The sequence below is a fragment of the Lagopus leucura genome, unplaced genomic scaffold (genome assembly GCF_019238085.1).
Source record: "Lagopus leucura isolate 7727_CA_CO unplaced genomic scaffold, USGS_WTPT01 Super-Scaffold_100001, whole genome shotgun sequence".
NCBI classification, from domain to species: Eukaryota; Metazoa; Chordata; class Aves; order Galliformes; family Phasianidae; genus Lagopus; species Lagopus leucura.
In genome coordinates, this window is record NW_024962262.1 from 76,470,046 (window position 1) to 76,542,134 (window position 72,089).

The 72,089-nt window shown below is 39.6% G+C and overlaps 1 protein-coding gene across 1 annotated transcript; it reads left to right on the plus strand.

Moving 5' to 3' along the window:
- Positions 1–11,784: 11,784 nt before the first annotated feature.
- Positions 11,785–58,305, plus strand: ADAMTS5 (ADAM metallopeptidase with thrombospondin type 1 motif 5). Its single transcript, XM_042866424.1, has 8 exons — positions 11,785–12,831; positions 23,652–23,784; positions 39,211–39,378; positions 44,479–44,762; positions 46,215–46,398; positions 46,830–47,005; positions 47,851–48,026; positions 51,255–58,305. Exons 1-8 carry the CDS (start codon positions 11,881–11,883, stop codon positions 51,823–51,825), a joined length of 2,643 nt encoding a protein of 880 aa, XP_042722358.1. The 5' UTR covers positions 11,785–11,880; the 3' UTR covers positions 51,826–58,305.
- The last annotated feature ends 13,784 nt before the right edge of the window (positions 58,306–72,089 follow it).

Genomic DNA, 72,089 nt, shown 5'->3' on the forward strand with positions numbered 1-72,089 from the left:
CCATCAGAGCTCCAACCTCATGTGGCTTTCATGGCCTAGCAGTGTCTACTTACTTTGTTTTGGAATTTTGCCTCTGCCGCATGCATGTCACTGCTTCAGGAGAAATATGTGAAGGAGTCACTTCGGGTTTACAGGGACAGAACAGCAAGAGCAACTGAGCTGAGTTGTTCTGGGTGCTTGTTAAAGCAGGTTTAGCCAAATGAGAAGGGACAGAGGTCTACAAGGGCCTATACAACAGAGAGCAGACAGTATGATATGTCACTGCCTCTCATTTTTATGCAGCCATTAGTTTCCTCATATACAAACTGGGAACAAGGCTCTGCTGCATCGTAATTCCCTGGCCAGTTATAATGTGAACTCCTCTGTACTGATGTTAATGAACATACAGGTCTGAAAATATGGATTTAGAAACAGCCTTGACTATCTGAGGGAAAGCAGAAATGGAGAATGCAGTATTGACAATGATGTGTATTAAGGCCTTTTATTGAGAATAAGGAAGTTTTCCTTCTACCACCAAATGTTTTCCCCTTAATTCTTGAAATGTAGCAGGAAGTGAGAAGGCTATACTGCTCTTCATTAGAAATTAGTCTAAGTTCAGTAGATGAGTGGAGTGATGAATTGAAGATCACACAACAGTGTAGACAGATCTTCTAAGAGAAGAAAAACCTGCAATGAAAAATTACGAAGAGTTATTCAGAAGATGCAGAAAGGAAAGGATGGGTTATTCTGGTGTCTCTGAGAGGTATGGGAAGGAGAGAGGCTCTGTTTGAACCCTATCAGTAGAAGCATGTAAGTATGAGCAGACAAAACAGAGATGGGATGAGGTCACGTCTCCGTCAGTGCTACTCAGGAAGCTTGACTTTGCTCAGTGGGACCCCAGCAGCAATATTCAAAACAGCAGCCATGGGCCTGAATCACTAATGCTCCAGCAGACAGACAAATAGAAGAAGAAAGTCACTGTGACAGAAACCTATTAATCAGCCTTATAACAGTGTTGTTACTCACTGTGGTTCATGTGGATATGCCTACGCATAGAAAATATGCAGCAAATGTTGACTGTTGAAAACTGATAGACCTCAACATGTGATTGTAAAGAAGAGTTCATTATCAAGCAAGTCTTTGCTGCTGCATACCAAAGACAATTGTTCTTGGCACAATGAAATTTAGTATATTTATCATCAGTGATCTAGAAATAGACATCAAGTCATAAAATAAGACCAGGAGGCAGTATAAGCTTTAAAAAGGGCTAGTAACTGACGTGAATTTAAGATCTTGAAGAATGAGTACTGAACAGAGCAATACATCTGGACACAAAGAAGGTGAGCCCTGACCTTAGAACAGGAACATGCTCTCCAGAGAAGCAGAGATTCTGAAGAAGCTCTTAAGAGAGGAAGAGGCTGAGGCAGTTAAGAGCCAATGTGAGTTCCCAGTGTGATGCTCTGCCTAACAGAATTGCACCAAGCTAAGTCGTTTGAGTATTCACACTGGTGTGAAACACATTGCCATACCCGAATACAATAGCCCCAGCTTAGAGAGGATTTTGATGAAATGAAGGAGGCTAAGAGGAGGACCTTGAGAATGACTACAGCCTTGAAAAATCAATGTTTATGTAGGCGCAAGGTTTTTATTGCCTTTTAGCCTCCCCCCCAAAAAAGGTTAGTCATGTGTCTGTTATCTGTAGGAGAAAAGGTAGCTGATTCTTCAGACTAACAGGCAAAAGATTAACAAAGTGTAATGACTGGGCACAGCAGCTAAATGAATTCAGACTAAAAGCTGTGACTTTTAAACAGTTAAGGTTACTTATTAACCTTATTACTAAAGGCTGTCATCTTTTCCCTAGAAATATTAAGATCATGGTTAGAAACCTTCTTAGAAAAAATCTGTTCCAGCTAGGGACAAAAGCAAAGAAGTCCATTGGCATCATTACACAGTAGATCAAGTTGACTATTCTGGGTGTGAGTATGTGGCCACTCTCAAGCCCAAACACACACTAATTCCAAACAATGTCTGCACACTCCTGCATATACACCTAGACTCTCAGTTTTAAGACCTTTCCAGCCACAGCAGGGAAAGATGTACATGCACAAAGCATTCTTTAATGTCCATCTGCCCTCTCACTGCCTGGAACATAGCAGACTGACCACATTAGAAGGTGGCAAAGCCGATGACAAGATAATGTACAGATGCGAAAGACAAACATGGTGCTTACAGTCAGCCTTCTTTGTGCAACAGCAACTAAAATGTATGGTGACTGCACTGGCCAGTTCTCCTGGATGAAAAAGGTGGGGTTTTGTTGGGAAGGGTAAAGGATAGGAGAAGAAGGTTTGTTTTGTTACTTACTTTGTTTAGTTATGTTTTAAAACACGTCACCATATGGTTTCTGTGTTTTGAAGTAGCGAGCTCCTGATCTGTAAGAGAATGGTTTTCCTACACAGGGGATGGGTGAGTTTTATGAACCATAGAAAGTCATGCTGTTCATTGGCAAGGGCTTTGATTATACACATTTTTCAGTACATATTGGAGAATATAAAACCTAGCAAATGTCAAGGAGGAACGGAGGCTGCCTGGTGTGGTTATGATCTGGACCATGACATGCACGTTTCAAAATGTTCTCTTGAGAGAAAAAAAATCTGAAAATAACAGACAGGGGAGCAGAGTTACAGAAGGGTTCTGAGAAAGGGTTGGTAATTTGGGAAACAGTCTTGAAGCTTCCTGTAACTCAGATTAAATAGTAGAGCAGATATTTGGGTCATCCTTACTCTAACATCCTGGTTTTTGTATTGTGTTTAAAGGTAAGCTGCCTCCATGGGTGCATGTCTTTTGCACACTGCTTTGTAAATCTATTCTGGGTCAGTTGAGGTAGGAATGACATTTTGTAGAATAATGCATAGTGAAGGTATGGTTGTTGTCTAGCAGAGCTGCTCTGATTTTTCTATTGCCAGAGTTCATTATACATGGATTTTGATGGGACCTGCTGCTCAGTCCAAATTAAGATTAAGGTTCTTTGCTTTGCCTGTATGAGATATCTTCTGGGCACACCATTTTTTTTACTTATCTGAAAATTTCTTTGCTGCATAGCAACTGAAGGTTGTCAAGACTCACATTTGCTGGTATTCTGGGTGTCCAGCAGAGTGGGAAATAATTTCCTGCTGTACATTACAGTATCGTGTATAACAGCTCCAGTGAGATTTGCCCACTCCTTTTACACCCCACCCCCAATCCCCCTGGAGCAATGGTGAAAATGGAGTCATGATACTTAGGGATTTCCACCATTTCACTTCCTGAAATGGAAACCATAATGAAATACCATGCACGCTATAGTACTGTATGGGCAGGAAAGCTAGACAAAGTCTTCCATTGTATCAATCCAGTTGCTACTGGAGGGGATCTGCCCACTTTGGTGTGACAGGATGTACTGCATATTTTGTAGTTTTGCCCAGTGCTCCAACCCCTGTGGGCTAACCCTTTTCAACACAAGCAATAAAAGAAGAAAAGATTGAGGCCCTTCTCTTATACCGCTTTTATTTTAGGGGGATATTAAATACAAAGAGTTTCACTCTCGGTGGAAATTGTCCAACTGACTCCAGGATACTGTGTAATCATTAGGAACTGGAAAAACTCAAACTGCCTGTCTGTAGTGGCTTGGATAAGACCTGCTGGGTGCATTCCAGAAATGAATATTGCAGCTGTGATGAGACTTATGTTAGGTCTCTTCTTTCAGGGTGAATTGTGCCCTTACACCCAAGGCCAGTATAAGGCTTATGCACCTCTTGAGAGCCATCTAAGCCCCCAGAATAAACCGAACAAAGCATTTAAATGTTACGTGGACCTCCTGGCCCTTTTGGCGGAAGTATGTGAGTTACAGGATATGTGCAAATCATTAAAATGTACGCTTTTCACCATTAAAGACTGTAAAGTATATTCAAAAAAACTACCTCCCTCTCTTACAAATGTGTTCCCTTATAATTTTTTTTTGTAAAGCATCCAAGCCTGCAGAAGTGTCTAAAATATTTGATCAGAGAAGGGATATTGTGTAGCATTTGGCTGACTTGCAGCTTGTTTGCATCCTTCTGGTGTTCCTCAACAGTAGCAGTGTGACTATTTGCTTTTGCAAGGAGTGCAGTTGGAGGAGGAGCAGCGCAGAGCAGGAGGATAGGTGGACTCTAGGCTGGATCTAGCATAGTCCTGCACCTTGCACACCCAGCAAAGCATACCATCTGGTTTAGTTTTATCCCAGAGAAATCCCATTTGTGTTCTCTACTTAGTAAACATCGGAGCACAGTGAGCGAAAATGAGTGGGAGAGTAACTCCAAAGCATATTCATGGCCCTACCGCAGATGCACCACGCGCACCTTCTTGTGCCTTCTCAGACAAAGGGCAAAACAAAGCTCACAAAATGCTCTTACATGTGGGTTGCTGTCAAAAAACATGTCTGTGGGAGAAGAAGCAGGCTCTCCAACCTTTCCTATTGTGGCAGATGTTGTATTTTGAGTGAGGACAAGTAACAGGAGGTGCCACCTGACAGTGCTCCCAACAATTCCTGCTTCAGAAAACCTGCTAAAATTCTCTTTCCCCGTGTTCAGGGCAACCAGGATTTAGATGGAAAAATCTGTGCACACGGCAACCAGAACTTGATATCTTAAGTGGTGCCGTGTGTGTATTAATGCCAGGTGAGATCTGGCAATTGAATGTTTGTTTTAAATTTCTCTTTAATCTCCCTTTCAGTTTAACTTTGAAGTCTAGGTAAGTACATTTTCTGGTTTATGCCTCAGATGACATGGAAAAAGATATTCCACCTACAGTACTGGAATATCATTTATAGGTGTGTGAATTCATAAGGCTGCCTCTAACAGTTTGCCCACATGGAACTATCCCAATCTGCATTAACTGAGAACTTGATTAATTTATATATATATTTAAAATATATATTTAAAAAAAAAAAAAAAAAAAAAAAAAAAACCACCTTATTTCAGATTTCAGACATTTATTTTATTATAATTGCCTCAGTATTACAGACCCAGCTATTTCAGGACACATGCAAGAGTATATACGCAGCCTACGCACAAAAACAGAATGAACAAGATTTGGGTAGAGGGGAGGGGATGGTTGTTGGCCTGCTAAATTGATACTGAATTGAGTTTTGTTTAGACACAGCTCATTAAAGCAGAGAGGGGAGGAGAAGCTGAACATATAAATCTGTGGAAAAATATTTAAAGGAATAATGATAGAAAGGGGGTAAGGTTTAGAGTAGTATGAGTATACTCAGATTTATTTAAGTTCTGTTTTTCTACTACAGATGTTCTGTTAACTAGAGCAGAGATGTTCAGAGACCACATATTGGCTGTAAAATTCTAGGTCTGACATTAATTAAATGTCTGCTGCTCTTCATATGAACTAGACTCCAGACTTTTTCAGGCCTTCTAGTCTTCTGAAGAAACAGCTGTAGAATACATCATGTGCGTATCTTGCACTCTCGTGGGTTTTTTTTATAGCAAGTGTCACTTTTTTATAAGGAAAGTTTAACATCTTACCATTCTTCTGATTATTTTGCTGCTGTTCAGGAAAAGAAGGAAAAAAAAAAAAAAAAAGAATAGTCTGATACTATACTAACATCTGATACTTTCTGCAGAATGCTACCTCCACCCAACATGTGTTTTTAAGCAACATTCATGGTAGGTTCAATGGTCACAATCATTCATTTATGTTATGGTTTATGTGAGTTCACTCACTGCATCAGTTATAGGAAGGTGAGGGACCCCATACCACCTAGGAAATATAATTTGTCATTTGTGTCTTCTTTTCCTCCTGACTGGACTTTGTCACAGCTCCTTTTGATCAGCAAACATGCTCCTCCTCTGGATCCTGCTGTGAAAACAAGAGATACACTTCTGTTATGTAACACATTTTTATATATAATTAATCTTACAGAAATCTCACTAGCTCCTTCTTTTCCTCCCTCATAAGTGGATAACCTAACAATTTGATTTCCAGCCAGAGGCCCCAGACAGTTCCCTTTTTTGTGTCGATACTGTACCCATGAATTCAAATATTCTTGTGTTGTTACACTGAAACAATACCACCATTTAAAGTATGCCCAACCCAGTTTTAACAACCCTTATGGCTGCCTCCTTAGTCTTTACAGAAGAATGAAGCTGATGTCAAATGAAAAGTTTTTAGCCGACTGGAGCTGTTATGTACTTGATACATTACTTACACATGCCACTTATAAAAACATAAACCCCAAGCCAAAGGCGTCTCCTTCACTCCCACATGGCTGTAGTTGAAGATGTCATTGACCATAAAGAAGCAAGTAAAATATTTTACCTTAAAGCTACACAGTTTCACACTAAAGAAGAAAAAGAAAGAAAAAAGAAAAAAAAAAAAAAAAAAAAAAAAAGACATTTATTGCTAAATACAACTACTTTAAGTTAATTATTTTATTGTAATTGAAGACATTTTTTTACTGTAAAACTGAATAGTTAAAGCAACCACAGTTGTGGTCATAAGCAGTATAGCTTGTCAGGACATGAAGGTATGATCTGGATAATGCCACTCAGGAGCTCACACACATGAGAACACCAGTCTGTGTCTTTTCATAGAGTCGTAGAACTATAGAATCACAGAATGGCTTAGGTTGAAAGGGAGCTCAAAGCCCACCCACCTCAACCCCTGTCCTGGGCAGGGACGCCCCCCACCAGCTCAGGCTGCACAGGGCTCCATCCAACCTGGCCTTGAGTGCCTCCAGGGATGGGGCACCACAGCTTCTCTGGGCACCTGTGCCAGCACCTCACTGCCCTCTGAGGAAAGAATTTCCCCCTAATACCTAACCTAAATTTCTCTTATTTTAGTTTAAAGCCATTCCCCATTGTGCTATCACTATCTATCCATGCATAAAGTTAGTCCCTCCACTGCTTGTAAGATCCCCTCAAGTACCAGAAGGCCACAATGATGTCTCCGCAGAGCCTTCTCTTTTCCAGGCTAAACAAGCCCAGCTCCCTCAGCCTTTCTTCACAGCAGAGGTGCTCCAGCCCTCCAATCATCTTCATGCACTCCTCTGGATCCATTCCAACAGCTCCACATCTTTCCTGTGCTGGGGGCCCCAGAGCTAAACGCAGAAGTCCAGGTGGGGTCTCGCAAGAGTAGAGCAGAGGGTGAACAATTTCCTCCCTTGCTCTACTGGCCACTGATCTTGTGATGCAGCTCAGGATGTAGTTGGCCTTCCAGGCTGCAAGGGCACACTGCTGGCTTGTGTCAAACTTTTCATTCACTAGAAGCCCCAAGTCCTTCTCCGTAGGGTTGCTCTCAGAAAGCAGCTGCACTCCTCCCAGTCTGTTATCACTATGCATTTTCATTATGAAAATACTTTTTAATTGTTCGGGTTTTTCTGAGGTATGCATTATTTGATGCTTAAATAATTTAAGGTCTACAAAAATTTGGAACTGAGCTCCCTAGAAAAGATAATCTCTTTAGAGGAATTGATGGCCCTGAAAATGAGAGAATGTGCAGTTAAGAGAAAGCTTCTTGCTACTGCCTTTGCCACTGTCACATCCAGTATGAGAAAGATGAAGAAGTCAGCTCAGTGTGCAGAACCACTCAGTTCCCGACTCGTTTGGTAAGGCTGGTGGGAAGGATACACCAGTAATGGTGATGTTGGCTCACTTATCAACCACAAACCTACATCAGTGTCAAAAAGCAAGAGATAGACTCAGTCAAAACAAATACCAGGAGGTCTCCATCCTAAATGGGTTTCCAAGAGCATTTAAGCCACAGAAATACACACAGTCCAAAGTAAGGAACAGTGTTGACTATGCTGTTTTTCTAGAGTGGGAGTCAAAGGCTGTACAGCTTAGTTCAAACACCGGCATATCTAGACTTTTCCAGAAAACTAACCAAAAATATTCATTTGAAAACATTGTTTGCAAAATGATTTATAATGAGTATTTAATTTAATAATGAGCAGTTGAGAAATAAATGTATTCAGTGTTTTCAATGCATAACTATAGGAAATCTCTAAAACTAATAGACTTGAACAAAATAATAATAATGTCTGGATTGCTAAAAATCCTGACAAGACCAAGAAAATGTGGTGGATTTGAAAGGTGGTGAAATACCACTGATGGATTTGTGGGAGATAAAGATTTGAACAGCTTTCTCTTGCAAGTGAGTTTGATCCTGCTGAATGGGACTGAAAATGTCCCATAAAACAAAGACTCTCTATTCTCAGGAGACACCAAGCTGCCCCATGGTAGGAAGCATGTTGCAACAGGTAGATTCAAGGACAGGAATTTCCCAAAATCTGTGTCCAGTTCCCACCCTTTGGCTGTGTTCTTTATGCTAATTTAGAACATACTTGGTGGATTTCTTGGGTTTGATTCAATCTTCCTACAATTTGATAGAAAAAAAATGAGTATGTCCCATAGCAATTCATCTCACTGTGCAATTAGATAGAAACATCAGGCATTCCTAACACTCAAACAACAAATCCTGAAGAGAAATTAATTCTCCAGGAGTAAGAATTAAGCTTAATTAAGAGTTAAGACTCATGGACAAAACCAAGGGCTGAAGTACAGCCTTAATGTAAGCAGCTTGCAGCTCCGGAGACTCAAGGGGACTGCATCTTTTTACATCAGGATTGAATTTGGTCCAAAGTGCACAAAACTCGTGTTGTGTCTTAAAGATAATTGAGGATTTGTGGCTCTCTATCTCTCAGTTGGGAAAGGTCAGATTTCTGATTTCCAGGTCGGAACTGTTTGACAAGGATTTAGTGCCATCCACAACTCGGGACATGCTAACAGGCTTTCTTGTTTAAAGGGAATGCTGTAACTGTAAAAAGGGTCTTAAAGGGCAAACTTGGGAGGAAAAAGAAGACAACTTGTTTAAGTGATTTATCCTTCAAGATTCTCGAGCTAGAAGAGGTTTCCTCTTGTTAGACGAGGCATGATTGACCTAACTTTCCACTCTTGCACTAATGAGTTACTACAGTTTTGAAATCTATACAGGAAAGACTTCAAAATCCACAGGGTAATCTGAACAGGTTAATTTGCATCTTCTTGGAAAGCCTACATCCTTGCCTAGTGAAACGCAGCATTGCAGACGTTTAGCCAGCTTTTTTGTCTCATTTGGGAAATCAAGGACAAGACAACAGGCAAGCACTGAGGTGCACCACTCAGTTACCCCTGACCATTCTAAGCATTTCTCTTTTTCCTAGGCTATCTAGCTGGACATTTGGAATTATGCTGTAGCAGAGGAGAACATTACACCAGCCTCTTGTGTGCTATATGCCTATTCATGGACAAACTAACGCTTTTTTAATGAGAGTTTCTGATGTTGCTATCCAAACTACATTCCTTATCCTAGATCTCATCCTTAGCACAACTCCCAAAGGCATTTGGAAGTTTGGATGCAGACATATATGTGAATCCAGGGCTTGATCAGGTCTCATTGAAGTCAATAAAAATATTGTTGTTGCTGAAGAGATATCCATGAGGCTCGAAGGAAAAGTAAAAGCCATCCAAGAAAGAGCAAGAGATGAATTACAGGTTCTTCTTTTCATCAAAACATGCCTTACACTTCTCTCTCCCCCTTTTAAAAAAATAAAATCAACTGTTTTAACTTCATAGCTACTTTAAAATAACTGAGAAAATATTTAAATTTGAAAAAATGTTGAAGAGTTCTGGATTGATGCCCAAAAAACGTCAAGTGACCTCCCAGATATAGGACTGAATTTTGGAATTGGCCAACTTCGGTGAAGAATTTTTGGTGACGGCAAACTGCTGAAGTGCAGAAAAACAAGCAAGGGGAATCTGAGCAATGAACTTTTGTTTGCGTGTCTCCTTGTTTCCGGAAAAAAAAAAAAAATTGGGAAAAGAAAAAAAAAAAAAAAAAAGAGAACGGAGGACCCGCCTACCTGAGGTACGTTAAATATTTCATAAGCATAACCTCAGGGCGATCTAATTACAGATCGGGCATATGTTAATGCATAATTTACCCGGGAATATTAATTTGCGAAGCGCTCGTGGTGTGAGTTAACCCGTTCTTTACAGAAGCGCGTTGGACTCTGAGAGCAGCCTCCAACGCTCTCCCTCTGAGCTGCTCTTTGCGCAGCTCAGCACCGCTGTCCCACTGCGCGGTGCCGGTGTGCGCATCGCTCGGTGCGTGCCGCGGAGGGCTGCGGTGCTGATAGCGGCTGGGAGGAAGCGGGGAAGCCGCATCCCTCCGTGCGTACCGCAGTCAGAGAGCACCTGCTCCGGGCACTCGTCTCCGCGGGACTCAAAGGCACAAGGAAGAGAAAACAGCGAGGATTTCTGTGCTGTCCCCTCTGCCTGCGGGCAGCGTCAGCGCGGAAAGAGCCGATGACAAAGTGCACCCGGACATCTGCCCTTTGCGGTGTCCCCGTCGGGTGCGGGGATGGGGAAGGAAGGAGAGGGGACCGAGCGCGTGGGTGCGCGTGTCGGTCAGCGGGTGGTGAGCCTAGCATCTGAAGTCGCTCGTAAGGTCACTGAGAGCGTTAACTCTTCCCCGCCCTCCCTTCTCCTCCTCGGGCGCTCGGGCTAATGGCAGCCCGCCGCAGCGAGATGACAGCTTGCCGACCCTTAATGACAGGCTGGGAGCTGCGGACCGCGGGGACAAAGGGAGGAAGCTCGGTGCCGCCGCCGCTACCCCTGGGCGGGGGCAGAGCCTGCGGGCAGCAAGGGGCAGCGAGGGGCCAGAACTCTCCCGGAGCGCTGCGGGACGCTCCCTCTTTTCCGAGCCCCGCAGCTCCCAGCTCGGGCTGTAGCGGAGGGGGAACTTGGCAGAACGCGAGGTGATCGCTCGCGAAGTATCGCACACCGTGCGGCTCTGCGGCTTTAAGTGATCCAAAGGAAACGCGGCGTTTTTCAGACACAAATATTTTCTGCCGGTCTCTCCCCTCCCCGGCTTCCTCCCTCCTGCCTCCCTCTCCCTCGCTCCCTCTCTCTCCTTTCTCCTCCTCCCGCCCCTCAAGTTTCTCTGTCTGATTAAATGAGAAGGAAGTGTGGGAGTGGTGGTTTTGAAGCTCTCCCTTTAAGAGGCAGCCTGCAGTGACGAATTGTTGAAATTGCCATTGCAGGATGGCATTCCGCTATAAATTCATTGTTCCACCTCCTCTCATCTTCACATTTCTCTCCCTTCTCCTCTTGTTCACATCGGCAGACTGGGGATAACAACAACAACAACAGAAAGGAGAAGGGGAAGAGGGGGCTCGCACCAAAATCCAGGACGTTTTCCGCTTCTTTGGCTTTTTTTTTTTTTTTTTTTTTTTTTTTTTTTTTCTTTCTCTTTTTAACCATCATCACACCGGAGACGATCGAAGCGGTGTTTGGTGCCTGAATTTCTCCTCTCCCCTTCTCCTCCTTCTTCCAAACCGAAGGGGGCAGAGGAAGGAAGGAGCCGCCGGAGCCGGGGAGCGCGGAGCCGCAGCAGAGCTGCCCTCGTCCCGCTGCTGCCGCTGATGGGGATGAGCCGCTGACTCCAGCAGAGAAGTGCAAGAGGAGCGGGAAGCGCTCAAACTTCTCTGCACGCCGGCTCCGAGCCTCTCTCCTCCTTCCCCTCTCTCCCCCCTCCGCCTCCCCAGCAGCGGGGATTTGCGATTTTCGCCTCTCTCTCTCTCCTTCCATGTGCTCCTGACTCTTCCCTGCAGAGAAACACAAAGTTCACACGCGAGCGGCTTTTGTTGACATCCTTCCCTCTCCCGCTCACACTTGACTCGCACTCAGGAGGCAGAACTTTCTTCTCCTTCGTTTTTCCCCCCCCCCTCCTTCTCCCCTCTCTCCTTCCCCTCTGCACTCCGCCGCCCGGCTCCTTCCCCTCGCTCCCCGTCCTCCGTGACCATCACCGCCGCTTATCCCTGCTGCCGGGGACATGCTCCCCGCGCCGCTCTCCCTGCTGCTGGCCGCCCTCCTGCCCCTCGCCCCGGCCCATCCGCCGCCACCTGCCGCCGCCGGAGCACCGCCGCCGCCCCTCGGGGCCGCCCCAACGCCGCCGCCGCCCCGGCCCGGCCCTCCCCCGGGGCCGCCCCGCGGGGCCAGCGGCGTCGTTCGGCGCCTCGACCCGACCTACGCGGGGGGCGGCAGGGCGGGCTTCGTGCTCTACGCCGGCGGCCGCCGCTTCCTCCTCGACCTGGAGCGCGACGAGGCGCCGGGGGCGCCGCGGAACGGCGGGCCGTCGCGCTGCTACTACCGTGGCACGGTGGACGGCAGCCCGCGCTCCTTGGCCGTCTTCAACCTCTGCGGCGGCCTCGACGGCTTCTTCGCCGTCGGGCGCGCCCGCTACACCGTGAAGCCGGCACGGCGCGGCGGGGAGGAGGAAGACGAGGAAGAGGAGGGCGGCCAGCGGATCTACGGCGAAGGCCCAGCCCGCGCCCCACACTTCTTCCGCAGGGAGCGCTTCAGCTTCGAGACGCTGCCGGCCCGCCCCAGCTGCGAGACCCGCGGTCCGGCCGGCGCGGCGGCGGCGCCTGAGAGCGGGCGGCGGAGGCGGCGGCGGCGTCGCTCGGTGTCGCGGGCCCGGCAGGTGGAGCTGCTGCTGGTGGCCGATGCGTCCATGGCGCGCAAGTACGGAAAGGGGCTGCAGCACTACCTGCTCACCTTGGCCTCCATCGCCTCGCGGCTCTACGCGCACGCCAGCCTGGAGAACCACGTGCGGCTGGCCGTTGTGAAGGTGGTGGTTCTAGGCGAGAAGGAGAAGGGGCTGGAGGTCAACCGCAACGCCGCCACCACCCTCAAGAACTTCTGCAAGTGGCAGCACCAGCACAACCGCCTCGACGACGATCACGACGAGCACTACGACGCCGCCATCCTCTTCACCCGCGAGGTAAGCATCAACCAGGGCCCGGCATCCCGGGCACGGCACTTCATGGGGCGGTGGCAATGCGGCCGCTGTCCAGCACGCGCTTGGCCTGGTGGCTGCTGCCTGCCCGCATCCTTGTCCCTGTGGTTGGGTAGTGCTGCGGCCCATGGACTAGCATCCAGATGAACAGCTGCTGGGGTGGAAGTGGAGCTGGAAAGCCAACATGTCGTGTATGTGTTGGTGTGTCTCCTCTTCCCTGTGAGGCCATCCATTTCAGCATGGCACTGGGACTGCTGCCAGATCAGAGAGGCAGTGGTTTGCCAGATCTGAAGCTATCTTCCTTGTTCCCTTTGGGAGATGACACTGTGTCCTCTCTCATTGAGCTCGTCACACACAGCCCCTCTCAGGGAGAGATCTGTTCTGCAAGCTGACTGTTTCCCAGCCTATATTAGTCCCCCGGTGAACCTGCTTAGCTGCTAGCAAGCCCATGCAGGGCAGCGTAAAAGCACATGAGACTTCCTCACTGAGGGGGTTGACGGGCTATTTCCAGCACAACAGGCCAGCTCTGCTGCTCTGGAAGCTGGCTGCTGCTCTGTGGTTCGAGGGTAGGGCGCAAATGGAAACCACAGGCAAACAGAGCTGCAGAAGTGGAGTGAGCTGGGCTGCTGGTGAGGGGATGCAGAATCCTGCCCTGCAGTGAGACATGAGTGTCCCAACCAGCCATGGGTCAGAACCCACCAGCCTGAGCCACATGGAGCTGCGCCTCGCTCCCTGCCCACTCACTAATTAATTGCATCGCCAGAGGTCGTTACGGGACATTGCGGTAGTAGACATGTGGTAGAGTTTATGCAATGAAGTTCTTCTGTAAGACTCTGCCCTCAGCAGTCTGGGTTTGGTGTTTTCTTTTTTTAATTTTTTTTCTTCCTCAAGTATGAAAAAAATAACGGCATGACTTTCCGTTGGTTCGAGTACTCCTGCTTTTCTACATCACCAAAGCCTGCCAAAAAGGATGCTTTGGATGGTTTGTGGAAGGAGTTGCTCCAGAAGGGGGAAAAAAAGTGCCTGGCTTGCTTTTATAGCTGTAAATAGTTGAAACATTAAGTTCTGTGTCGGTCAGGCATCCCTTGTGCAACTGGAGCCTTTTTTTAGCAGTTTAAAACCCATCATTCCAATTTGCAAGCTTTCATTTTTTTATCATTACAATCTGAAAGAAAGCAGGCTACCTAGGGTGGGTCATAGTGTTCTTGCTTTTTGCTATAAACATCCCTTCCAATGGCTTATTGGTTAAGCTTGGGCCAAAATCCATCACTCTTTCACTAGAGGGTGTGTGTCTCTGCCAGAATTCCCATTTATTTCCTTGGGATTTATTGTGGTTCAGAAACTCCTATGGTGGCAGGCTGTGAGTCCTAGCTTAATGATTTAACTTTTTTGGATTAAGGTAGGATGTGGCTTTAAAATGCACTTGCTTTACAGATGCTTATCCATGGATTTTTGCATGGCCCTCATGCCAGAACAAGAGTGCTAATCAGTAACCCACTTTGAATTACTCCTGAGTAACACATCTTCCATGGGCAGGGTTACTGCTTTCAGATGCATGCAGTACATCCACTAAGTGTCCCCGTTCCCCTGGTCTCCCTCCACTCTTAAGATGCAAATATTGTTTGCATTGTTACTTAGGGATGTAGGTACTCTGGAAAAGAAAGGCACATGCCTCAGTGGTTTTTCCTGGTTTACATGTAGTGCATGCAGCAGAGCAATTCCGGATAACATAATCTGTTCTGATGACTGGTTGCGTGTACAGGCGCATTGTTTGGCATTGCACGTCAGTATTTGGCTCAGAAAGGACAGGATTGTAGTTTCTTGCTACATGTGTTTATGATGTTCTTTGCAGGGAATCCACACGATTTTTATATGCTTACAGTCAGAATGTCAACATGAATCTATTTGCTCATCTTGGAATGTAAACACAAAAAAGGGTTAAAGAATGAAAAAGGAGCGGAGATGTTTCCTGCAGAAAACAGTCCCACTTTGAGCTCGAGCAAGATTTTTTCCAGTTTAGCTTTTCAATGAGAGTGGCAGCAGTTGGCAGGAGGATCCCACTTTTACAACTATGTTTTGAATGTATGAAGTGCGTTGCTTAGCTACGAGACGCCGCGCCATGGCTGCCTGTTTTGATGGGCTCTGAATACCGTCATGCTAATTTTTGAACATCCAGATGTCTTCCGCTAAATCGCTTGTTTTTGAGGCATGGAGTGAATGTGTGAGGTACATTTTCCGTCTTTGTTTACTAACTGAGGCCACCTCAAACTTTGTGTCTCTGCATCAACAGAATAATATTTGCACATCGTTTGTCAGCCAAACACATGTCCTCAGCTGTATGTAACTGTTGACATGGAGCTAGTCTCAGTTGCACATGCCTACTGCCATACAAGGCTCTGAAGTAATAACTGTCTTTATTCTGGAGTGACACTGACTCGGATCTTGTTTTGACATGAAAAGATGCTTGCTCACAGTTCAGCACCACTGCTTTCTCCTCTTCTATTGTCATTACTTGTTTCAAGATAAATTAACAACCACTGATAGACTAAGAACGCTGGCAGCTTTCTCGTATTGTAAAATTAGTATGAGAGGTCTAAATTACTATAATCATAATTCATGCTGGAAATATTTCCCATGCAAGAAGATTTTTTGAAGAAGGTTTACTAATTCTGGGTTAAAACGTCAATTTACCTTTAGTCATAACATGTATCTAACTTGGCAAGTATTTCAAAGCAATCGTGCTGCAGAGCAAAATAAATAGTAAATAAATATATACCTGAGTTCCATTTGGGGTGATACAGATAATGTCTTGATGCTCTGTACTGCTATCAACGGGGGCAAGGGCAGCATAACTCTATCCCTTAGCTGCAGTGAATCCCAGATGTAACTACCAGAAAAGCTACTATAACAGGTCTGGTTACTGTTACACCTATAAACATCAGTGAACGCAGAAATTATCTGTCACTAAATACTGCAGAAACTCATTGGGTTCCATAACAATTATTTTGAATTCCCCAAAGTATCAAATATGAGGGGTCTGACTTATCGGTACCAAGATGTAATAGAAAGGTATCTTAGTTTCAGCTGGGATGGAATAGCTTTCTTCAGAGTGTCTGGTATGATGCAATGTTTTGCTTCTAGTAGAAAAACAATGTTGATAACACACTGATGTTTATAGTTGCTGTTAAGCAGTGTTGTACAGAACCAAGGCCATTCTCAGTAAAGGGCCCAAGGAGCTGGGAGGGAACAGAATTAGGATAACTGTCTTCAACTGGCCAAAGGAATATTCCATACCTTTATGACATCATGCCAAAAGAGTTTTGAAGGGAATGGGAGCTGATGTTTCTTTTGCAGGTCCAGGAGCTAGCTGGTCATCGATCAGGGGGTGCTGAGTGGTTATTTGTGCATCGCTTGTTATATACATTCCTATATATATGTAGAGTCCCTACTATTTTCCTTTTTTCTATCTTAGTAAGTAGTTTTATCTCAACTCGTAAATTCCGCTTTTCTCTTCTGACTGTCTTCCTTTACCCATTGAGAAAGCGGGGAGTAAACGAACAACTTTGTGGTGCTGAGCCACCTGCTGGGTTAAACCACAATAAATACCATGAAAGTTCTTGTTAAAGCGGTTTGGCCTTGACAGCCAAGAGAATACATGGATCCCGCTTTGCGGTTGAGTCCCTGACAGCAGCTGTAAATCCTTAGGTCACATGCATCTTCAGAGCATCTTCCACAGTGTGGAGATGTTAGGACTTGATCATCTGGTGGCCAGGTGAGACCCCACTCTGCTTTGTGGTACAGATGCAGCTGTGTGGTGGGAAGGAAGAAGAGCTTGTAAGCCCTGTACCCTCAGATATTAGCTCACTTTGTTTCCCAAGTCTGTGAAGTCAACAGCAATTTCATCTGCTTCAAACGTTCTCATTAACAGTTCTCTGAAGCTGGAAGCAGGTTATCTTCAGTCTTCAGGTTTTTATCAGTGCAACAAATATGTGCCAGATTATTCGCCACAGCACAAAAACATATTTGTTGTGTCTTGCAAACTGTGCTTGAACTCAGACTGTTCTTTTCTGAGATCTTGCCTGCTCTGTAATTATCCTTGAGAATTCATCCAGTCTGTTTCATTAGTGACCCTCAGTTAAATTTCAAGTGAACTATTGAGTGCATTTGGACAAAATCCAGTTCTCTTCCTTTCCCTTTCCTCTTACTCTGAATCACGTGAAAATTAAAAATAAAATAAAAAGATATTCTCAAGTAGATGTAGGCACCAAGAACAAACACTTTCATAAGTGCTTGCTAGCATCATCCACAATATCCACATCCACATCCACAATCAGCAAACCTGACTCTAAAAACAAGTTCACACTGGAGCCAAAGGCCACCGTCCTGCCTTTTTCCACACAGTAATTACATGGATCTTATGTGTATGATTTAGTTTAACTGTCAATCTGACAGTGCTGTTGAAATTTAACAGTGATCTTTGGATTACCTCAACTCAATAGATGGTTATTTCATTGAGTGGAGCAACTACTTTCTTTGGCTCTACTTCTCTCTCTCTCTGTCTCTCTCTCTCTCCCTATATATATATATATATATATATATATAATCATCTCCTCACAATTCTTAATCTGTAAAGGAGGTCAGCATAACAGTTGTCAATAAAATATATTTCATTAACGTTTATTACTGTTACTTTGAAGAAGTTATTATGTGACATGTCTTCCAGTTCTGTAGGGTTTTAACCATTTTTTTTTTTTTTTTTGCAAATCTAATACATTTAGTTGATGTCTCAGGGGAAAATAAAGTGGGGCATTATTTGAGGGGGAGGATTCATTCTAATGATTCATGCTAATCTACAGAGACTGTGTGGAGTTTCCATGCAAAAGATTTATGGAATAGGCAAGTTAAATCAAACATCTTTCCCTGCTCACCAGTCACAACTGGTGTTTTTCACAACTGAAATTTTGTTTGCCTTCCCTTCCCCATGCAGAATCCAAAAGACTTGTATGCATTTTGTTATTGTTGTTGCTTTTTAATAATCTGTGTTTTACATAATGCCACTGCATTTTCTTTGTATATTTTAGGAGTAAAAGAAGTTTTGTTACTTTGTCTATTGAGATCACAAAGAATAAGTCCAATTTAGACTGTTACTAATGCTTCACTGCAGAGTTTCCTGGGATGACAGATGCTTAGGGTCCTTGTGTCATACAAGGGAAGAGTAAGAGCGTATCTAAGTAACCACTCCTGTGAGGAGGTCCCAACATCACCAAAACATCAAATCTCCTTACGTAGAATTCAGAAAGACAATTTACTGTGTTTGAGATTCAAATACCCCTGGCTTATTTCTGACTTTAACATAGTAACCTGAAAGGAAGGTGACCTCCGTTTTTAGGTAGAACTACTTTTGTTTGGTAAAAGAGGCGGGTATCATCACTCCTTTTTCTCTCAAAAGTTAACCAGATTTTGTTTTTCCCCTCAAAATGTGTTGGGGAGGGTGAAGCAGTATCTCAGTGGGTCTAGCTGGAGTCCTTTCCTTCACAGTGATGGCTAGGCCTTGTCCCGATGCCCTTACCTGGACATCCACACCAGCAAGACTTAGCAGTTTTTTAGGAGCAGGACTTTTCACAGCAGGCTTCTCCAGAGCACTGTTGCACCATTTTTGGAACGTACAGTCTCTCTTTCTAATTGTCCTAGTATCAGCTGAAGGGTAAAATAGACCATTCCCTTATTATTACCCATTAGCCCTTGTTTCCAGTACACATTTTGAGGTGCATCAATTCCAATCTTGTACTCCTTTTGCCTTCTGGACATCACACACTCCTTGGGTGATACTGGTAATCCTTTCTGTTTCTATTTTCTTTCTATCTCCTTTTTATTAGTGTTTGTCTCCAAGTGTTCTGTTCTGTGTTGCTGTGACGTTAATAAACTTCCATCTACTTTCCAGGGTTGAGTGCAGAAGGATGGATTTGTGAGTCCTGAGTAAGTTGCAACCCCACCTTCCTTTTACAGACTTGCAGTGAGAACGCTTGTGCAGGAAGTTGGAAAGCTGTGTTTAATTCCTTCCTCTGCTTGAGGGTTTTTAGGCCTACATCACCCACCTCCCAGGAGAGGTCCTTAACCAGTAGATTGTAAGCTGTTCCAGGTGTTAAGGAAACTTTCCACCTCTCTGACCAAAGCTATGTCACTATTTAGCAAGTAATTCAAGATACATGTGGTGAGAAGGAGAGAAATCATGACCTGAAGCTGCTGACCGGAGTGCGCTGCTTAGAGCAAGAAAGCCTGTGCTCCCAAAATGTACAGAAGAGTGTTTTACGTAATTTACTGAAAGGCTGTTAAATGTAAAATAACAGAAGCAGACTGAGAACAGCAACCAAAAATGAAGTCCCTTCACCAGGTGCTGTAAGCACTAACTGCAGTCTGGGCTATGGAAACCTTTGGCACATGGGCTGCAAAGGGAGGAGCCCCAGCTTCCTGCAAACACAACGTGCATGCCTTCCTTGTAGGCTATAGTCTGGTGCTTAGGGCACTTTCTTAAAAAATGCACTTCGAAGTATCCTCATCCTTCAAAGGAATTTGAAGTCGAAACTTTTGGGCAAAGGCTTTGCTGGACCATTGTAATGAAACCAGAAAAGCAAGCAAACAAACATAGTGATGTAAAAGCTGTTAGCTGTGATTTTAAAACATGGTGATGTGCAACCAAGTCCAGTCCTGTTGGTGTCTCTTAGGTCTGATCTGAGAATATGTGTAGACTTGAGTTCCCACAGGGACAAAGATTGAGAAACACTAAATGTCTGTACTTCAGTGTAAGCTAAATGCTAAGCTGCTCAGGGCTGTAAAACTGTTTTACTCTGGGGTCCGTAAAGTCACAAACTACAAGCCCTGTGCAGGATAGATAACGCAAAGACCAGGGGACACGGGTCGGTTTTGTTCTCCATTTACATTCCACCAAACAGTCCACACTGGTTCTTAAATACTGTTTTGGATCCAGTCCATAGTCTCTGGTCTGCTATCAGGTTTCACTTAACAGTTTATTCTCATTTTTAACCTTACCACACAAATCAAAGATTTTCAGGTAAAATAAATTAACTACTTCAAGCAGGAGGCCACTAGAGTTATCTTCATTCACTACAATGCTATGTACATCTGGCCAACAGCCAGCTGCTCTTGAAATACTTATGAATGCCAGGAAAACTTGGCCTTTAATAAGCTCTCTAATTAACTACTGGTCTTATGATGTACAGCTCATTTTTCCTGTTGTTTCTTTGCCAAAGCTTAAGGCTTAACATCTATTGTCTCCTATGTAGCAAACGCATTTTCTATTCCTTCTTCCATTTTGAAACTTCTGTAATCTAGATGAAAGGCCAGATGCTGCATTCTTTCTTCAGAAATATCAAGAAACACATATTCTTAGAAGTTTCTTCTGCTTGGAGGCAATTAAACGAGTATACAGATCTGAAAAAGAGACTGACTTTTAAAATGAAAGCTACACACCACAGCAAAATAGTTGTTAGAAATTGATCTTAAGTATCATGAGACTTCAGGAGTTTGAAAAATTGAGGGGAATCCAAGCAGATTTTTTTTAAATTGCATCATTACATCAAGGCCTTTTTTTTTTTTTCTTAAAGAAAATACTACATTCTAAGGAAATAAGAACTTTTAATGTACTCCCAGAAATTTTACTTTGGAAGTCTGTGACTGTCTTTCAAAACTGCTTGGGAAAACTAAAAATGTAGATATCAGTGCTGTTAACAGATCATCCAGTATGGCCAGTATAGCTAGAGAAGCTGTAAGTCGAAGGAAAATTTGCCATACAGATGGAAAAGATTGAAAGTGTTAACAGGTGTGATCTTTGTCACATCACTGAAAGTTGTGCTGTGGGGAAAGACCATTAACTAGGAAGTAATGAGTTAAGAAGGAAAACATCCAATAGCAAAATTTTCAGAATATTTACCTCAGAGATGCCACTTCAGTTGTGTCTGTAATATATAACATGGGATGCTGTGAGTAGAAATATTGTAAATCATACATGGGCAAGAGAAATTAAGAAAGAGTTGAGGACATAATGGAGCCACGTCCTGAGTAATCTGCCTGGTTATGGACAAACTAGCTTAAAAAAGTCATCCTCATGCAGTCATTGAGGACTGAGCACTGCCAGAAGGCTCTGTGCATGTTCTCTGTTCAGAGCTTGGTCAGTGCACGCACTGCTCTAGTAGCAGATGGGCAATCTGTAGACATCCTTCCAATGACTGTTAATATCCCTTTGTGACTCTATGAATAACAACTTCACACAAATAAGCTAATACCAGAAAATATTTCCTGTCTCAAGACCATTTACAGCCCTGCTCCACTACTGCCCAGCTGAAATTCAGTAGCTGGCAGCAGGACTCCCCATGTCATCTTTCTCAGTCTGCTGGGGAGGCCCTCCAGATGTGGTGACTTAGCCAGCTGCTGGAAATGCAGTTGTGCTGTATCAATCCACTGCTTTCTGTCCACAGTGCATTTGCTTTCCTCTCTTTTATCTTATGGCAATCTCTGGTCCCACATTACCACCTTACTTCTATCTGGGGGCAAGTGTTTACCAACTGCCTGTGGGGTGCTGATGGAGCTAGCTAGTAAGCAGGATATTCTAGGGGTGACCATTAAGTAATAAAGTCAATCAAGAACTTTGTCTGACCTGAAGCTCAGTTATTCCTAAAGAGAGCATAAAGCCTGCTTTGTTATGTCTAGACAGCTGTTATGCAAATAAGCTTGAAGGCTACTAGTAAGATGTTGAGATGTTTGGATATATGTCATACTCTGGGAAATTATGGTAATGGAGGAACAACAACCTGATGAAGTGACTGGAATTCACAGGAAAACTGGGGCGTGTAATGTGTTGTAATGTCAGTAACACATAACGTATGAAAGGTAACCAAACATTGCTATTTCCTTTCGTGCCTGTGTATGTGCATAGCTATTTTCTGATGTTTAATGAAGGTGGCATAATGCATAGCTTAGGAAATTTTTAGGATGGTATTACTAACCAGCCAAAAGTCGGAACGGATGCTTATCGTTAACATCCTGGTTATAATTTTTCAAAATCCAGAGTTCCCATTAGAAGTAGCTTTAAGGAGGCTTATGAGTCTGCCTGTTTGGAAAGACTGTGTTATTTTAATTACACTTGTGTTGTCAAATCTGAATAATCATTTTGAGATCTGATTGTGTTTGCTGTTACAGCTCCATGGCCACATCACTGACTTAGCTTCTTCTTGTATGCAAATGAAAAGAAATCATGCAATTTATGCATGAGGCATATGGATGCTGATATAATTGTATCATACTGGGAGGAATACTTATGTAACCATCTAAGTGATAAAAACACCACAGGCATAAGAGAGGACCAAATGGCACAGAATCTGTGTGTACAGACGAGGTCTCAATTAGTGTATTTTATACCATTCTTGGTACTATCAACATGAAGGTAGTTCAGACCTTCTTTACTAAGCAACTTTCTGTCTCATTTATGCACTTTTTTGTATTTGTGTAAGAATTTCAGTTCAACTGCTTATGTGGATCCAGTTAAAATGGATGTAGTATAACTTCCTATACAACTTACAGTCATTTATGTAGATCAATTATATCACTACTAAAAGGTATTTATACTGGTACAAAGCCATGCATTTTCTGAGTTTTGTTACCTGATCTGTGCTGCTGTAGGTAAACCACTTTAAACTACCCTGTGTAAAATGTACTGTTAGATTGAAAGGGCCATACTCAGAAGTGGTGCATAAAAGGATAAATAGAAATGAACACAAGAAAAGTAATAGGAATTTAAGTATTGCATCTTCTTTCTGAATAGACTCTAGATCATAAGCACTACAGAATGGATTAATTATGAAACATTTAAGTCATTTATAAAGGAAATCTAGAGGGAAGAAGAGATTCTTAAAAATGAAGGAAAAAAAATAGAACTCTGATCATTTTGATAGTAGCAATTGATAATACTGCCTTGAAAATGATGTTTTCACTCAACCACAATTAATAATCTTAAGAGTGTTCCAAATGGCATGATCTCAACTTTTCCTTTTCAACTGAAAAAACCATATGTCTGACCAAAGCTTCATTTTTTAGTAGTAGTAGTGGTGGTGGTAGTAGTAGCATCCTGAAATAAATAAAAAAAACCTAGTGCTAGCATGTGACCTAGTTGTTGCACTATTTGAACTAGGAATCAAGAGGATTTTGCACTCTGTTCTGTCCTTGACTCCTTAAGCAACCTCTGAGAATTGCTAAAATACTTGGTATATTGGGTAATACACATTATTAATCATTGTACTACTGGGCGGGTGTGACATGAGGTTTAATATATAACAATCTCATTTATTTAGGTACAAGTAGATTTGCCTTTTGAATAGAGAGGCAATCTGTAATTCAAGAAATGATTAGGAATGTGGTGTTTTATCTGTGCGTTTGTTTTCACCTTTAGTAAATAAATATATTTGGATATATTTTATTTCTTCAGAAATGTTTCTATGGCATGTGTTTTGTGTACTAGTTCAGTGCAACTTTAAGTGTCTGCATGCATTGCAGAAATACAAATTTAAATAACAATAGTTAGTTGTAGATTAATTAAATTCAGTGAAAATTCTCTCAGTGACTTTAGCAGAGATTGGATAATCATGCTTTCAAACTGCATTGAGATCTTTAGATGTAAGCTCATATGACTGTTTTTATCCAGGTTCTGCTGCTTGCAAAGGACTGGTGGCTTTAGCCTGTTGTTACTTATGGGTGTAAAAATTTATTTTAATGATTTTTTTTTCCTTCCTGGACAGGATTTATGTGGGCATCATTCATGTGATACTCTGGGAATGGCAGACGTTGGGACCATATGCTCTCCTGAGCGCAGCTGTGCAGTGATTGAAGATGACGGCCTCCATGCAGCTTTTACAGTGGCTCACGAAATTGGTATGCAGTGCCTTTTCTGTTCGCTTGCCAAATCAAACACTTGTAACAGCTGCATTAGTAACCAAAATACTTCGCAATTAATTCCAGATTTCCCTTGGTCCAGATACTCACTTGGGGATTAAGGCTGTATACATATGCACTTCAGGGTTAACTAATAAGGGATCAGAAGGCAAGTGAAGGCGCACAGTAGGTGTTTCCTTTCTGACAGTTTTTAAGCAGCAGTCAAAGTGAAAATTCAAAGGCTGCTGCTACTGTCCAAAAATGTCAATACGTGTCCCTCCTGAGAAGGTGGTTGGTTTATCTATTACAGTTTGCACACATTTAGTGTATACATGATGGAAAATAATTCACCTTTTTGATCTACTTGCATTATTGTTATGAAACTTTATATGGAACAGTGTATTGCCTACAGAGAAGGTTTTTATGGAAAAGAACAAAATCTTTTTCTAGGAGTATTGAAATGCTACTTTTATGGTAAAATGTAGTACCAATGTGAATCCCAAGATAAGTGAAATAGTATGTAAGTGTAAATAATTTGTTCAAAAAAACTGTTCGACTTGATTTCAGTCTCTGCTTTAGTAGACAGCAGTTTCACATACGAGTGTCATTCACACACTTGAGAAAGATCTAAGATAGAATTTGTGACAGAAGAAAGTTTGTATTCTGGGACGTTACATCTGGCATGCTATATTCCTTGAGGGAGACTGCTGCCATCTTGGCTATTTTTAACTTTCTAATACTTCATGACCTGTGTTCACTAGAAATACATTCAGTATGAAGGCTATTCGCTTTGGTGAGTGAACAGCAATTTAAAAGGGGACAACATTCTTTTTTTTTTTCTCTTTTTTTGAACATTCTTGGAAGGAAATAACAAGGAAAGGAGAACTTTCAGAGGGAGCCAATTTCTGAATTGCCTTGTACTTTTTGCCAAACCAAAGTAAAGTTTGCTTTGGGAGTATCATTGCAGTAGTTCAATTTTCAAGTAACTAGCAGGTAGAGCCTAAGAGTTCTGTGCCTGATATATACCTGGCTCAGCAACCGGAGGTCACCAAGTATGAAAAATCAGCTGGCATGTTAACGTCCAGATCATTCAACCATTAGTGAGCCTAAGCCTGCAGCTTTTACAGTGCCACAAAGAAACGAGATCAGGCGTGGATGGATGGAGTTCATGTGTTGAATGAAAGCATAAGACATTATGATAGAATGAGTCCCCAAACCAGAAATTTTATTTTAATAAACAAGGTGGTTTGTTAATAAGAGAAGAAGCGATCTGAAATTACTAGAAACATACAGCAGCATCTCAAATACAGCTTAAAAACAGATGTGTGCAGTAGTATCATACCTGGATTCTATAAAGCCAATAACCCATCACAAATGGGACAAAAAGACTGGCAAAGTTAATCCACCACTCAAAGGCCAGTTTCCTGGAGGTACTCTTCTATCATCTGACATCCTAAAGTGATATCTACTGTTGAGGGTTTCTGGGCATTGGTGAGGTTGGAATCTGAGTGAAGGACCTCCTTGGGATGCCAGTGTTGGTATATACCTGTTGTGCAAGGCAATGGGCAAAGTGTTTTGACTGCCATTCTATCAACAATAGATACATGTGAAATATGTTAAAAATGAAAGAACATAGATCAGTTACAACAGAGGTGAGGAGTACATATTGTTACCTTGAATTCCACTCAAGGAATTCAAAGGAAATGTAAACACAAGTGAATTATTTTTAGTGATCTAGGAACACTTTTTTGAAAAACAGCCATTTTCATACCTAGAAGTTTACAGGAATCCATAAAAGCTATAATTTTCAATGTAAAAAAGCATGGTTTGAAGCAGTTGGTTAAATAAGTACCCTAATGGACCAAATAACTCTAGTTTGAGGTTATTTCAAATAACATCCCTTTTTTCCTTCTTACCATAAGATTTTAAGAAAGGAAGGGTGTCAAATCACACATTTTGTGTGTGTGGCCTAAAGCGGGAGATGTTGAGAAGAAAACACAGCTAAAATTGAGTGCGTACTTAGGTTAAATTAAAGGTCAAAAAAGGATGAAAAATAAAAGTGTGGCATGGATACCCTTTAGTTAAGCACTTTAGGGAAAACTTTGCTTTATTTTATTTGGAGACCAAATTTCTTGCCTCAGTCCAGGAATCTTAAAGTTCCCCCTGTCCTGTGGGCAGGATGTAGTTTTAATTTTACGGCGACTTAGTTATTCAAGAAGTTCATTTTGCAGGTTAGGAGATGCCCTAAAAGATAGAAAGGATTCTTACAGCTCAAAGCCTGAGCAGCTTCTTTCTGTCAATAGGGAGAATGAGGTGAGTCATTAGGCATACGGTAGTTACTGTCTGCAGAATATAAATAACTCTACCTAATGTGTGCATCTGTAGTAGATGCAGCATCATAAGTATGGATTTGATCTGAAGAAAGACTGTGTCCCTACTTTGACTTCAAGGTGATCTGAATGCTCCCGTTTCCTCTCTCAGTGTTCCAAGAGCTTTTTTGAGGATCATGTTCTTTCTCTGGAAGGTAACCAAAGTAAATAGTGCTGCAGCTCAGCCAAGCAGGACGATGCACAACCCAAGGGTTCAGAGTGGATACATTCACAGGAAGCCAAAAAACTGCAGAACAGAAGCTGCTGCTTCAATTGGTTTCTACCACATCATGTATTAGACGTTTATTTTATTCCTTTTAAATAAAGTGGGTGGATTCTGACCAGTAGTTTTTGAGGGGGAGAATATGAAGGAGCAGCAACAACAGGCAAGATCTCTAAAGAAATGTAAACAAAAGCGGAGAAAGAAATAGATACAGCCAAATTCATAACACGCTAGTTGGATGACAAGCTGTGGAGACTTGTATATGAAGAGCAATGGGTCAGAACCGGAATCTTGTCTTAGTTTTGTGTAGTAAAATCGGGAACCATTTGTCTGGTGTCAAGTGCAGAAAACAGCACAGCAAAAAACTACTGGTAATGATATCTTTTAGCTTTGAAAGTGGTAGTACAGCCTCAGAATAAAGAAAGATAATGTTATCAATACAAATGTAATTTTTAAGTCATATCCTATCAAGGCATTCAACCACCAATGGTAAATCCAAATACAGTTATTTTTTTCATAGGGGATATGTTATTGTCAATTCAGACAGTAGTAGCTTTGCTGCCAAAAAGTAGTCTTCTGTACTGTTGCCTCACATCATGAGTTCAGCTCCATGCTGTGGCACAGAGATATCTTTTGTGACTTAAGGCAACTGCTTGAGGGTATGACCCCATAGCACTGCATATGTATCAGAACTAGTTTAGGCAAAGCATACAGATGTCCTCCAAGTATTTCTTATCATCAGCCTATGGACTGTAATAAAATGATGCTTTGTTATTTCATGGATTTCCCTGCATCACAGTGACATCTGGAGAAAAGTGTTAAATAATCCACAATTGCCCATAATCTCAACATTTACTTAACAGTTTTCATAGGTCAGGGCTGGTATATTGCTACTCCTGGTCTTATGGGAGATGTCCCTGCCTTTAGCAATGGGGTTGGAGCTAGGTGATGTTAAAGGTCCCTTCCAATCCAAACCATTCTACAATTCTATTCTATTCCCTTATTAAAATAACTATCAGGAAACAAAAGTGACTAGATTTATTTCTCAATCTAATACTGTATTCTGTTTGGGTAGAGATTTTGTTGCTTTTACAATGCTAAATTCTAAGCCTGAAGATGTCTGATATAACATGATTGAAAGACGCAGTCAATCAATTTCAAGTCATGTTTAACATCTCTCGTGGTGATCCCATATATGCAGTATGTTACAGTGTTTTTTCAGTAGCCCAGTTTTGTATTTTGTCATGCAGTACCCTTCAAAAGGTCTTCATTCCCTCCCATACTGGAGTCCTGCAGGTTTCAGTGCAAACAAACCACCAGCCTCAAAGGTTTATAATCTGTAAAAGGAAAGAAGTGTTCAAGAGAAAAGAAGTGGAGCTACTGATCATTTTATCAGTAGGCAATACAGAGATTTGGTGACTTTCCCAGAATCAAAAGGAAGTCTTATGGAAAGACAAGGATTAAACTTGCCTCTTGAGTTTCAGTCTAGTCCTTAAATACAAAAGCATCCTTCCTGCAGTCTGTAAGCAGGCAAGGCTCCAATTCAGCTCAGTGAAAATTAAATGAGTTTAACAACTTAAATTATATGTATCTTTATTCTTTCCATCAATCTTGAGGATTTTTTAAGAGCAGATATAGAGAAAGCTCTGCCTTTTTGCTCAGTGGTAATGTTCATTTGACCTTTTTGCAAAGTTCCTATTTCTCTGTTGTGTAATCACGCTGGCATGCTATTACTCCTTGTATCCTCCTGAGTAATATGGTTTACTGATGTTCTTTCCAAGTATTTTATTTTTAGATTATAGCTTAAAATTGCTACATGGAACTAATTAAACCTCTGGTCATTAATTTTCTTTATCTTTTGCATGTGACTTTAGAGCCAGAAAGACTGAAGGGGAGTCATAAAAGCAGTCTTCAAATATATTCAATAATTGTTGTGAAAATGTACATAATAAATCATTCTCCGTGTCTACCTGGGACAACACAAGGGGTAATAGCCTTTGCACTGCAGCAAGGGAGCTTTCCTTTAAGCATTAGCCAAAGTCATTTAACCATAAAGACAGTTCAGCAAAGGAATGAATTGCCTGGGGAGGCTGTGAAGCTTCCATCACTGGAGGCTCTCAGGAGTCAGCTGGCCAAACAACCGTGGCTTTTGGGATGCTGATCCTATCTTATGGCAGAGGGATGGACAAGATGACTTTTCAAGCTCTCTTCTCAGCCTCATTTCTTAGGGCTGTGTGATGTTATTCCAACTACTTCTCCATCTGTATTGCACAGCTGAGCACCTAAAATCAAGGAACAGTACAGAAACTAAAACTGGAGAATAATATGTTTAAAGGAAAATCTTTTTAAGCTTGCCATCATCCTGTGGCATCTACCATCACTAGAGAATGAAAATAACCGGAATGCTGTCAACAAAGTGCAGTGTTTTCCTGAAGAGCATTATTTTATGCAAAGAGACTATTTCAAAAGTGAGATATTGCTCCTGGAGTCCTTATTAAAGCAGTTCACTGAAATACATTAAAATACAATTGGACTGAATTCTGTAAGGGTTCAAAGTATTTTTTTCAGAACCTTAGCTTGCATTAGAGTTGTACGCCTTTGTAGAAGAAGAGCCATGCCTAACATACCTATCCTGTCTGACCCTTATGAAGAGCTTCATGACTCTGACCCATCTCCAGGAGAAACTGAAACCAAGAGCAGGTGTATGATATTTAAGTAGTAGTTCTGCCTTTGATGTATGTAGGAAAGCCAAAAAAGAAAACGCTCTAATTCCATGTTTTACTATGTGTTCATTTTGTATACTCTCAAAGTAATTAAATACACAGTCATCTTTTCTTTGCCATTGCTGAATATGTAGCCCTTTGATTTCGAGGCTGTCAAGATAAAGCAGATAATAGCAAGCTTCAGATTTGTCAAATACAAATCTTTTGTAGACTTTCATTTCAAGGGGGATAGATTGCCAAGGGCATAGCATATCATAGGAACATGAAAAAATGGTGAATGATATTTGACTTTTGTATTAATGACTTCTTTCATGACAGACAAAGTTTTGGGCAAGTATCCAGGTAATCATAATTAGGCAGAGTTGCATTCTTAAAACAAAAAAAAAAAAAAGGGAGTTACAGTCATCCAAATCTGCTCTGATGACATACATCAGGAATATTATTTGATTCCTTCTCTTTGAACCTTTTTCAAGTTTTTATTTAAACATCTGCTAGCAAGAGCACTTGTATTAAGCCCTTATGAACTTGATTTAAGCCCTTCCCTTTAGTTAAAAGATGAACAATCTGAGGAGTAGGGCAGAAGCTTTACATGATGTTTCAAAACGCAAACATCAGCTGTACAAAAGTTGACTGCTTAAAATTTTGACTAAGAAACACTTGGCTTACCTAACAATAGTGTGACTAGCTTATAGCATTATATGCAATATATAATTTTTCCACCTGCAGCACACATTGTGCTTAAAACTAACGTTTTTTAGTGAGGCTGAACCATTTTGTAATGGCTTTTGTGTGGAAAAATGGAGACGCAGAAAGGAGAAAGGTTATGTGAATCCTTGTTTCCTAAATATGCTTGAGCTTTTCTTTATCTACCCTGTACTTCTGAATCTGACTAGTTTAGGGATCTTTGCCTTCTTAGCAAATGTGAAGCAGTCCTGAAAGAGAAGAGAGGGGGATGAGAACAGAATTCTCTATCAGGGACTTCAGGAAGCAACCACAGCAGCAGGAGTTGCGTTGATCTTTGTATATGTGTGACCTCATGAAGAATTGAATTAAACACTGCTATGTTTTGAAAAGTTGCTGTGGATCATAAAGCATCATAACATGAAGAGAAGTAGGTATAATGATGGATGTATTATGATCTCTGCATCCATGAGGGAATTGAGAATGAAGCTGGGTTTTGCCTAATGTTTCAGAACACTTGTTATCAATAAAAGTTCACTTTGGCTGTGTGCAGTGCCTGAGCCCCGCACTCTTCCATATTGCAGATTAAAGTGGGGATTGCTTTTGTCCTTGGCAGATAAACACTGCTGATATGATCATGTAGTTTTTGTGCAGACAATACTTCAAGCAGAATTACACCAGAAACAGACAGCAGGCAATGTAATGTATTCAATCTTGCACTGTCTACTCTCCTGGAGTTCATTCATTTACTATGAGCTACAGCAAATTATACTCCTTGTGAGTTGTCCTGAGCTGGACAAGCATGAAATTGGAATCACCATATCCCACTTCTTCATTAGAATTTTCACTTCTCTTGTACATGGTGCACAAAACAGCAGATGTGGAACGGACATACCAGACGACATCTTTTAATGATCATTTGAGTTGATGTGGACACAGTAGTTTCTAATTGCCTAATCTGCTTTGCCTGGACAGATTTTGTCAGCAAATTGTCTGACTGGGCTTATGTATCTGTGATCTCCCACAGAAGTCTGTAATAACAAGCCATTTCAGTAGACGTTTGTTTTGTGTAAAGTCTGCACGACTGGTGTATGAATGTCTGATTGTGGCTTTTTTTACGTATGCTCCTGAAGAGGAACTGCACTTCAGACTATTGTTTCTTTCAGCCTGAGGAATTCCTTTAAGCCAGAAACACTAAAAACTGCTTTTGTGCTGTAGACTTAAAGGAGAAAGTGATTTTTTTTTCTTTTATAAATAATGGATAGCAGTCAAGGAAAAGAGCATTGGAAGGAAAGTTCAAGTATGAAGAAAGGGGAAGAACCAGTTTTACATTCTGTGCTTGTTTTTTGTAAGCCTGTTCAAAACGCTGCTGTTTTGTAAAAAAAAACAATTTCATTAATCATTATTGCTTCGGTTCATCATTTGTTGCACAAAATTCTCATTACTTCAGAAGGATTTCCATCTATGACTGATATCAGTATGTGGTTCTTAATTACAAGCCAAGTACTTGCACAAGTTGGAAAAAAAGTGTATGCACAAAGAAATGACAATCTGTTGTTAGAAAAGGAGAGAGCAAGAGAATTGTGCAGAATTCATGGCCTGGTAATTTAAACCGAAGAATGTTGAGCCAGGAGGTTCCTGAATCCTGATTCCAGGAGTTGCTCTGACTCACTGGGTAACCTTGGGTAAATCACTTGACCTTCTTTTGTACCTCAGTCATCTTCACTGAAAATTAGGTGAAAGGCTTGACCTCACTGAAAAATAAATGCTTAACTGGCACAGAACTTTTCTAAGAAAAGAAATTACAATGACTGTAGGATTTTTTAGCGTATTGTGTCACTTTGCATGTGTCGTGTTGCAAGAGCTGTACTTTGATATGCTCTTGAGTTTAAGTACTAGAGATCTCTGTATGTTCATAAACAAGGGTATTTTTTTTCCAGAAGAGTTAACCACCATGATTTATAATGTAGCAAAAGCTGAGCTTTACTTGCTGTACATTGATGCTCTTTTTTGCTTTTTTTATTCCTATACTTGAGACATCAATGGAAAATGAGGCTATATGACTTCTGCACACTATTGGCTCAGAGAACCTTTACAGATAGTCTCACAACACGTTTTAAGAAAATTCAGAAATACTCATATTGTTGTTTTGCTTCCCAGTACTCCTGGGAAGAAAATAGCTGTGGTGTAATGTGCCTTACAACACATCCAACATAGCTCTGATGTGCTTCTAATGTACCTGCAGAGTGTTTTGTATTCTGGTACTTAGTGAGGATAGAAGTTTTAGATGACTTGTTAGAAATACTTTGGAGTATTCCCACTTTATATCAGTAATACATACCCTGTTCCTACAAGGTGCAGAAATTCTTTCTAATCCCATTGGAGTTATTATTTGCCACTGGTCTGCAGTAGGTACTGGCCTTCAGTAGTTAGTAGTGGGACCTTGTGCAGTGCGAGGTCCACTGTCAGGAATGCAGAAAGTGAAGGTGAACCAGAGTCTGGGGATTTATGACTGCAGCTGACTCTCTTTATTTCTTACTTGAGCATCTAAACAGAGTGCGCTGCACCAAGATTCCCATGAAGACCACTCTCCAGAATATATCGGGGTTCAGAGCCTTCAAGTTGCTTTCACACTGTTTTAATAGTTTACTGATGCAGCCATACCTGCTTTCACATCACACACAGAAGGAAGGCTGTTAAGAAAGACTAACAGTCCTTTTAGCTGGTTGGTCTTTTTGCTGTATGAGAAGGAAACTATTTACAAGGCTAGCTCTTCTTCACTTGCATGAGGGTAAACCCCTGCCTCCTCTCCATCTGTTCCTTTTACCATTTTGTGCATTCCTACAGGATAACTTAACTAAACACCATCCTGCTGGTAAATTTATATTATGTCATTTTCACTCAGTGGGAACTGTCAACACCAGTAAGATGCTTCATTAAGTAGAAAACATCAGATGATCTACTAGCCCATTCTCAATCAGTCATCATTTTACACAGCTGCCAGGAGCCCTCTTTCTTCCTTTTTATCAGTAACCTGGTATGAAGTTCATAGTAGTACAGAATTGTGAGATATTAAATTTGGCATCCTTCTTAAAAGCTTTCATTTTAAGGTTTGTGTTCCTTATGTCTCTTAGCCTTTGCCCAAAGCTTTCGCTGGAATTTTGCTTACATGTAGGATCACTTGAAGGATCACCCATAACCTTCTCACTTTGGTTCTTATAACAGGAAGTACCCTACCAATAACCATGCTAATGTCCTGGGCAATACTTCATAATACCAGCATGTTCATGCATGTGGGTAGGGAGGGGACTTTTCAAATAGAAAGGAAAATGCTTGTTGTCTTGCTCTTGGATGCAAAAGGATGAAAGGCACAGGTATAGAAACACTTTGTTTCTCCCACCTCTGTGCTAAAAAGAGCATACCTTAGAGATTACAGATTGTTGTGGTATTTTAAATTTTTATTATTTCTAATGAAAAACCAAAACAGTTTTAAGAGTCATCAGAAGCTTGTTATATATCTTAATCTAAGTCTGACAATAATGTTTTAAAACCAGAAGTTTGGATAGAGAAAGATTTAGGTCATGATAAGAATTTGGAATTTTAGTTCTACAAAATTATTCAAAAGTTGCATTCAACATACATACAAAGTTAACAAGCAAATCAATGTGTACAGATAATAGAATTCATACATTTAGTGCCTCGAACAGTTATTACTTTCATTAATATAACTGATGGCTTATTTAAGAGCCATCTGACAGATAATACTGTCAGAGTTCTATATTTGGGAAGCTATTCACTACCTCTTTTCTTATGATGTTAAAAAAGATATTTTCAAAAATTTTTAAAGCAACAAGAGATTCAGAAAGACTTAGGGAACCTCTCAAAAAGCATAAGTATGCCAGGTAAGTGATTAATTCTCATCATATTGTAGAACAAAGGCCCAGTTTAATAACCCAAAGTAGGCAACTGTTAATGAGGTATGTCCTCAGTTCACCCCATTTATCACCATGAAGATAAAAGTTACAGTGCACTCTAATTAAAGGTGAAGCCAGTAGCTGGACACTTTCCAGAAGATGACCCTGTTTCAGTTTCTTGTATTTTTGACAAAGTATTTGGGTTGAAATGTTCTGTGTTGAATAGAGAAGCCTGAGAAGTGTTTCATTTTATTTGTTTATTCTGAACTACAGAGATTGTCCAGCCATTTCTGAGGGGGGAGATTAATTTGCAAATGTTTTATGCAGAAACTTGGATCTTCACTGCTCAAAGTGATGGGCTTGAAATTTGGCTGCAAGCTTCCTTGTTTGTGAAGGGTATTCTTCTGTCCGTGTGAGGGAGGAAAAGAGAAAGGAAGAACAATTTCAGTATGCAGTGCAGGAGTTAAATTCTGCACAGAAAGTACATCTCAGGGGTGCTGCAGCTCAGGGTTTTTTGGAACGTAAGGAGCTTCCCTCAGCCTCAGCAGGCTGCTCATTAGCAGATAGATCCACAATGCTTCACCTCCAGCTGTGCTGATTTCTGCCTTGTGCTCAGTTCATGGGACATGAGAAAGGATGGTGGGTAGGAGAGAAAAGAGAAGGACAGAGACTGTATCATATTTAGACATGGAAGCTGGGCACCAACTAAAGCACAGTAAAATTCCTGGCCTGCTCCAGGGGCATTCACATTGGCAGCTGTAGAATTTCTGTAGTTTAATGTACTGTGACCACATTACTTTGACAGTAGACAGTTGAAGCTGTGTGTACTTACATATCTCATTGCAGGGGCTAATGCAGGAGCTGAAAAACATGTTTAGAAAAGACAAAGAGTTCTCTCTGAGGCTGGGACTGATATTGTTGCAAGGAAGATGCTACACCCCAAAAAAATGGATTAAGTGAATGTTTTAAGTAGCAGAAAGTCTCATAGATGACAAAGCTGAGCATCCTTATTGACAGTGCCTATTATTATGTCATTGAATATATTTTCATGTGGGATGTGGAATGATTATGCAGAAGAAAGATTCATGCAGTGAGTGAAGTACCTTCAGTAGGAGGACCATTGCAGAGTGATACCACAGGGTGCTAAGAAAAAAAAAATTTTGAATTCCACCCTATAAGACTAAATCCTTTGTATCATTGAGTTCTGGGGAGCTTTGGGTGGTTGTCAACGGTAAAACCATGACAATGGTGCTACAAAATGTTGAGCACTCTGAAGAATGAGCTCTCAGACTGCTGATTCATGCCCAGATACGACTCATATCCTACACCAAACGCAGACTCCATGCCATACCTAGTTTAGTGAGCATGGTCGTGATGGGTTAATGGCTGGACTGGATGATCTTAAAGGTCTTTTCCAACCTATATAATTCTATGATTCTGCCTTTTAGAACAGTCTTCTAGTTTTTGTTATTCACGCACAGTTGTTCAGTACCCATTCCAGTGGCTTAAAATGAAACTTCTTTTTCATTAACAGGACCTTGTTTCTTTGTTTCACATACATTCTGCAGTTAAGTAATTTCTTGCAGTGTTACAACCATGCAAGAGGTCTCTTGGGACAATAAATGCAAAAAATTCTTCCTGCAACCTTTAAGCGTAAGAATTGACTCAGAGAAGCGTTGCTATAGTGGGACAGGTCTAATCAGCATGGTATTTTCATGCTTGCTGGACTAATTTTATGCAAGTACTTCTGTTCAATTGATTGGAAGTATGTGCATATTCAAGTGGACTTGGAAGTAAATCACAAGAAACTCCAGAACAACTCAGCAAAGCAGTGCATTTGCAGACCTGATTTAAGTGCAGAACCATACCGTATATACAAGGGTACGTCAGCAAATGTTAGTGGATATGTCTAAAGCCCTCTCCAGAAAATGTTCGCTTAAGTTAGCAGAAAATTTGCTACAAATAATTATTAAATGTCATCAGAGAAGTTCTAGTTATTTTACTACTAGGCATGTGTTGAGGTTCATTAACACATTGGCTGTGCTTCTCAGATATGAAGTACGACCTGGTGCCATTCACTGCATTGCAAACAGTGAATGCAAACATAATGATAACATTATGTATAAAGGCAGCCAAAATCAATATCATCTTCATATTCCCTGAAAACTCTCACCATCGTTGTATTTAGATTTTGGCAAAGTCAAAGGTAATAATCCTCACTGACACAGTAGCTGAACATTCATTAAAAGTTTAGCTTGGGACACTTTCAGATAATTTGTTCGATCAGTTAGAAGTGATGCACTGTTTATTTTGGTTACTCTGTCTGAGAAACACATGTGTCTGAAATAATAATTATTTTGCTCTGCATCAGCATTTGGCTTAAAAAAAAAAAGATGCCATCTCTTCAGAGCATGTATTCGTATAACACTATGTCAGATTGAAACTTGACATGTATTTACTGCATGTCAGTGCAGAATAAAAGCAGCATTATCTGGCTCATAGTGTATCACCACAGGAAAGTGTTTTTACCTACAAGAAAAAAATAAGCTCAAATTGTGCACATAAAATACATCAGCAATTAAACTTGCCTTCTGTATAAATAATATTGAATTGTTATGTTCTTGCAGGAATGTGTTTTTAAGTGTAACAGTGCAGCACAGCAATAGCAAATATCAACAAGGAAAAGGCTGCTCCAAAACTAATGCCACATATTTTATTATGTTGGCCCACAGTGTCAGAGGTAGATGTTGGTAGTATGGCAGTAGAGACTGAACTTTCTCACCAATATTCCATTACATTTTGCTGCCATGTGACACATGACGGTGGAGGGGCAGTCTGACAGAATGGTACCTGGCGTGGAAGTGCGTATGAAACAAAGACATGGAATTGAATTCCTCCATGTGGAAAAAAATTGCATTACTCAACAGTTCCTGAATATTTATTGAGATGTAAGAGTGAATGTGAGTACAGGGAGGCAGTATGTGGGGCATTTCGACAGTGGCAGCAGTGGTGTGAAAGACAAGCCATGTTCCACACAGCTATGCATAGTTGTCCCACCACAGAATGAAGAGCATCTTGATGAGCTTATCCACGGGAATTAATGGATTACAACCACAGAAATGTGTATGGAGCAGAGTATGAGCTTCAGTGTGTCAGAAAAGATAGTGGCAATGTTGGAATATTGCTAAGTTTGCACCAAGTCCCATGGATGCTCACATAGGAGCAGAAAGACCACTGTATGCAAATTTGCCAGGACCTATTGAATCAATACAGGGCTAAAGGTGACAGTTTCCTGGATCACATCATTACTCGTGACAAGATGAGGTGTCACCACTATGAGCCAAAGTCAAAACGGCAGTCTGACAACATGTGAATTCCTCATCAGAGACAAAGTTCAAGATGTAGCTCTCGGTGGGCAGTGATGTGCACTGTCTTTTGATATAGGAAATAGAGTCGTCCTTCTGGATTTCCTGGTAATCAGACAAACGGCCAACTTTGATCACTGCATCATGTCATTCAGCTGAAAGCTCAAATTACGAGAGTAAGGTCAGAGAAGAAGACAACCTTTCTTGTGCAACATGGTAACTCCAGGCCCCAAACCAGTTTGTAAACCTCGGAGTATTTTGCTGATCTCGGCTGTGCCGTCTTAATATACCCACGGAATAATCCAGTTGTGGTGCCTTCTGACTTCCATTTGTTTGGGCTGATGAAAGATGGACTGTGTGGGCATCATTATCCTCCCAAAGATGCTATCAGAACAGTGTTAACATAGTGGGTCACCTCCATTAGTGCAGAATTTTGCAAGCATGGCACACTAAATATAAACTCTTGTTTATCTCTGACAAAATGCATAAGTAATGGTGATTATTGTGTTGGTAAATAGTGTTTTGTAGCTGAGCATTTGCTCTATCAAATAGTGTTGATGTGCTCTTTGTATCTGTTGATGTTTCCATGAAAGTAAATAGGAGGCATTACTTTCAGAGCAGTAGGACTGGCTGCTCTTAGTCATCATTGGTATAAATGAGATGACAGATCAAGGTTCTCTTTTCACATCTCGGAGTTCCATCCTTAGATCAGGAACTCAGCATCACTGGGAGCTGGACTGCAAGAAACCCTTATTTCTTGTCTTCTCCAGACTTATTGCATACTTCTAGTCAGATAGCTACTTTCAGAGTCTCAGATACAGCTAGACAGTGAGTGCTGCCTTTATTTTCTTCCTCTTGGCCTCTATTCCAAAGCAGATGAAAACAGCATATCATAAATTTTATATACGACACATACATTTATACTGATTTTCTGCTTTTTTTTCCAGCCTGTATTGTAGGTATTGTTACTGTTTATACTGTTGTCATGGCTGTTACTATGGATATCAGAATATGCTATTCTGCCATCAGTATTCCTTCTTTTGTCACCTTTCAACTAACCAAAACATAAAACCTAGTGTATGTACAAGACTTTTAGTCATTGCAGAATAACAAAATGTGTCTCTCCAGCCACACCGGCTATCTGAGTGCATCAGATTTATATCTCTGCAGTGGCTGCAATGGGTGGTTTTTGCCCTTATTAAAAGCACTCGTGGCATAACTCTGGATATCTTACTAACCACCTCAAGGGTGAGATTGAAGACTGTGAAAACTAAGTTCAGGCTTGAGCTCCCTGCAGCTTTGGTACCCATTCATTCTTATACCTCTTGGACAGTAAATTGGTTGTGAGATAAACCAATGCACATGTGAAAATTAACGTTAAACCTGATGTTTACAGAGAAACCAATATGTTGCCTGCCCAGAGGCTAGAGAAAGTAGGAATCACTGAATTGAAGTGAAGATTTCTGTTGTTTAAGGCCTAATCTAGCAGTGGAATGGGCTCCCCTGAGTATCCAGGATTTTTGCGAGTTACATTGTGTCCTGCTTTGTGTTCACATTGTTTCGTGTTCTGTAGTATAAATACCCAATGCCACATACATTTAAAAATAAAGAACTGAACAACCCTAACAAAAAAATCCCACAAAATAATACATTGTACATTGGACAGACTACTGGAAAACATTATTCATATTGATTGATGTGCTGTAGAGGGTACTTGCACTTCAACAAGGAGTGCAACAGAACTTTTGTGTTCACTTAGAAAGATACTGTGAAGCCTTTCTAAACAATGGCAGAATGTCTTTGTGAGATATTAGTTTTTATTACTGCAGATTATTTGGAAAACATTGAGAACTATAATAAGAACATATGAATAAGTACAGCTTACTGTAGTCTTCATCAGGTATAAATCAGCTCAGAATCAGCTCAGTTTGATGACAAATCAGCTGATGGCACTACATCCTTGCTGTATGCAGTGATGTAAACTCTTTTATCCTCAAGCATAGATACCACATTTCAAGTGGCATGCTTTGTGCTGCTGTTGGAAATTTGAGGGCAAATAATGCATTTCATTTTACTTTGATTGTGGGTTCCAGCTCTTAAACTCTATTATGAATCATGGTTTCATTTAATGTATTCATTTGGTTTCAATAGGGCACTTGCTTGGGCTTTCCCATGACGACTCCAAATTTTGTGAGGAGAACTTTGGCTCCATGGAAGATAAACGCCTCATGTCCTCCATCCTGACTAGCATTGATGCTTCGAAGCCTTGGTCCAAATGCACATCAGCAACTATAACAGAATTTTTTGATGATGGTCATGGTATGTATTATCACATCTTGCATTGATTACGTGTCATTTTTTTCTGTGATATGTTTTTTAAATATTTTGTATAAGCTTTTTCATTCCTTGCTTGTCTTGAGACTATCTTGAAAGTGCTTGCAGAACAAGGCAGAGATCTAAAAGTCAGGCAGAGTCTCATGCCCATATTGTGTGGTTCAAATGCAAAAGAAAATAAAGAGTTGATGGAGTGCATGTTGGTAATAACTTGGTTTGAGACACAGAGAGTTTCAGTTTTTTTAAAGTACAAAATTAGTCTTGTCTTCCCAAATGAGAATACTTTCAAAAGAGGACAAAAGGAAATTTCTTTTCCTCACAGAAATTAGAATGGTTAATATGGTCTACTTAGCATTACGCTGCAGATATGAGCAGAGTGTACGTGCTCTTACCATTAAGAGCATTTATTCTGTTTATAAAGCGATTATATTCATTTTGTTTGTGAAGAGGGGCTGTAAACAAGTATTATGACCCCTCTGTGCTGTCTATAACAAAAGACTGCTTTTGCTCCAGGAGCTTATCCTCCAAGTCATATAACTAATATTTATTAAATATATCATTTGACCTTTGGAGAATAAGTACAAAACCTTCATTTTTTCCAACAAGTAGTAATATAAAGTATAGTCTGAACTCTTAAATGAATTTTAAAGTTTTCGTTGTGCTTCCAAAGCAACTGCAGTTCTTAAACCATTCAAATTCCAAAATGCTGAGATAAAAATGACATAATTGAGTGAATGGATCAAGTTGTTATGGTAACTGAAATACGTATGGATAAAAAGTATGACATGTCTGCTGAATGTAAAGTTTTTTGCTTTTAAGTATTTCTTTGGCTAATTTCAGTGCTCTCTGAAATATTTTCTCCTGTTTTTTCCTATCTGGAGAATGACTTCATTTTTTTTGTCTCAATTTTAATAGATTCATTCAGCTATACTGTCCTATTTTAATGCCCATAATGCTCTGGCATTGACTTAATACTACCAAGTGAGTTTCTACATGTGAAGAGACCTTTCCTTTTTGAGTTTAGTTGCATTCACTCCCTTTTGTCTCACTGGGAGTTTCACAGTATGTATTCACTGACCCTGTAGAGAGTACAATCTATCCTACGAGTGTAAGAATGTCAGTCTGTCATTTTTTTCGGTAGAAGAGGGTAGGAGTTTCAAATCCTTCAGAGCTGCATTGTGTTCTCCTTGTTCAGCCTGTGTTGACTTCCTGTACAACTTTAGCAGTTCTCCATTTCTGATACTTCTCACAAAGTCATGTATTCTTTCCTGCACAAGAGGTGCTTAGAATCTGTCCACTTACTAACAAATGGGTTAGGATATATTGCCATTTCTGATACTCATGAGTAGTTACCACACAGGCATGTAGTCCCAAAGACTTACTAATGGGATGAAATAATTCATGAAAAATGTGAGCCTCTGGTCTTGTCTGCATATTAGTTTTAGTAGTGATGTTATTGGTATGCTTTCAAAAGCATAGTGTTTAGGAAATGTGTTTTCTTGATAGATTAGCTCCTCATAGACCTTGTCTAAATTAGTGATCCTTTTCTGTTGAAGTTTATCAATTTTTAGATGTTAATTTTAAGTAAAAGATTTGTCCTGACTGAACACAAACACTATCTATGAAATAAGGACTAAGGCCAATGATTTAAACGGCAGTTTGTTCAAATTATCCTGCTGAGAGTACATGTTTTATTTTAGGCATGGAACTCCTTCTGGTTTTATTTTCTAGCCAGGGAACAAATCCATAGCTGTAATTCCCATTTGTAATGTACACCAAGTGTACCCAAGCCCAGAGAACCCTGGTAGAGCATGACGACACTTTTCAGGCTGCTTTGGACTGATAATAAGACAGTGCAAATGTGCCATATTTCCATGTTTCTTTAGAATGAGCATGTGTCTGCTTTTTGAGTTGTTTTTTTTTTTTCTCCTTAGCCGTGGATGATGTATTGCCATGTAGTTACACTACTTTCCCTCTCTCTTTCATTTTGAGAAGATGCTTTCCTGCCATCTTCCCATTGAAAGAGGAAAGTCCTCTATCTTTCAAGTGTTGCTAGCAGAGAAAAATAAGTTTAACCATTCAGGTGTAATTCTGAGCGGTGCCACAGACATAATGTAGGCAAAGAAGGCACAAAATAGCAGATACAACAGAAGAATGAGAGTATACAGACCTTCTTATACCAGGCTTTCTTTTAAGGTGTTTTGACTGGATTTTGTGTAGTCACAGGAAGCTCTGTCTTTCATACAAAACATAAGCAGTCTGCATTTGGTGTGAATGGGCATTTGCTTATGAACTGTGCTTTGTGACAAACCAGGCATGGCAGTATTGGTGTGACGAAGCAGATAAATGAAGTACTTCATATGCTGCTCCTTATGGCTAAGCATAATGAAATGTGAATATCCAGAAACCTGGATCTGTGAGCACTATTCTGTAATAGAACAGTATTTTTTCAAACCTTTATGTTTCCCCTATTCAGATATTCACCTGTAGTGCTTCAATGGCAAGAATCACAGGGTCACAGAATGGCTTAGATTGGAAGACACCTTAAAGATCATCTATTTCTAACTCCCTTATTGCAGGCAGGGTTGCTACCCACTGGAAGTTGCTCTGTGTCTAATCCAACATGGCCTTAAAAGGCTCCATAACCTTAACTTTAATTTTGTATCTGCCTTTTGTTAGGTGCTGAGGTTCCTATTTAATACATTTGGAAAGTGATGTTGGGATGTGGACTAATCACATAAAAAGTGTGCTATGTAGATAACTATGTATTTTACTATGTAGGTAACTGTGCTTAACGTGGGTGCTTAATTCCCAACACAGCATGGAGGGATCTGGTTAATGGTATCAGTGATTTGATTGATGCCATCAGTTGTATTAGTGGTACTGAATTACACCACAAGCTCATGTGTTTGTACTAGGCAGTGAAACATCTGACTGCTGACTCAATTGTAGACACCAGCATTACATCTACTTATGGTCAGCTAAATAAATTTCAATAGAAATGCCTCATCCAAGGTCAACCAGGAGGTCTGGGAATGATCAAGGTGCTGATTCCCAGTCTCCAGAGGCCCACTCTGAGAATTGTAATCATCACTGTCATCATATCGCCATTTATTTTACACTTATAAGATGACCCCGGACAGCAATTTCACATTTAGGAAGAAAATACTCAATTAGTGTCCAGAAGACAGTGACATTTATTATCATCTGCTTTTAGCCAACCCTTTGTAAGATACTAATTGCCTTTATTGTCATGCCAACCACTAGGCTGTGGTATGATTGCCTACAGTTTATTGTGTTTAGTCTGACTATTTGGTGTTCTTTGTAACCTGAAAAAAAGGACTATTTCTGTTTTAATTAATTTATATCCTGGTTATCTGCTTCCTGCACAGATTTTATTCTGCCTTCCAAGGCTGTATTGCACATATATAACACTAAGGAGAGAGAATGAGAACGAAATGGCTTGATTAACTTTGTCATCAGTCAAGAATGTTGCATTAGGCCAGGGCACCCAGATGTTTTTTGGTGCTCGGGACGAAAAGTGGGAATAGTAGTACATATGTGTTCTATATGCTGTAATGTAGTGAATTGCTGTTCTTTGCTTTTACATAATATATTTTTGACAGCAACTACTGCTAGTGGTTTAGTTTTCAGAAACTTCAGAAAAGAAAAAACACATCTGTGCTTCCTCACTCTTCACCATGTCTTGAATATTTTACACTCTAAAAGGATTTGAATGCTAGGATACCATTAATTTTCTATTTCATGGTACCCAGATCATCAATTAGCATTTGCACACCTTGTCTTTATTAAAAATGTCAGCATAATCCAGATCAAAAATAAGGCTAAGGTAAATCATGGTAAGCATAGGACAAATAGAACAAGTTTAACAGCGTTATAGCTTTTTGGTAGTAAGTGATGATGCAGAATGAAATTTTGGTTGATTTGAAGAGTTGGTCTTAGTCTTAAGAGTAAAAAAGGAAAAATTGCAATTCTAGAGGGAAAACACAAGCTATAGACTCATGGGGTATTTGGTGTGATTTTAATTCATTTAGTTTAAACAGTGGAATTCTTAAAGACCATTTTTTCACCCATGATCCATCTGAAGAATTCCGGTATAGGTTGCAAAGTATGTAAATTGTGGTAAGTTATTTTGGCCAAGAATAAGTGCAGTTTGCCAAGACCACATACCGCTTTCATGGGGTGTAAAATAGCTTACGCTCAATAAATAGTTCTGTATGTCAACAATCAAATTTTTCAATAGTAAACAAAATCTGTTAGTAGATCCTCTAGAAGCAAAGTGGGAATTCTCATTTTTAGAGTGCGCCAGACAAATTCTAACTTCTGCAATGTATATCAGCATACATATTCAATTCTGTAATTTATATTTATTCTGTTTTTTTTTTCTTGTCTTTCTGGGGTTGTTTTCTTGTGCATTTTTGTATAAAATGTATAGCCCTCTACAAACTAATTCTAGAAGCAGCCAAGTATCATTCTTTACAAGGGAAGCCCAGTCTAGATTTACCGCCAACATTAGATTTGATATTCTTTTTATATTTTTCCTTTGATCTGTTTGCTTCTGTTTGTGTGTGTGGTTTTGTAGGGGGATGCATTTATTTATTTATTTGTTTTTAAGTGCCTCGCGGTCTGCATTTTGTAATTTGAATTTCAGACTTTGCTTTAGTAGCATTACCATGTGTGATGTTCTGGCTCAAAATTCAAATGAGCGCTTTGCTTGCTGTACCAGGACTCTTCTTGATCATTTTGTAAAACACAAATTGATGGAGTGGAAGCCAAATAAAGGAAAACAGAATGGAAGACCAAAGGGACCTGAATAAAACTTATTTACACTTATTTTCTTGAATTGGAAATAGCTTGACACCTGGTATGCCGCAGGGAGAGACCACAGTTGCAGTACAATAAGCTCATACAAAGCCTAATGACACCTCAGAGAGCATTTCCAATGACATCAATGTCCTTCAAATGAGGTCTGCTGTCGTTATCGGTCTCCCTAATTTGAATGACAGATACAACGCTGCAGAAAAAGTAGATAATAAGTAATAATAGCTTGGATTATTCTTTTAGGTAACTGTTTGCTGGACCAACCAAGAAAGCAGATCCTGGGCCCCGAGGAGCTTCCAGGACAAACCTATGATGCCATTCGTCAGTGCAAATTAGCATTTGGACCTGAATATACAGTGTGTCCTGGGATGGATGTGTGCTCTCGCTTGTGGTGTGCAGTTGTTCGTCAAGGTCAAATGGTGTGTCTGACTAAGAAGCTGCCTGCTGTGGAAGGAACACCATGTGGAAAAGGGAGGATCTGTCTCCAGGGAAAATGTGTTGACAAAACCAAGAAGAAATACTACTCGGTAAGTTACCAGCTGTGACTCTAGGGAACCTTAGAAGACGTAATGCTCAAAGTAGGAGTGAAAGGCACTTTATTATGAAAGTCAGATTGAAAGCTGCCGTATTTTTTAGCATGTAATTGGAGTGTTACTGGTGAAGGATACAGGAAAAATGCTACTGAGTTTCAGGAAGCATGTTTTCTTCTTGAAGTTTGGAAGCCTACAGTCCTGGAAAACTGGGAGCATCACTTCTAACTAGAAGACACCCATTCAATAAGGCAGGTCTCAGGATGCATGGACAGACTGGCAAGGAATGATTCACAGCTTCCTGATTTCTTGGCAATGGACTCTGAGGCAAATTAGATATGAAAACTTAGTTTACAACCCTCATCTAAAAGTCTCCAGAGAGCTAACTCTAGTGAAGAGAAAAATTGATGGATTTCATCTAGGATATAATTTCCAGAGCAGCCAAGTTTGTACCTATAGTGAAGGAGTTCTGTCTGTTGGTTTAATACCCCTGAAGAGGCTCATGAGAGTCCACAGGGTTATAATTGTCCGCTGTGCAGTTCAGATACTTTGAAATTAACTGGGAATACAATAGCACTGCTCCTTCTGTTATACCTACAGGAGAGATACAGAACTGTAGAGCTTTGTGAAGATATTTACAAAATACAAGAGTCATTCAAATCAAGCAGCAGCCTTTGTAACACTCTTCTTTATAGACTGGTATATTTCTTTGTGCAGTATCAGTTAATTGTTGGAATATGCTATAGAGTCAAACTGGCAGAATTGTAATGTATATCTGAATGCTCATTCTCTTGCCAGTATTCTTGAAATGTTAAGCTGCTGGTTCAGTGCTTCTTCACTTTCACTGCCCAAATTTTTGATTTATGTGTTCATTTCCTGCCTTTAAAACACTCTGAAATACAGTCTGATTTATTCACAAAGTGAAAAGAAGAAGCAATTGCCTAATTTTAGATTTAGAATACTGTTCATGTAATTTGAGTGTATGGTGAAACTATGAATATTTTGTCATATTTGTAGTATATGCATGAAGTAGATAATTGGAAACAAAACTCATCAATGTAAGGGATCATTTTATCTCATCCTTTAGAAGTCAGCATTCAAATATCGCTAAGAATGCTTGCTTACATAAGCTAGATCTCATAATACAGAGCAATACCTACTTAGAATAATAATTGTGTTTATTATTCACAGATAGCCTTATAATCTTCTGGAGATGGTTTATGGAGCCTGTTGGTGGCAAATCAGTGCCAAATCAGATGCCATAATTCTGCAGATAAAATAAACTAATTTCAGTGGTAGAAAGAAGGCTCCTAACACCATTTTATCCCTGACAAAATGAGCAAGGGAACACCTTCAGTTGGGGGAAAACATTAACAATGTCTTTGAGATTTAGCACCTATTCACACTTGGATGTTGATGTCCTTACTTCCCACTTTTCATATGTTTCAGGCATCAAGCCATGGTAACTGGGGGTCGTGGGGACCCTGGGGACAGTGCTCCCGTACGTGTGGTGGAGGCGTTCAGTTTGCTTATCGTCACTGCAATAACCCAGCTCCTAGAAACAACGGCCGGTACTGCACTGGCAAGAGGGCCATCTATCGATCGTGTAATGTCACACCTTGCCCAGCAAATGGTATGTTACCTGCTCCAGCCTCTGTGTCCTTAGATAGTAAATGTTGAACATCTATTGAGAAAGGAAACATCCAAGATCTGTTGTAGTTTCTCTAAAGTGTGCTTACCAAGGAAGATTTCATCACTAATAAAATATGACAGTTCTTCCCTTATCCCCACTCTGACCTCATAAATAAAAGGAATCAGATGTAGAGCAATTTCAGTCCTAGAAGATGAATCATAATGCTAACTTCAGTCCTTCATAGCTTATTGTGTCATGGGAAGGTTTCCAAGCTCTAAAAAATTGAAGGATTTGAAGGCCTATTCTAAGTAAAGAGATGAAGTATCATAACTTAAAAAGTTATGTTAAAAAGAAATTGGAATAATAGGGGTGCATAATAATATGTGCAGCATAGTCTGAAATAGTCACTAATAATGTGAATCATTCTACAGCTAAATCTTTTCGACAAGAGCAGTGTGAAGCAAGGAATGGTTATCAGTCTGACGCAAAGGGTGTCAAAACTTTTGTGGAATGGGTCCCCAAGTATGCTGGAGTGCTTCCTGGAGATGTTTGCAAGCTCACCTGCCGAGCCAAAGGAACGGGCTATTATGTGGTATTTTCCCAAAAGGTAATGATATCTCCAATCATAATTTCGTGTTCCAGTTAAGTGTCCTCTATCTTAAAAAACAGTTCCTTACACCAAGGAAGAATGCATTAATCATATGATTTAAAAATTTAGCTGTGTGATTAAATGTAATGGTGACATTCAGTGGTTATAAATTAGGACCAGAAGTGACCTCTAAAATTAGACAAGTTTTTCCACACCTCAGATTATGAGTCCATAAAAATACAGGCCTGTAAGGGCACTCTGCAGTAGTTTCTTTTCAGTCATGGCTAAAGGACTTTTACCTGAAGACTCATTTGTGAGTCTGAGGTCTTCTGGATGAGAGAGAGTACCACAACTGAAGTATAAATTTTGTCCTGAATGATGTTAAAAATGTCTGGAGTAACTCATACAAAATCAGTTACTAAAAACTAATTTGCCAATTAGTATAGATGTGACTTGTGGTCAGTTTGTCATATCAGATACAATTTGAACTGAAATATCCCCCATGCCTATGCTTGCAGTTTTCTGCCTCTTAACTGGTATATACACTTTAATGAAGTGAACTGAAATTCTCAAGTGAAGGGTAATCAACAAGTATTCTTATTATTAGGAAGATATGACTTGGTCATTAAAGCCTGGGTCATTTTATTGCTTTGCTTCACACTGCTTTCAGACCTTTGCTAAATTTCATCTGCTGTGGCACTGGGAACGTTAGAGAAACTCAGTCTGGGTTTTCAGGGTAGTAAATCTGTTCTGTGGTGACAAAAATAAGATTTTTTGCCAGTCAGATACACAGAAGCACTTTTTTTTTTTTTTTTTTTTTTTTTCCTGTGGTAATTTTAACTAACTGGCATTTGATTACCTAGGTAACTGATGGTACTGAATGTCGGCCGTACAGTAATTCAGTCTGTGTCCGGGGAAAATGCATCCGAACTGGTTGTGATGGCATCATTGGTTCAAAGCTCCAGTATGATAAATGCGGGGTATGTGGAGGAGACAATTCAAGCTGCACAAAAGTCATGGGAACCTTCACCAAAAAGAGGTATTAATCTTGAGTATTAGTAAATGTATCTTATTGTGCGAATAGTAGCTCTACTTGTGTGCCTCATTCTTCCCTCCTCTAAATGCAATCTACTGTCATATGAAGATTAAGCAAAAGTGTACATTGCCAGTGCTTTATTGCACTGTTCAGATGTTTACAGCTGGCCTCTTAACAATATCCTGAAACTGGCAAATAATCACCTGACAAAACACTGCACCCAGTTCATTTCTGACATAAAGTACTAGTGATACAGGTGAGCAGCCAGTCATAGGAAGTCTGCCTAGAGTAAAGCACACAGTCTGCTGTTTGCCAGTCTTGCTATGCCAGATGGCATATGGTTTTTAGAGGATAGAGAGAAGGGAAGACAGTGATTAATCGGAAAGCTATTGGTGTCAGAGGTATTTCTAGATATATCCAAAACTCAAGGTTTCCCAGGTGATGCTATGTTGGCAAGGCACACTGGGAGTGTGTTTAATATCATCTAGTAGATATCATCATTTAGTAACATAGATTCCTTGCATAGTTGGTGAAGAGAAGCAGGCAGCATTTGAGCACAGCTGTAAAATTAATCCTCAGTGGCTGAAAGTGATTATACCCTAAAATGTCTTTTCACACTGCTGAGTATACAAAGAGCTTAGGTGACTAGGCAAGATGTCAGATGTACATACAGGCTTATATGTGACATTTTCTATATCCCTTACTGTTCACTGGGATAATATTGATCTCCAGGTGGACAAATATTTTTTTTTAAGTTAAAATATTTATAGCAGTCATCCATAAGCCACTTTTCTGTCAGAGTTCAGCTTTTAAGTATGATACAACTTAATATAAGTAAAACAAAAGCAACTTCCCCATGGTTTTTCCTGACTTGACAAAGCAGAAGCAAGCTTTGTACCAAGATTATTAATGTCAAGTAAGTCTGCCTCTGTCTGTATTCTTGTTTCCCTTAAGGTTTGTGTAAGAATTAGGATTTTTTAACCACTGTTTATATAGATTGCAAGGTCTCACTGGACTGCTGTAGTGACCTATTCTTAGGAACTTTCAGTTGAACATTTATACACAGCACACAACATCTTTTAAAATGTACATAGAATTTATGTCTTACAAATTCTTGCATATACATGAAACACCATTAGAATTTGAAATTTGACTCCTGAAAGGACCTTTCATTTATATACATTTTGACACACTGATTAATAGTAGTCAAAAATTTCCTCAAAAGTGAGTTTGTTATAAAAATAACCATAACATCTTCTTCCTGGTAAACCAATGATTACTCACCTAAGGATGGCCGAAATACCTCATCCAAAAAGAATGACTTTCTATCCAATTTGGTACTTACATAAACCAAATCTTTTCTAATTTGTAAATATTGAATGAATATTGAACATTAAATATTGAATGAAAATTCTGAAATGCCTGAACAAAGAAGACTGTGTGCTTCAGTAGTAACCCTTATTTTTCAGTCCTGTTTCCAGCAAAAATGTGAGAGAGACCTCATGAATTTTAGCGAGGCCAGATTTGTAGTGTAGATAAAATTGGGAACAGTGGGATTCCACTGTAATTATTCCTATGAAGGTACCATCTTACTCCTCAAATCACGGCTTTAACTGAAATGAGACCAGTTGAAGAGTAAAATACTAATTTGACTTTGCTGCATTCAAAGAGTTGTCTCACTTAGTAATAATCAAGCTCTAAGTAATGTGTGTTTTAACTTGATTTTGATTTTCATTTATTTTTTATGGGGAAATTGTTTGATATAATTCCTTTATGTGAGATTTTAAAAAGAAACCCTACATTAAAATAGTAAAATCTTAATTGTCTTTTTTCTCTTAAAATGATCAAAAAAACAATCTCCTGAAAAACTCTTTCCTAAGGACTTTTTTAAAGGGCCATAAAGTTAATTAGTCAGAAGTTGGGAAATAGGGGAATTAAGGCTGCACATGCTTCTTTTTGCCCATGCAATGTTGCTGAGAATATTGCATTCTCTAGCATTTCTTTTTTTTTTTTTTTTTTAAACAGATGATTTTGTAACTTTAATAACGTGTTTTAACAGAGCTATTTTGGCAACTTTTAAGTAAAAGTATTTCTGCAGTGCTGTGGAGCAGAGACACCCAGCTTGTTATTTGCACAATATCCCTTCAGGTTTAGAGAGGTGATAAATTAAAGGAGTTTTAGTAGATGTCCCATAACTGCTTGAAATAGCATGGGAATAGAACAAGCATTTCATCTTTAGTCTCTGCAGTCCCTAATTGGGCAATCAAAATTTGTGAAAGTGGTAGTCCATTTTTTAAACAATTCCAGGAGACTGTCGCTGTCCTGCATTGGATGTCTATTTTCTCGTTTCCTTTCCCCTATCTGTTTCAGCACTGGGCACTTAAGATACAAGGTACTTGCAGAATGGTTTTGTCACAGGTTTAGAAATGAAAATAAATGTTTCCAAAATCCAGTTTGTAACCTATAGCTATGTATAGCGTTCAGCCTTCTTCACTGTGTATCACTATGGTTAAAACAAATTACACACTTGAGATAGTAAAAGGTTTGGTACACTTGCAGGTTTTGAGTGCTTGTCACTTTCAATAGAAAAGTGAAATATCTCTTCCTAAGTTTGCATTAAAGCATTTCACAAGTACCTACTAAGAGAACTTTATGCTGCAAACTAAGCGTTTGAGTGCACCTTCTATTAGACACTGAACAATTCATCTTTGGAATTATGAATTTCAAAGTAAACAATTTTTTTCTCAGTGATCAAGATTATTTTTAAATGTTCCCAAGGTACTCCTATCCAGCTGTTACTCTGCTCGTGCTTTCCTTAATCATTATGGCAAAGACAGCAAGAAACAGCTGTAACCAGTGCATATCTCATTATCTTTTCTTGGCACGGAAAATGTGCATCGTATTTCATATCTCCCACCCTTTGCTGAAGTATATAAACTATCTGTTATTTTTCATTCCTCTTGTATCTGACTCATGTGAAATCATTCCTGAAGCTGAAGATTAAGCAATTTGAATTAAGTGCAGTAGAAATTTCTTCAAGAACACAGTGTTACAAAAGACAAATAATGGAACCTGATTAAATTAATCTCAAATGTGCCTCAAGGCAGATGGATTCAGGGCCTGAACAAAAATGAAGCAAGTTGTGTTTTACCGGTGATTTCATTAGGCTTTGCAGTAAGACTTGAGTTTTATTTCACAGCAGCTACTGACTACTTTTTTTCCCCTCTGTAGTAAGGGCTACACAGATATTGTGAAAATCCCAGAAGGAGCAACTCACATCAAAGTTCGTCAATTCAAGACTAAAGACCAGAGCAGGTTTACTGCCTACCTGGCCCTGAAAAAGAAAAACGGTGAGTACCTTGTAAATGGAAAATATATGATCTCCACTTCAGAAACAATCATCGATATCAATGGAACTGTCATGAACTATAGTGGCTGGAGTCACAAAGATGATTTCTTGCATGCAATGGGACACTCTGCCACAAAGGAGGTTCTTATAGTGCAGATACTTGCAACTGACCCAACTCAACCAGTGGACGTCCGTTACAGTTTCTTTGTGCCAAAGAAGCAAGGGCAAATGACTAACTCTGTCACTGGCAGTGGCAGCAGCAGCAAAGTAACTCCACAGCTCACACAACCCCGGTGGGTGACAGGGCCGTGGCTTTCTTGTTCTCGAACATGTGACACGGGATGGCACACCAGAACTGTCCAGTGCAAAGACGGGCATGGAAAACTAGCTAAAGGATGTCTTCTCTCTCAGAGACCATCAGCATTTAAACAGTGCTTGTTGAAAAAGTGTTAACCTGTGGTTGTGATCTTCTTTAAAAGAGGTTTGATGAAGCCATTGTTGACATACTGGTATTAGGTCTGCCCAGACAGAGAGAAGCAAAGGCTTCAGTGAATTTACATAAAGTCTCAAATTATGGGCAGAATCTGCCTATTTGGACCAAATGAAGATGTGCACTGCTTTGAAAAATAGTAGGGTGATCTTGATCTGTTTGAAAAAAAAAGGAAAAAAAAGCATTAAAGTTGCTATAAGCCCTCTGTGTCTGCAAAAATATAAAATAAAATAATGAAAAAGAAGAAAAACTAGCAAATGGAGGATCCTGGGATATTTGAAGGTTACAGAATCATCTCCCCTTTTTCACCTACCTCTAATACAGTATGTCCTTAAAAAATGTCACATGTACCCATGATACCACGGAAGCTTATTTTATACTATTTTGTAAATACATTTGATTTGGTTTGTCACTTTATATCACTTGGTTCTACTAAAAAAAAACAAAAGACAAGCTATGTAAGCAAAGTGATTGACCAAAGTATATCTGCAGCCCTCGTGGACTTTGGTCCAGCCTTCAGAAACGGCTGCAGATGTTTTACTGGAAAATGAAGAGCTTGCTGCTGGTTTTAAAAAGTAATTTGATTTTGACAAAGGGAAATGCATGTTTCTTCTAGGGATTTCCTGGTAGCAGATCATAATTCTATGACAAATTCTGTGTTTCCACGAAGAAATTCTCAGAGGAGCTCTGCAAGGGTGCAGACCAAGGATCCCCACAGGTGCATTGCTCATATACTGGCACCATCAGTAGCTCCTTACCATGAGTATGTCACATAGGAGCATACACACATAGGAGTAATATTTGTCTGCCTGAAAGAATCTGTGTACCTGTTTCTTGGTAAACCCTCCACTAGTTCCAGCTTTGTCACAGCGCGGGATCCCTGTTGTTGCTGAACAGTAGCTGCTAGCTCCTTCTTTCCAAAAAATAAAGGCATACTGTATTTTGTAGAACTAGTTAGAGAACCAAAAATTACAGGTATGATAAACAAGTGTCTTCTAACTCAGATATTCTGAGGCTATGTTCAGCTGCTTTCTCTGTTATTTTCTCTATGGCTTCCACCTTGAATCTAACAATGTGTAATGTACCTACATCTTTTGAAGAGGCTATAAAGGTCAAAAAAACACAGCAAGCAGTTAATATTTTATCACTTTTTTGTCCATCATGTCTAACTCTGGTATTCATCTTACCAGCAAAAGTTTGTAACTGTTTGTCTTTTTGTTTGGTTTTTTGTTTGTTTGATTTTCATGTTTTGTACATCTACCACATTTGGGAGGAAGAGGTGTCAGTAGGAAGTCAAACCACATCAGGATGTGGAGGACTTGCCCAACATTAATAAAACTATTTCCACAGTACAGGCAGAAGCTAGTAATAATTTCCCTTGAGAGCAGATTCTGAATCCCATTACTATCCGGTGGAAGTTAGTGACTGAGGAAGGACATTTCACCATATGCAGGTAACATGTGGGGAGTCCACACCAACACTTGTTAGAATTGCTTCCTTTCATATCAACAGGCTTTGAATTAAACCCTAGAATGACAGGTACAAGGGGGTAGAACTCCATCCATCTTTTATTTCTCAGCTTGTCAACACAGGAGAGTATGAGTGCAGGAAGATTTTCAGACACAGCTGTGAGTCACTGGTACTTAGCACTATACTTCCCCAGGCTTCAGGCTCTTCAGAAAATCCCGGTCATGAAATCAGAAAAGAAATCTTGTTTGTGTTGCAAGAAGGGCAGGTCTTACTCCAGGCTGACATAAACATGTTTTTGCAACTCTGGCATGTTTATTTGAATTCTAGAAAGCATGTGATGATTTTAAAACAGCACAGAGTTGCTACATCAACGAGTTGAAACCTGGTGAAATATCTGTTTTTGTACTCTATTCTAAGTAAACACTAAAAGGGACAGGGTCTCCTCTTTAAAAGTGAACTGCAAAGGAATGTTATTAGTCATCTTCAGCTTTTGAGAATGTGTGACCTCCTAATAAAAATGAAAAACATGGATCTTAAGGAAATTTGGCTACTCAACAACTCACGCCAACCTAAGAACTTAAATCAAGGCTCTGAATATTTGCAGAGTTCTGGAAATTGCTTATGTCTTCTCTGTCTTCTCTACATTATAAGATCATGTTGGAAGTGTCTTATTTTCCTTTCAAGTAAACTGATTTTTATATTTATATATGTATAAACACATGTTCTAGGGCTCTTAAGGAAGGTCATAACAAGTAGAAACCATCGTAAGTGGAAAGATAAGGAGCATAGATTTGATGTTTGTCCAGGCCTGCAGCTGCTGAATTAATTGGCATTTATTTTTCCTGTGTTGTATCAGAATGGAGACAGAATGTGCAAGTATTTGTGTTTGCATTATAGAAATAATTTATTATGTACTCAACAAAATGAGTAAGGCTTTTGGATGTTATTCAGACTCCAGGAGAGTAATACCATAAACGGGTATAAATTTTAAATCTTCTTTAGATCAAGAATTTTTCATAGAAAGAATCTATTTATAAAAAGTAAATAAATGCAAGAGCAAACCACTATACTGATTTTTTCCATTTTCACCAGTGTAGTAGTGAAGGAAATGGGCAAAAAGAAGTTGCTTTTATATAAAATCATAGAATCAGAATTGTTTGAGTTGAAAGGGACCTTTAAGAGTCATCTGGTCCAACTCCCCTGAAATGAGCAGGGACATCTACAGCTAGATCAGGTTGCTCAGAGCCCCATCCAGCCTAATGGAAAGGAGCAGACTAAGGAAGCTATCCTAAAAGTGTAAGGTGAACTAGGGTAGCCTGCTATACCCAACATTTGCTTTTTAGCTGATCTTTGTTACCAAACTGCAATTCCCAGCTTTGCTTTTTTCATTTATACCTACTTCATGTAACTGATGAATGAAAAATTGGTGCAAGGTATGTGAATGTGCCATTACAACTAGTGCTTCTAACTAAATTCCTCGTTGGTCATACTGTTACATCACTGTTTACATTACTACTGAGTCTTGCCAAACAAGATGCATCAAATGCTTGCAATGGATAGAGGCACTGTCTCAGAAGCCCAGAATATAGAAATAAGCAAGCTTCAGTGTTAAATTCACTGTAGACTTTTTGGGACACATCTCCAGTGCCTTAGATTGGACCCCCTTTTGAATCTGTGGCTTTTTACCTGCTTTTCAAATGAGACAGTGTACTTAGAAAAAAGCCTTTCATTTGCAGTTTGATTGTATGCATGAAGTTCAGTTTATCTGCCCTCCTGTGGAAACAGTTTTATCATAAGGGGAGAGGGAATAATCTTGTGGATTAATAACAATTGTATTAAAAAAAAAAAAAAGAAAAAAAAAAAGAAAAAAAAGCTCAGCACTGAAAAAAAATAAAATAATTTATTTGTTTTTACAACTAGTATGTGAATGGATGTAATGAATTTATTTATTCTTATTTAACAAAAATATCAATTGTGCAAATTCTTTATTTAAAATGTTTGCTATCATCTCTGTCTCTCTTTCCTGCTCTCTTAATTTATGCTTCAAATTTGTGTTGAGTTTACATAATGTATGGCACTGGTTATTTTTTGTTTGTTTTTATTTAGAAAGCTTTCTGCATGGGACAGGAATATATGTGTATACGTGTGTGCACACTGTATAGATGTATATTCCTTTTCTGCTGCCATCTTTCTTAGAGAAGTTCATGACACCTGATGCTCAAACCTTCTCATTACACTTCAGTTCTAAAATATCTCAGACATAGAAGTTTGTGGACACACAAAAAAACAAACACCCACATTCTAAACAACAGACTCACTTCATATAGGCATGTGCAATTGGTGTTCTGCTCCTTAGTAGTTTACCACTTAGGTTGGTAAGAGCCTTACCATTTGCGTCAATGGGAGAAAGCTCAGGCTTGCAGTAAATGGGATTACTCTCTATGTAAATGAAGTTTCTCTGAGTTGTCAGGGTGGCAAGTGAGTATTCTCTCATGCAGCTTCTTATGTTTAAGTGAAATCACTACAGAGAAATTGTTTTGTGTGCCTCTCTGCAATTACAGATTAAATGATGTACGATTTGGTTTATGAGAAGTGAACCATTATAAAAGCTACCTTTTCAATTTTTTCACCTTTTATATACTTATATATCTATTTATTATAGCTATAAAATGTCAAAAGCACAATTTGTAAGGCTTTGCAATGTTTTTCTTCGTTTTACTCTAGCTCTTTGCACCATGTCAGGCAGTGAGACACAAATAAAAAGCCAGCCAAGCATGCATTCCCAGTATTTCCATGAAAATAACAGTATCTGATTACTCCTAGTTTTTGTCTAGTCCAAATTCTGCTTAGCTCCAGGAAAACTGTACTGGGCTGTGAGGTTAAAAAAAAAAAAAAAAAAAAAAAAAACGTAGTATAGACAAACCCATACTATCAATTAACAATACAAATTGTTTTTCTAACCACTTCTCCGTAAGAGTAGCACGACAGATGACAAAAAATCTATTTCAAACTATAAAAGGATATCTTCCTCATCAGTGCCCATATTCACACAAGTTACATTCCATCTCATCGTCTGTACCCAATGTTTGCTACTGTCCAGGCCCTATGGAACAGCCAGAGCCAACCATGAGGCTTCAGATGAAGTTATAAAGGCCAGTGGGTGATGCTTCCTCCATTAAAGCCCACTCCAAAACACCTGGAAATAGCAATAAGCCTTCTCACTTTGATGATCTTTGGGCTGAGCTTTAAAGAAGCCTTATACAGTTGAAACATTGATAATTGTGGATTTTCAGCAGAATGTTTAGGTATGTGACTGTTTCTCCTTGTGTTCACGAAAGCTGTGCGGTTCTTTCTCACTGAGGAAGACAGAGCCCATGGTATGAAGCAAAGTTAGATTCTTCAATTCAGGTTGCAATTAAATAAATAAATAAATAAATAAATAAATAAATAGGGACACGCAGTTACTGATTTTGAGGCCTGTGTTCCTTTTAGTTAACTGATTCATTTTTATAGAGTTGCACCCATACTTACCATTGGTAACATTTTCAGTAGTCTTTTTTTACTGTGGGTACATGGAATGCTAATTTGTATAGTAAAGCTAATTCAACATTTTTGTTTGAAATGGCATTGCCAATGCAAATATTTCTGGTTTATTGCACATACTGTTAATGATTTAAGCTGAGACAAATTTTCAGGTCCTCAGCTGGCGTCACATGATGCAGCTCTGAGGTTTACAAGATTGTATTACAAGTGGCAGTATTCAGTGATAAGGCATACAGCATTTGAAAAGCCCCAAACACATTGTTAATGCAAGTGAGTGGCTGGAGAACTTCTCTCCAGATACTCTGTACCAAATATTTGACAGTGTCTAGCTACTCTGCACACCGTAGAGTTACAGATTGAAACCAAAGCTCTCAGTGTTGTTTGCCCTGAGATTTGTCTGTAGAGTCTCACAGTAGCCGTTAGGATATTTGAAGTATTTCCATGCATATCAACTGGAATCCTACATAGTCTTTGTTGAAACATATAAATGTACACATAGAACTTAACCGTGCCTACATGGAAATGTGCTTTTTTGTGTGCGTGTGTGTTTGTGCATACATGTGTACGTATGACTGTATCCACATTTGTATGCACACAAATGAGTATTTGGGTTTGCGTTAATGCCATTCATGGGGCAGAATAGTTACACTGGTTTCAGCTATGCCTACGTAAATTCAGAGTAACTTCATTACATCGCTTGCCTTTGCAGGAGCTGCTTAAAACTCAAACCACTTTAAGTAACAGCATAATTTCTCTTTTTAATATATAGGAACTGGTTTACACAATTTACTGTATGAACTGTGAAATTTTCAGATGGTTTTATCGTATAAAATGTACTCCTTGACAGTCAAGCATATATGCATTGATAAAATCTCATGAGATTTGCAAAATAATATACTCCAAATAAGTTGGTGACAATGTGTTCCCCTGTGTAGCAATAATTAAATTTCACTTCTATTGTCAGGTCATTGTGTAACATCAGATGAGATAAAACAAGAGAGGTGTTCTAGGGAAGATGAACAGGATAGCGCAGCTTTCATTTCTTAATTTATTTCATGTGCCTCTTTGTACACTCCATTGGTGTCACTTCGTGCATTACAGACAACTTGACTGAAATACCAGAACCTTATGGAAACCAAGATGTGTCACAAGACTTTTTTTTTTTTCGTTTTTCTATATGTCTAATCAAAGAGAATTAACAGTTTTAGAGCACTACTATGTCAGCCAGTTTACACCATAAATAACATTATGCGAAACATTAATTCATTTGAACTGAATTGTACAAGGTCTACACTGTACTATGACACATTGAAGGCCAATATTTTGTTTTGTAAACTATTACATATGTATAATTTACCAGTTGTAATCTTAAAACATTTGATTCTGTGATTTCAGTTAAAAGAAGTAATAAACTGTATCATAGGTCCAAACACTTGTTTCATATGGTATATTTGTGGGCTGCTGCTTGCCTTTTGTCTTCCACTAAAAAGAGAGAAGCTAAAAGAGACTAATCTGACCCCTAAATTAAGGCATAAATATTATTTCTATGTGTAAACATTGCACTTTGTGCAATATATGGTGGGGTGAAGCTCTGTGGATGTGTTCCTTTGAGTCATTAAATATATCAGATAAGTGCAGAAAACAGCATTCAAGGCCTTCCCAAATACTTAGAAAAAATTAGTTTGCTGCCATCCAACAGAGGTAGCATACACTGGTGATCTCTTGAGCCTGTGCAAAGCCCCCATGAAATCCAGGAGACCTGTCCAAAAACTTCATTCAGCAGAATTAGACAGTGGATTAAGATAGCCCGAATTAGATTAATAATTAGCAATATAGGCTCATCTAAGAGTAGTAAAAATCTGCCAGAGCAGATGGCAGAAGTGTATGATGCATGCAAATATGGTATTGTAGTACATGTATCCAAGGGAGGATTAAGGTAATAACTAAGGGGATATACCTGGTGACACAGAATTGCATACACACTACTATTGAATTATGGCTCTTAAGATGAAGTAGTTAACAGACTAGATGATCTTGAAGGTCTTCTCCAAGCTTAATGATTCTATATTTCTATGATTATACCATGACTTTCTAATAGAACTGGATAATTATGAACTATAATTTTCATGCTGATGTCTTGCATATCCTTTCTAATTCCATAATACAAAGTTGGAGTTTTTCTTGTTCCCTAACATGATGTGCTCTCTCCAAAAGAGAACACAAATTCAACTCAAAAATTAAGTCTTATCACAAGTGTATATCTGATCTATTGATTGTTGATATATTTATGAATTTGGGACTCTGCCTTTTTATTTTTTTTTATTTTGCTTTACAAATTCTAAGTGATGTTGATTCTTATTTATAGATACAAATTTTTTCATGCCTAGGAATTGCTTTTCTTCCTGGGCTGTTCTTACAATGGCAATGAAGTTTTGCATAGTGGCCAGTACCTGTAGAAATAGGTCCAAGGCCTTTGCAAATATGTTTTTAATAATCTGTTACACTACATAGCAATCCTTGAACCACCTTACAAGACAGCTGTCCTGCTAGTGCTTGGTACATGATATAGAGTATATATGTGTACATATGTGTATATGTATATACACGCACAAAATATTAGATATTTGTATATAATATGCATGTATATTAAAATGTCTCAAAAAAATCTCATTTATACCTTTACACTACATGTTTATAAAACTGTTCATTGGTCATCAGAAAGAATACAGTGTTCAACATCAGTGAAGTGAAAACATTGTACAATCATGCAGTTCTACCATTTTTCCTGCCTAAAAGGCTTTGGGAAATGATTCAACTACTCCACACACTTCTCAGCAATAACAGACTAACATATTTTCTTCCTTCACTGCATTTCAACTCATCCAGGGTCCTGGGGCAAAACAAAAAATGCACCCACTCCTCATCTCCCCCTGCTCTTAGACAGGTAGAGGTAGCAGTCATACAAACTATACCATGACTTTGTCCTCTACTTTTAAGCATTTTTTGTCTATGGCAGAACTCCATATCTCACAGATACTTCAATTCCTCCTCTGTATTTATTTTCTACAAAGCAAGCTGCAATGTCCCCAAGTGGTAGTGGCAGATCTTCCCAAAATTATGGCTTTATTTCTCATTTTGGAGTTTGCAGTAGCTCAAAGAAAGCCATTAATGAAAATGGAAATCCATTCCTATACAAATCAAATGCAGCACAGACAGCAGCATAGACTTCCTCAAACATCCAAGCTTGTCATAATTCCATTACTGTGCAGAGACTGTTCTGTATCAGGAAGATGAACTCATTCTCTCTTAATGCATTTTCCATCTCTTCATAATGTGACATTTCACCTCTTCAGAAACTTTACAGAGTTATGTACAATGGGGGAGATTTTTATTCCCAAGACTCTGAACTTGTAGACCCAAATCTCATTTTTAGGTTAGGATACAGGATCCATGTGGCCAATTTTAGACTTCCAGCCAAACTGAACCTTAAAAAAAAAAAAAAAAAAAAAAAAAAAAAAAAAGAAAATTGGAAACAGCAAAATATATGGAATAATTAAACAAGAATAAGGCAATGTTTGAGTTTTTCCACATTGCTTATACTGTTACCTTGCTCTTCTTATGCTACACTCTGCTAATTTGGAAGTAATACATTAATCGTACTCACACCACTCAGCATTCTACATTGATTCAACAAGAAGATTGAAGAGAAAACGTGGGGGAAAATATTTTAATAAAATCCAAGGAAAATGATTATTTCCCATGCTTCCAGGAGCAGTGCAGAAATCTCTTTGCTTTTTCTTGATTGTTCTAAAAAAATATATACTTCAAGGAAAAGGCACATGTATTTCCTTAAGCAGTTGCTTGATAAAGGTCTGTTTTAGCAATGCAACCAAATAATTAGTTCATTAAAATGGCCATTGCATCCACTGATGCAGCAATCTCTCACTACTCCAAGTGTTGCGGTTTGGTTCATTCATGTTTCTTTACTGTTTTTGTCCTTTCTATTCCTCTTTCCCAGTAAGACTTTACCTAAAGGACCTGCACCTACAGAACTGAAAACATACCCTTTGATAGCAGCCCAAGTTCTGCTACCCAGACCCGTATTAGCAGCAACGCATCCAAGTAAGCCTTGAATGCAGCAGGTGGGTGCCAGAGGGCCCATGTCCCAGCAGGTGAAACTGAGCTCACAAGATCTTGCATATGTGCACGGACATGCCTATTTCCAGCATAGCCAAGTGCTTCATGCAGGTGTGCATCATAAATATACATTTTATAGCTACAGCTCTGCTAGCCACCTTTTCCCTCCCCCTTACACACTTCTGTTATTTTCTGAAAGTGCAGTCAAGATGGATTTTACACTTCTTGCTCTGGAAGTACTGAGTTTCTTGCTCCTTTGAAGCTTGCTTGCCCAGAGCTGCTCACTTGCAGAGTTGTGATTGAAACAGATCAGGCACTCATGCTTGCTTATGGAACACTCAGGGCTGAAACTTCCGTTTTTCACAGAAATGTAGCACAGCATGAAGCGAGTACCCTGGCAGCAGGTGCTTTGCCTGGGCCCTCTGCTGATGGAGCCATGTGTTCTCATGATGACTGATAATTTTGCTTATTTAATAATCGAAGGCCATTATGCCCTGATGAGATTTGCAGATGTAAATCTCGCTCTAGCTGCGCAGATGACTGCTGAAGGGCACACATGAGTTAGACCCATGAAAGTTTGTGCAAAGAATGTGAAAATTGCCCTCAACAGGCAATCCAGCAGAGGCCTGCTGGAAACGTGCCCCACACAGTCACAAAGCAGTGAAGGCACCGCATCTGCTTGTAGACTGAGGAGGCGTCTGAGAGGTGAACATTGCCCCAGCACCGTACCCAGCAGCATCAGGTAACTCACATCTTGAAACAGTTGAATCCTGGCAACCGGCCACTGCGGCAATTGCTGACATGGCAGCTGCCCAACGTGTTGGCAAACAAGCTGCACTACCTAGTAAAGGTGGTCTGTAACTACAGGGTAACGAAAATTATACTGGAAACTTTCTGAGCACTTTAAAGTGGTCGATTTAAAACAGGACCCTGCCCACTGAAAGTGGTCCTTTCTGAAGGCCTCACTGTACTTACGGATGGTTTGTCCAGAAAAAACAGCGTTACATGCATTCTGTGTGGGCTGGGAGGAATGTTTTCACACTAATATTTATGTGGCATGCAAAGATCTAACAGCCATCCAGAGGGCTTTCAGGCAATATTTCATTTAAATATATGCTGCAGAGAACTCCCAGCTAAAAGCATATGAAATGGCAGGCTCTGCGGGTGCAAGCCAAGCCACGGAGAGGATGCCGATAGTGGAGACAGCCTCTGTATGGTAAACCACCGGCTGTGAAGAGATAGGCTTTTTTGATAGGAATTTGAGCTATGAAAAGGTTTAAGGGGAAATTACCAACTAGTCTGGCATTCAAATGCCAAAATACACAGTCAGACTCTTGGCCATACAAGCTCTTCAAAGGGAGAAGGGAAATGGCAGGACTTCTCTGTGTAAAGCTCGGACTCTTAATGTACACAGGAAATCATCAGTGAAACACTAGACCTTAATCAGGTAAAAAAGAGGCAGTGAACTGAATTATTATATTAAGAACTTCATCTTTAGAGAAGAGGAGAAAGAACCAAAGGATGTTTTACTTCTTTATCCATCAAAATAATTATTATTTTAGGATGAGTCCATTATGTATTTTTGGTTATATTTTCCTCTAAAATAGTTTCTTATGGCAAGGCAGAGAGAGCCAGAACCCAAGGCAAACTGTGAGGTTATTATGGAACAACTTTTCCTCCAAAAGGTTTCTACCCAGCTTACCCTGCAGAAGGCCTTCCCAGAGGGACTCCAGTCTGAGGCTCCAGAGCCTGCATGTTCTACCACAAGAGCCATTTCCTTTGGCTGCGTTCATAATGTTTATATAAATCATCAACTGGTTTGTCTTCAGAGCTAGCCAGATTTCTAGAAATATGTAAGAATATGTAAAAGAGACAGTTATTTTTTATTTCCAACTACAAAGCTACAAAAGAATAAAAGAAAAAAAAAGACCCAAGAATGAATGGTATCTATGAACAAAATCTCTTCTATCTTGAGCCTACATGTAAGAAAAGAGTTCAGAGTAGAATAATTTCATACAAGACTAAATGTACCAGATAAAGGTAAGCAAGAAAAAATTTATATTCTATAAGAATACATATAGATTTCAGTTAGAAATAGTAGACAAAGAATTTGTAGATCCATTATTTATGAGACTCTTTATGTTATTATTAAAGAAAAAGGAGATTACAGCCATCATGGATTTATAAGTTTAAGCATTTCCTTAAAGATTTTAATAAAATCCTGGTTAATTAGATTGTCAAGAAGTTCGTACTCTTGGATTGGAGTAATTGTAACCATAATACACATTGCAATTCACAAATGGCTGAGAGTGAATTGCTCATTCTTGATGCACTTGCTAATATAGCACTTTATTTTAAAGCAAGCTAGTAGACAGGCTAGAAAATTTCTTTGATACATGTACCAGTAGGATGTACTGTAGGTAACATACCTCACAGGCAAGGGGTTTAGACTGAAACTTAATTAACTAAGGCTCCCAAGGCTCTTCATGCCTCAAGACAAGGTTGTTGGAGCAGAAAGGGCATGTGGGAGCATTCATCCTCTCTGCAATACCACCACAGCTAGAAAAGGCTCACTGATGGACAGTCTCGTGGGTGCTGATCCATAACATGCATGAGAATGAAGGGATAAATCCTTCCTGGAACCAATGTAGGCAGATGATTCCAGTTCACCTGACTAGTTCAGAAAAGTGCCATGAGCAAATAAATAGCCTGGTCATCAGGGATACATCGCAAAGTGCTGCAGGAAAGTAGTTAGAGGACCACAAAAGCTATGTTGGTACTCATATGGCAACAGACTGAAGTTATTTTAGCAGTGTTAAATATTTTCTGATTTCAAGAGCGAAAAAAAGAAGTGCCAAAGCAATGTGCCAGTGACAATAATGTGTGGTGTAATGTTGCGGATGAAAAACCTTCCGCTGGGTTTGACCCAGTATAAACCACCTCTGTAGAAAATCCCTGAGTCTACTGCAGTAATATTCAGTATTAATCTGTGCTTTTTATCTAAGTAGTACCTGCCACATGAATCCCAATAAATATTAAATTATGTCTACGCTTAAGGCAGACTTCTTAGCTTTGACTTAAAGTGTAAGTCACGTCTTTAAATCACTTCCATGAATTTGTAAATCCCATCCTTAACATTTTTTCAGAACATATATATGCACATGTATATACATTTCCGTATGCTATTTAACATCACATTGTGATTCTAGCCAAGCCTTGAAATCCCACGCAAGGCAGATTATGTTCAGTGCTCTGCCTGTTGACATATTTTTCTCCTCTATGTACCTTACAAACCAATGACTGAATATAGCCCTAAAACATATTGTTAGTGTGCACTCAGGAGACCGCACTCAATATCCTGTCACCCACAATATGGAACTGATAGATTCTACCAGGATCATTAATAATAGCATGATTTCAAAGATGTTTCTCTACTTAAAGGGTTTTTTTTAATGGTATAGTTGTTATGGCAACTGCTTCCTGCCACCCCTGCTGCCAAAAGCCACAATCCAGCCATGAAAAAGAGCTCCTCCATCCAAACACATTTTTCAGTGGACAGCAGCATTCCCTGGCTGGAGCACACTTTTCCTTTCCCTTCTGGCAGACTGGAAGCCAAACAAAATCTGTAACAAATGTGAGCAGAGAGTGAAGAATTAAGTGAACTTCTTACATATGACTTTGTGTTTTTACATGTACATATGAGGAAAAAAAAATGAGGGAGGGGTAGGAGAGGGCAAAAAAAGTGAGACACCTTCTAAAGTCTGTACAGTGAAGGGAAATGTTTTCCTTTCCTAGAGTACATGTTTGGGATTCAAACTCTCTACAAGTATTGGCATAACAGTAATTAAAAAGTTGGTGAATTAGCTCCCCTTCTCTCTCAGTTTTATCCTATCTTAGAGGTCAATGGCAAGATTTTTCAGGTCTGCTGAACTTCCTGTATGATGATCAAAGTTTGCCTTGTGACTTTGAAAATAAGGTACTTCTATTATTTACTACTAGTGAATCTCTGCTACTGTGAGCTGGCCTTTCTGGTCTTAACACTGAATAATTCTTAAGTTTCCCATTTTAGAGCATGGCAAAGCCTTTAAAAAAGCTTTGAAATTATCTTTATGGACTATATTTTAAAATATTATTTTTCCTCCCTCTGCTTAATTCCAGAGCTTGTACACTTGTGTGTAGTTTGCTTGTGTTTCCCTTGTCCATTGGCTGTGACCTCCTACCCACTCAGAAAACAATTAGTGCACTTTCCAGCTAATAGTTGGATGATAGCATCATCTCTTGCTATGAGAAAACATTGTAACAGACCAGCAAATAGTCTTTCAAGCCTCTGTACAGTGAGTGAATATAAATATGCAGGAATATCAAAATATGAAATGGATCGAGAATCATAATAATGGTGAGATCAATAACCGCTTACAAACAAGCGGTTTTCTTATAGACTCAATCTGGAAGGCTTAGGTTGTTGTTATTTTTGTTTGTTTGTTTGTTTTTTAACGTAGTGCCACCAGCTTGATATAAGCCACTTTGAGATTTTTAGCTTGGAGTGAGAAGATAAGGCTTTGCACTCATTGTTGTCGTTAATAACTTCCACCATGGCAGTTTCAGCCTTTAATATATTTTGCAGACAGATTGCAGGAGCATAGTGTAGGGAGCATAATCACTCAGAAGTGCATGCAGTACACAAACCTGAAATTAGAAAAAGTGGAGGGGAAAATAAAGTAACTTCAGAGGCAGGGGTCCAACCCAAACTTGTGATGTCAGTATTGCTACAGTTTTGCTTCCAAGACCAACAATGGGACTGTGGCACCTACTATTCTGTCAGTACTCTTTTGTCTGATTAGAACACTTATTCTCCCCGTGAGGAAAGTACTTTACTAGGAATTTTTCCTTCAAAAAGACTTTCACTGCCTCCATGAAAGGGAGACATTAAATAGTTATGTTAGGTATTTAACTTCCTTTATACAGTAACCATACAATGTTGTTGCAACAGCAGTTCAGGGTATTGAAAACTTTCTTCCTATTGGTCCGTTTCATAGCAGCAGTCAACAAAAGACTTCTTTACATGTTCTTAGCATACACATGTGTTATGATTCCCAGGAAGATGGATGGCTACAGGTGGAGTTACATGGGTTTGCTGTGCTGAGCAAGTCCAAGAAAGAGGAAGGCTTACATCAACAGTGATGTCTGAAGGTTGCTTTTGTCTCCAATCCCCAAATTTGAGCCAGAATGCACAGCAAAAATATCCAAAAGAAGAAAGGAGAATAGAAAAGATAAAACATGTTTGTATGATCCTACAGTTTACTTTCTTAAATAAATTGCTCATACTGAAAAACAAAATAAAATTCCTATCCCCAAGGTTTCACTGTTAAGTTCACTGCTTAGATTTTCTCCCAAACAAGTTATGCTGGTTTGATTCAGAACTAAAGCTGAAAGAAAGGGCTGCCATTCAAAAGTTAACTTAGCCAAATATCCCCAAGTTTCCCATACCTGCAAAGTCAAGCTATGAGATTTCAGAATTCTACTATGTTTACAGAGGTCAAATGGTGAGTGACAAAGAGGCACGAGAAGATATCATTACCACTGTTTCTCAGAGGAAGCAACTGGACGACATAAAATTCATAGCTATCCTGTTTTAACTCATGCAGCGAGTTCTACTTGCACAGCCAGAAATCTACCATGGATTGCTAGACTCCTAACCAGCGATACAAAACCACTGATCTTCTTCCCCTATCAGGATTTTTTACAGCCGCTTTCAGCATCAGATTGACCCTCCTGGTTACTTTTTTTATTCAACTCTCCTCTTGCAACTGCATCCACAAAAGCAGTTCCCTGTTGCAGATGAGAGTGCTACTTCTGCCTAATGCAACTCTTACAGTGTCTTTAGATAGTCAACCCTGGCACCTTTACAAGCTAATGGAGAAAAGCAGACATTTAGAAGGTGCAATACTTGTGGCTTTTGCCACTGACATAAGGATGAGACTAACTGCGCTCATGTTTCTCTCTGTTGACTATAAAGGGAGTAGAAAGCTGTCTCTAGGTTATTGGATGTGGAGGAGGCTTTCACCTTTGATCAGATGAATCCATCCCTGGCCTCTGACTGCTCTACAGACTGCTTTATGGTTCAACAGTTGACTTTGATGTAAGTTGCCCTATGAAGACAAACACTGCTGTCGTAAATTATTCCAGTGCCATGTTCTCTGCCAAGAGTGTATCAGTCTGTTCCACTTCTTAATTTTTTGAGTCTAAATATACATAACTGTAGCAACATTTTCATAGTCTTTCAAAAATCAAAAGTAAAATTTCTTTTGACATTGGAGACAGAGTTCCTCTCATGGACTTTGCAATCTGTATCTGAAATAGTCTTTATAAGTCTTTTCAGCAAAGAGAAAATGGGCACTTCATACATGCTATTCACCTTACCCTACAGTACATGTCCACGACAAATGAGATGACTTGTACATTAAAAATGTGTACTTCTTTCCAGTGACAAAGGGACGTGGGGGTCATATACAGAGAGCTACAATGCAATTGCAGGCTGGATGTGGCTCTGGGCAGCCTGGTCTGGTGGTTGGCGACCCCATCTGTGGCAGGGGGGTTGAAACTAGATGATCTTTGTGATCCTTTCCAACCCAGGCCACTCTGTGATTCTATGAAATGTCAGAAGTTGACTGAGGTGAATCTCATTCCAGGTCTCAAAAGGACTGAAAGAGCATGGGAGCATCTCATTCCAGGTCTCCTGTTTCCAAAGAGCTTTCAAGTAAAAACTCAGGGTCAGTTTTATTCGGCAGCATTTTTTTAGTGAGCTACCATTGTGAGAATTCATAATGTTCCAATTCAGGCTCTCTGCTGTCCTGTCATCCCACCCCCTTACCTCCTCCAGCTCTTACTTCAGTGCAAAGTTATCTCTAAGCTTACATAAGAAACTATACATCCTCCAGTGTAGAAAATGTCTGCAATGAGTTCAAAACTCCTCAGAATTTACATGTTATGCAAATTGCAATGGCTGTCAGAAAAATGCTTTTCTCCCCACCTCCTTTAAAATATATTCCCGAGATGTGATCTCATGTATTTCCTGTTACTTGCAGAATTTTAACTAATATGCCATTGTTTAAAATCAAATTAAAAAGGATTTTGAGACACACAAAAGTATCTGCTTCATTTAGTCAAGTATACTATATTTAAATATTATGTTACTACAAACCTTTTAAAGTTAATTACTAGTATACATACATATATTTTAGCACTGACTATTGAAGCCTCGTCCTATCACAGTACTCCTACTACACATTTAATGCTAGTAAGCCCTAAATGTCAACAAGCCATGGTAAAATGTAACCACACACTACCTGAAAACTCCATGGTGGCTTTTAACATTGTTTTGTGCAGAATCTCCTCCTTTCAGTGAGTAAACCTCACTGCTGCAAAAGCAAAGGGAACCCAGCTCCTCACCTATTCATTCTGTGTACTTCTCTTATCTCTGCTTTTTTTGGCATTTTTACGCATAGTGAATAAACATAACCAAGCCAGTTAGTGTTTCCATGTCTGTGCACAACTTCCCCACAGGTGGCTACTAAGTTCTGCTGAATAAATTCCAGTTCATTTCCTTATGAAAACCTCAACATCCACACTTGTTTCTTTATTATAATCGAATGATTATATGAGTGAAATGCCTTTCTCGAGTTGTCAAAAGAAGAATAAAAATAATATATCCCCCAAACATAAAACCTTGACTTCCACTTCTGAGCTGATACAGTCAATTTAAATGCCTTTGATTTCATGAGTGTATAGAGAACTCAGTGTTTTCGAGGCTTGCATTCTGGCTGTGGCAGTAAGAAATGCAGGAGTGAGCAAGATACTAAAGACTCACAAAAGGACAAGTTTTGGAAAAAGAGCTGAAATAAGTTTTTGTACCCAGGCTGACTTCCTTCAATTCCCACATCTGTCCCAGTTCCTGGGATGTTTCTTTTTATCTGTCTACTTTAGCTGTGGGTTAACAGGCAACCACATTTAAAAGAGAAGCCTCATAACACACAGGAATCAAACATATGAAGAAGGCAACGAGTTTCTCAAATCCTTTTGGTGCCCAAATTACTTCTGCCCTAAGCAAAGGTGGTGTTCTTGAAGTTGTGTTGTTTACTCTTAACAATGTGGTATTTGATTACAATCATGAAACTGAAATCATAGAGAAAGCTAACTGCAGGATGTCAAGTTTCCTCCTCCAGCAGTTCTTCTGAACACTCTTATCTTTAGGGCTTATTGTAAATTAGATAACAATAAGAGTTTTCATAGGTTGGTAAATATGAAAGGGATTTTTTCCTCCTTCAACTATTCCATCATAAACAAGAAAGTGACTAGTAGAAACACGTCTTTCTTCTCACCACAGAACTACTACACTGACTTAAAAATCAAAATCATTGACCCTACATGTTTAAAAAGGTAGCGATAATAGGCCAAGAGTTTGCCTTTGCTAACACTTGCTATTCCATGTGGCTCTGTTTTCACTGGTGAAATGACTTCACATTCACATTGCACTCACATAAATAAAAGCACTTCTGTCCCAATAACCACATATTTGCCAAATTCAATAAATAGTGGTGGCATCAGTAGCTCTGAAATAATCAAATATTTTAACTGCGGTGCCTCACTCCTGAGTAATTTTAGTGCAGTTATGCTGTTCACCAAATGTCATATTGTCATGTTTACAAAAATATGAATGCTTTCATGTGGGTCAAGAAAAGTAATATTTACAGTGCAAAGTTTATCTGCTTGTATAAATGTGTTCTCCTCAATTTTCCTGTTGGTCTAACATAGAATTATCTAAGAGAATTTCTACTTTTGCACACAGAATTACAAAATTAAGCTAGCAAACTATTCTTACTGAGTATTCTTAGAAATCTGTGTGTGCATGTGCGGATGTACACCCAGGTATCAGTTGGGGTGACTAAAGGTTGTTTAGTGCCATCTTTTGGGTGGTCCTAATACTACAAAACAGCTTATTCAAATTAATTACACGTTTGCTGTCAGTTCCTAGCCACATATTACAAGTTTCATCAACGTGTTTTTAATCTTGGCTTTTGTTGTTTTTTCTAATCTAGATGACAGATCTCCATAAGATTTTGCTTCCTTATATGTATGAGGTATGAATGTTTGAAGTATGTAAGGAGTATAAAAGCACAAGGAGTAAAGAGTATAAATAGTACAAAGAACAAATGGATACAGAGCAGAGATGAAGGGGGGCTGCATCAGTTTCAGTCTGTGCTGGTTGGGGGTACAAGGTCCCTATGAGCCATCACTGGCCCTCAATGAAAGGAATGCAAGAGTTATGACCAGTCACTACAGGTGCCATAGAGACCAACTGATGCCCACTAGTCAGGTGAGAAAATAGGCATTTAGACCTTCCTTTCTTGGCATGAGGGTGTTGTGGAGCTGCTAAGGATGGAAAGTGCCTCTATCAATCTTGTACCAACTTTCAGAATTGAGGGAAAAGTGAATTATGGGAGCCACCCTCACAGTACCTTTGAAATAGAACCAGAAATTACCTTGATAGGATGAAGACACCTATGTAACAGTTGAAGTCTTCTGCTCTAAATTTTTTTTTTTTTTTTTAAGTTTTCAGGGGAGGTTTTTTTTAAGTGCATGCCTTTAATTGTGAGATTTTAGTCTTCTTTCAGCACTGTGAGGTTTCTAGCCCCCTCCATAACCACAGTTAAGTGAATACCAAACATGGCTGAGTGGCAATAGTCAAATGACAGACAACCTCAATTTAAGGATGAATTGATGGGAGGGTTTGCAAGCTGCATAGAGAAATCCCCTAACCCTTTCTTAGCATACAAATCCTCAAATCCCCAGCTGAAAAATATTTTCCAGTTTGGAAACACTGTCTTTTTCCAACTTTGGCTGGTGTTCGTGCTATTTTACATGATAATTATCTATTTATCCCAGTCACACCCTTTATCATCAACTTTCTTCCATCTGACTCATAGCATCGCACTGACTGTAAACTCATTGAATTGCTTATATTCTATCTTTATTCTATATTTCTTGCTAGCTCTAAAAATAGATAATATGCCAAACATTAAAAAAAAAAAAAACCCCACACACACAAATCCAACTCAACACCTACATTGATGCCATAAAACTAAATGCCTACATGAAATACTACACTCAGAATCCCTCATATGTGATAACTAGTGACAAACTCTAGCCATAAAGCTCTAGGTTTTTTTTGCACATGGTCTAAAAAAGGATTAGATGACAATGTGAACAATTCATTTCATCTTAGGCAAGAACAAATTCAGTGGGGTGAAGTATACAATTCTTTCCAAAGGGTTTCTTTTTCCCTTAATGAGAAGAGATATGCCTTTGTATTACTTATCCCATTGTATCCCAGAATAAATGTGCTAGCTGGCTACTCCTCATAGAAAAGCCCCATTTCATGGATGATAGGGAAAGTACAGGACTTGGAGATAGCTGGGCTTAGGGTATCCCCTTGCCAGCAATGCATGCACACAACGAGCAGAACAGGGTTCATACCGTGCTCCCTGGCTCACTATCCCAGAGACAGCACAGACTGAGCCAAAGGCATTATTCAAGTGTGTAACATTTATTGTAGATATTCACAGCACTTGGCCTTGAAGTCTAGAGCACCAGCTGATCCTTTTTTGCTAGCTGTTATGCTTGAGATGACATATGCACACACTGCGAAATTCTGGACAAAGCAGTCTCCAAAACAAAATGCTGATGTCTGCAATTAAACTTATCTCTGTGTGGAAAAGCTCCCTAGGCATCAATTCCAAGTCCAAGTGCTTGCTGGAAGCTTCTTGGAGGTGTCAGAAGGTTTGCATTCCCCTACTCTTGGATAATCAAACACTGCTCACAAGCTTGTTTGGATGTTGAAATAAGCCCAAGCAGGGAGTTTATGCACATATATTTCATAGCATATTAGGGATACGAGTCTGGAAGACATTTCCTTCACAGTGTATTCCTTCCTTTGCTGTGATAGGAAGTAGGCATGCTACTCAGTTCAGAAATTCATCATGCTCACTTTTCAGCCATCGTGCTCTTTGCCTCTACCCCT

Excerpts from the sequence above, each read along its gene's own strand:
- ADAMTS5 (XM_042866424.1), top strand. The coding sequence starts at position 11,881 with ATGCTCCCCGCGCCGCTCTCCCTGCTGCTGGCCGCCCTCCTGCCCCTC. Across the intron at positions 23,785-39,210 it reads TACAGTGGCTCACGAAATTG|GGCACTTGCTTGGGCTTTCC; the intron begins GTATGCAGTGCC and ends TGGTTTCAATAG. Across the intron at positions 39,379-44,478 it reads ATTTTTTGATGATGGTCATG|GTAACTGTTTGCTGGACCAA; the intron begins GTATGTATTATC and ends TTATTCTTTTAG.